The sequence below is a fragment of the Dermochelys coriacea genome, chromosome 1 (assembly GCF_009764565.3).
Source record: "Dermochelys coriacea isolate rDerCor1 chromosome 1, rDerCor1.pri.v4, whole genome shotgun sequence".
NCBI classification, from domain to species: domain Eukaryota; kingdom Metazoa; phylum Chordata; order Testudines; family Dermochelyidae; genus Dermochelys; species Dermochelys coriacea.
In genome coordinates, this window is record NC_050068.2 from 135,635,010 (window position 1) to 135,707,098 (window position 72,089).

Consider the following 72,089-nt stretch of genomic DNA (forward strand, 5'->3'; position numbering starts at 1 on the left):
TCTCCTGGTATCTTTTGGTTTGTCTCAGGTCCTGTATTTATCCTTTTTGCCCCATGTTTCTTTGAAGAAAAAAAGTCTGCAGCTCAGGATAAGTCTTGTTTGTTTTATTCTAGCTTTAAAGTATTGATTCAGTGTGTGACCTTAGGGTTTGTCTAAACTGGCAGAGTTACAGCGCTGCTCAGAGAGTGCAGAAGGGAAACCGCTGTTGTGTGTTCACACTGTCAGCTGCCTGCGCAATAACATGTTCACACTTGCGGCACTTGCAGCGGTATTCAGAGTGGTGCACTCTGGGCAGCTGTCCCACAAAGCAACTTGTCCTCTTCTGCCACTAAGAGTTGTGGGAAGGTGGAGGGATTGTGGGGCATCCTGGGTCCTATCCCAATGCCCATGATGCATTGCTTCGCATCCCAGCAGTCCCTGTGCTTCTGTTCACATTTGTCTCCATCTTTCAATGGGTTGTGTACTGCACACTCTGCTCTGCCTCTTCAGTCTTCAGGAATGGATCCCGCACTGTTGACCAATATGCTGCTTGCTCTCACTAACATATCATGAGTGGCAATCGAGTTATTCCTTAAACTAGAAAGGCAAGAGCAATTCAACATTGATCTCGCCATGCGTAGTAGCTACGACACGAGATTTCTTGTGGCATTCATGGAGGTGCTAACCACAGTGGAATGCCACTTTTGGGCTCAGGAAACAAGCACTGAGTGGTGGGATCACATTGTCAGGCACGTCTGAGATAATGAGTAGTGGTTGCAGAACTTTCAAATGAGGAAAGCCATTTGCATGAGATTGTGTGATGAATTTGCCCCAGCCCTGCAGCACAAGGACATGAGAATGAGAGGTGCCCTGTTGCTGGAGAAGCGCATGGCAATTGTACTATGGAAGCTGGCTACTCCAGACTGCTACCGATTGGTTGCTAACCAGTTCAGAGTGGGAAAGTTGACTGTTGGACTCATGTTGATGGAAGTGTGCAGGGCCATTAATCACATCCTGCTCCGAAAGAATGTGACTCTGGGCAACGTGCATGACATTGTAGATGGCTTTGTACAAATGGGCTTCCCTAACTGTGGAGGGGCGATAGATGGCACACATATTTCAGTTCTGGCACCAGACCACCTAGCTACTGAGTACATTAATTGGAAGGGGTATTTCTCAATGGTTTTCCAGACACTTGTGGATCACCGTGGGTGTTTCATGGACATTAACGCAGGCTGGCCCAGAAAGGTGCATGACACATGTATATTTCGGAACACTGGCCTGTTCAGGAAGCTGAAAACAGGGGCTTTCTTTCCAGACCAGAAGATCACCATAGGGAAAGTGAAATGCCCATTGTAATCCTGGGAGTCCCTGCCTACCCCTTAATGCCATGGCTTATGAAGCCATACACGGGACACCTTGACAGCAGCAAGGAGCAGTTCAACAACAGGCTGAGCAAGTGCAGAATGACTGTTGAGTGTGCTTTTGGCCGTTTAAAGGCCCGCTGGTGCTGCCTCTATGGGAAGCAGCACCTGGCCGATGACAATATTCCTATGCTTATAGCTGCGTGCTGTACGCTCCATAATATTTGTGAAGGGAAGGGTGAAATCTTCACTCAAGGCTGGACCACAGAGGCTCAGCACCTGGAGGCTGAGTTTGAACAGCCAGGGACCAGGGCTATTGAGGGGCGCAGAGAGGGGCCATAAGGATCATGGATGCCTTGAGGCTGCAATTTGAAGCTGAAAGCCACTCATATTTGTTGCTATGCTCGGAAATGCAGTGCTTGTAATGTTAGGAGTTGACTGTGATTGGTGAAGATGATGCACTATGAAGGTTTAAGAAAATTGCCAGTTGCTATGCAGGGCTCTGTTTGCTTTCAATGAATGGAATAAAGATTGGTTTCAAATCAAAACAATTCTTTTATTAAAAAAAAACAAATGGAGGAGAGAGACAAACAAAAAACCACATCAGCACTATGGGGGATGAGGAAAAGGAGGGTCCCAGGAAGATGTGGGGTCCTGGGACGGTTAAAGATTTGTGTATGTTCGGGTATCATATCCAACCTCCTCCTTTGGAGTATACCACAGCAGGTACTGTACTTCAGCAGGGTTAAACTGCAGAGGGACTGGTGTTGAGTGCAGTGGGTACTGGGAGTCTGCAGGGCTGGAATGTGACAGGGGAAGAGTGGAATGCAGCGGGTACAGACTGGAACCAGGATGTTGATAAGAGAGTGTTGGTGGTGTCTGGGGGCCGCATAGGAAAAGTTTTGCAACAGTGGCTGCATGGGGGATGGGCGCAGAGCTGCTCTGTTTGCAGTGCTAGTAGTGCCTGGAACGTGTCCGTCTGGTGCTCCATAATGTTTAAGAGCTGCTCCGTGGCTATGTTCTGGTGCACTGCATTCTCCTTTCGTTCCCTCTTCTCACTGTCCCATCACTCCTTCAATTTTTGTTTTTCGGCCGTGGAGTGCATCATAACATCATGCAGAAAGTCCTCTTTAGTTCTTCTTGACCACTTTCTAATTCTGCGCAGCCATTCATCCAGGAATAACAAAGAGGGAGGCTGGGCTCTCAAAGTCATATCTGTGAAGCCAAAATCCAACATTTTACAGAAGCAGTATTGTTTGCAACACACAGACCACTGATTCAGTGATTTAAAACACAGACACTATTGACATACCTGTCACTAACTGGCTCAAGCACAAATGAGCCACAAGACTTCCCAAAGGGTGAGTAACTGCAGAGGCGGGGGAAGCAGTATTCCAGGACTGTACTGTACACTGGGCACGTGGCTCTTGGGGAGAGCCAGCATGGTAGGGGGGGCCTTATAATCATTACTATCCCCACATTTTCCACAGGCTGTGTTCATTATGGAAGATATCTTGCTGCTGAAGGTGAGCAGGAAATCAAGGGAGGGTTTCTGCAAGACTGCAGTTTCTGCCCTGGCCCTTATGTGGCTCACCTGTGTGCAGCAATGGTCCCTACCCACTGTGACGGCAGAGTGGCACGGGAAAGTTATCCTTAATGGGGAAAGAAACAAAGCAGTTCTGCCATAGAACCTTGTGGCAGTGGATTGCTCAGTATCTCCACAAGAGTTTCCTGGAGATCTCTGAGGGAGATTCCTGTGAAGTGAGTGTTGCCTGATTTAGGATGTTAATAATAATATTTTGGATAATATGGTTTTAGGCTTGCCAATCTGTTTGATCAGAAGATAAAAGTTCTTGTCCCGAATCAGGCACCACAGAATTTACAAAGGACCCTTGGAGGTATGACAGGAAGCACACACTGAGACCGATATAGCCTTAAAGACTTTTATTAAGATAAATAAAGTAGTAATTAAATGGTAAAAAAATCAAAGTTACAATTATATTACTGCTATTCAAAAGATACATATGATATTATGGTATTATAGGCTACAAAGCTTTGGTTAATATACTCACATCCTTCCTTGATAACCTGGTGGTAAGAGACACAGGATCAGCTTCGCCTCTAGCGGTTCAGGTTCCTCAATTCTTGAGTGAGAGGTGCAGAGCTTAGAAGAAGCTAGTGCTAAGAACTATCAAAGCTAACTTAAAGTTTACTTAACTAACTGAAACTTAAAATTAAAACCTAATAAACAAAACTAAGAACAAAAGCTTAGGGAAACCAAGCTTAGCCTACTTCCCTTGGAACTTAGAAAGTTTGAGAAAAACGAGTACAGCCTACTAATAGTAGTAGTCATGGTAGATAATAGACCCTTCTAGCAAGGTGAGTCACCTCTTTTATAGGGCACAAGTGCCTGAAATCCTAACTCCTATGCCCAAACTTCATTCCTCACCCACAAAAATGTTAGGGTACACTTACTCCATAGGCTAGTATGCTTGTACATATTAATGACATATACATACATATTAATGACATTAGATCACACACACATATGTTATTTTTGTTCTTTGGTTCTTTCCTTGGGGTGTACCTGTTAAGTCTGTGGGTACAGACTTGAAAACCCCCATGCCATTCTTCCATTATCTATCTATCTAGGTGAAAGGTCTCAGACATACATGTGGGTATTGACTTGCTATCTGGGTATAAGGTCTCAGACATATGTAGGCCAACTTTCTTATGTGGGTGAAAGGTCCCAGACATAGATATGCTAACTTTGCCTTAGCTCAACATACAGGATATGGCATGTAGGTACTTTGCATTACAGCCGAACTTACTTTAATATAAATCTATAAACCTCCTACAATAAACCAAATACTTAAACTATAAGAAAATATATATATATGCAAGCAAGCAGGTTAATCCTATAGGCTATATGAGGGAGTCAGTCAACAACCTGTTCCGCCGCTCAGACTAGGCAGGTGATGGTACGTGCATCATACAGACACAAGTCTGCTTTCTGCAACCCTCCTGCCCACAACTCGCTTCAGTGATTCTCAAAATCAAAGCCACTTACCAGGGGCCTCCTCTCCTGTTTGCACTTCATCAAGCTCCGACGACAGCTGTGACTGGCTATCCTCCTCCGGGGTAGAGAAAAGCTCCTGGCTGCATGCATCTCTGACCTCCGAGTCGTCCTCTGCCTCTGATTCACTTCCCCCTCCACATCCTCATCCAAGATTTCCTCCTCCTGGTTCAGTCCTCTCTCAACTGGCACACAAGCCACCAAAGTATCCACAGTGGCCTTCACAGTGGAGGTGGGGTCGCCACCGAGTATCGTGTTCAGCTCTTTGTAGAACTGGCAGCTCGTGGGTGCAGCACTGGAGCAGCGGTTTGCCTCCCGTGCTTTGTGTAGGTGTTCCGCAGCTCCTTCGCTTTGACCCTGCACTGCAGTGTGTCCCAGTCATGGCCCCTTTCTGTCATGCATCATGAAATCTGTCTTTAAGTATCATAATTCCTATGGCTGGAGCACAGCTGGGACTAGACAGCCTCCTCTCCCCAAATGCTGATGAGGTCCAGCAGCTTGGCATTGCTCCAAGTGGGGAATAGCCTGGTGCGTGGAGCAGGCATGGCCACCTGGAAAGATGCGCTGAGATACCCTTACTTCTGTGCTGCTGGTGGTGGTGCTATCCTCAGAGCTGGGCGGCTGAAGAGTGGCAGCTGCTGGCCGGGAGCCCAGAGGTACCAGGGCTTCACAAATTAAGTTCTAGGGCACTGTGGTCAAGAGGCAAGGAGTGGGGCGGGCCTAGGGTGCAAGGCTGCAGAAGGGAGCTTGGGGAGATTGGTGGGTAACTCAGGGAAGCACTGGTGGCCAGGAGTGATGGATGGGGAGGCAGTGGGGGTCAGGGGCACCAAAATACAAGTTTGCCCAGGGTGCTATTTTCCTTAAGGCCAATCCTGATGAGAGCAACTCAGCTATGGTGTTTATGTTTAATTATTGTGAAATTAGATTGGTTTTAGTTTTGAATGTGAATTTCCCAAGTCTTCACAGGGGTGATCAACTGTGACTGAGACTCTAATTGAACAAGAATAAACAAACAAGTAAATAAATAAAAAATTTAAAACAAAGACATCTAGTAATTACAATTATTAAGTTTTAGCTCTGTAGCAGAAACAGGAAAGGTTGTTTATTTTTTGAGGAAGTGCTAATGAGGGGTAAAGGAGATACTGTATAATCAAGAATGAGTTTGCTGCTGAACTTATTAGCATGTATTTCAGGGAAATCCTGATACTTAAGTACCATACAGATTTAACAAGAGTAATTACAAATAAATGAATTCAGGTACAATACACAACAATAATAATTACAAGTTAAATGAGAATACATTTAGATCAGACACCAACCCCTAACAAACAGCTGTGTTCTTCCTCATTGAAAAACCAAACATTATTCATCCTTCGACTGGTCTTCAATACAAACTTTTGGACAAGACAAAAAGCAGAATATAGGCATGAGTATAGATCCTGTGACAATCACACTTGTTTTGTTCGGAGAAGGAATATCGGACCGGGAGGTGCAAATGGGAATCCTCTTCCAGTTAGGGTCCAGAAAACCTAAGTACAAACTAAGGCTCTATTCCTGAAGACACTTGCATGTATGTTTAACTTCAAGGATGAGTAGTCTCTTTAAGAAAAATTGAATTAATAAAGTTCAGCTTAAGGCACATGTGCAGCAAATTGCCAAATGGGTAATCAACTGAGACTCAGAAAGCAGATAAAACAGGTACCTTGGGAAGCTAGCTCTGGAAAGGGGGATTGAAAGCCAGACTTGGGTATTAAGCAGCTCACTAGAGGGAGAAAAAAGGTCTTTTCGTGACTCTTTTAGAACTCTTTTTGCCGGGTGTGAATGTGTGTATGATGGATTTTCTAATTATTTTCCAATCGGGGGGGAAGGATAAATATACTTCTGTTTTTTTCATCCTCTCTGATTTGGGGCATCCTTATTTTATAAGGCAACCCAGCCATGGCTAAAGCTGCCTTCAAATGAGAGCACTTGGCTAGTAAGGACTCAGCAAGAAAAGTGTTATTTGCTAGTATGTCTTTAAAGCAAAGAATCTCATTAAGCTAATGGGTAATTTGAACAGGGCTCTGTGACACCTGCTGTATACATACAGGTCAGTAATGAACAACAAGTGAGTAGATACTTGATATAATGAAAGGAAACAAAATACAAAGTAAATGAAGCATGAAGAGAATTCTTGGATCAGTTATATTTTCCAGATTTTACTCTTAAGCAGATAAAGTCATGACAGAGTAAATTGTCACTGTGTAGGAGGAAGAACACCCTAATCCCTCCACAACTTGTCTGAAAAGCAGCAGTAAGTAGCAGACTACCTCCAGGATATTAGAACTAGGTGTGGTCTAATTGTCTGTAATTAACCACTAATCCACTCAGAGGCTGCTGGGAGTGGGAGGAGTCTGGGTCTAGCACTCTAAAAACAAACTGTGTAAAATACTGGTAAAATATGGATGTGATCTGGCTGGGAGCAGAGGCTGAGTTATGTGGGGAGGGGGCTAGCTGAGCTGAGGTTTGAGTCAGGCTGAGTGCTGATATCTGGTTGAAGACAGTGAGGGTGGGCTGCAGGAGCAGGCTGAGTGGGTGCTGCACCTGGCACTTGTCCCTGGCTGAAATGAGGCTGAACACTGAAAGTGAGATGGAGGTGGGGAGGAAGAGAAAGTTGCTGTGGACCATGAAGAAGAAGAAAAAGAAGATGAGGAATGGTCTCAGATCAGGAAAAAGAAAACAAGACTAGCTAGATCAGGATTTAAAGAAGGAATATACAGAAATGAAAAACACCAACAGGATAAAAGTTAACATTTCATAATTGTCAGATCAGAGATAGAAGATGTGAAAATAGATGTTAACTCCATGAAAATGGAGAATGGATAAAGTGAAGTGTTGGTGACATACAAAGAGTTTTTAAAGAATGCAGAGTGGAGATCTGTTGGTAGTTTATACATCTAAGGAGCAAGCTGAAAAACTTCTTAAAACCATAACCTTAGGGAAAATGAAAGTTACTTGCCAACTGCCTAAAATCCTGCTAGAAGCAAGAGGGGTAATGTATGGAGCGCTGCTGGGACTGACTGACGATAATTTTAAAAAGAGAGTATAGGTGAAGAAAGTATTATTTGTTGAATGGCTCCTTAGTAAGAGAGGGAGAAAATTGGTGCTCTACAGCTATACACACGATACTTTAAAGGTGGGACACTTCCAGATAGGATCCAAATGGGGTATCAGTCTCTCTGGGTTAAACCATATATTCCTCCTCCCCGAGGAGTTGTTATAATTGTCAAAGCTTTGGACATGCAGCAGCCATTTGAAAGGGAACAATGAGGTGTAATAAATGTGGAGGAAATCACTCGTATGAGAATGGTGTAAAAGGAACAGAATCTAATTGCAGGGGAAAGTACAGTAAAGCATATAAAATATGTGCAGTAGCAGAATGAGCTAGAGGGGAAAAAATGATCATTCAAAAAGGATCATAGGTGGAGACTACCAAAAGGTGCCCACTGCAGAAAATAGAAAAAGAAAAATACCTGAGTAAAAGAAAAGATGTACAGGGGCAGCGGAACCCATCTCCGGTCAGGGAGAAGACTATGCGAAGAATAAATTTCTTGTAAGTAAAGAGATATTTATAGTATTCACTATAGAAGTAATTAACTGCACTTTGCAGATGCGGGGGGAACTGAAAGGATTAAAATGACAGCAAAAGCAGCAGAAAAATATCTAAAGATAGACAACCTCTTGATAGACCACATTCATGTGATTTTAAAGGAAGGCACTGATACTTCTTAAATCACATCGTCTTAGGTGGAATGTTCATAGTTTAATAACACCTGGATAGGCATTTAAGAAAGCTCATCTTTGAAATGGGAGAAAAGCTTGATGTAATATGTATGCAAGAAACTTGGCTAATAAGTGTAAAAAAAAAATCTATTGGGATATGATATATTTCAGAGGGATCAAGAGGCTACCGGAGAAGGAGGGTGTGACAGGATACCTGGGGTGCAATCTGGAAGTGGGATACTGCAGTGCCCCCTTAACTCTCCAGCATGGGCTCTCTTTCACAATGCTTTGCTAGTGAGAAGCAGCAAACCCCTCCTGGCACTGTTATCACTTAGTACAACAGCTTGTGGGGTCCCACACCCAGCTAGATTGCATGAATGCTCCCAGAGCCATTTGCAAAACACACAGAGAAAGGCATCAGCAAATCTCCCAAGTCCCCAGCCTTGCACCTCAGAATTTTACCCTCTTGCCCTGATCAGAATCTTGACCAGAGTAAGTTTATTGCCTAGTCCACCCCACCTCCATGCAGAGAGGAGACACACTAGCCCTTGTAACTTGAGTTGAGATTTCCCAAGCACTTCAACCAAAACACACTGTTTTAGGTAAAATGTAAGACAGATTTATTAACTACAGGGAAAAAAAGATTTAAGTGATTACAAGTAGTAGGCACAAAGGTCAGAGATAGTTACCATAGAAAATAAAAGGTAAGTGCGTAGTCTAAATCCTGAATCTTATTGGACTAGGCAGTATTTGGATCAAGCAGTTTTTCTCACCTCACCCCACGGGATGTTGCAGGTAGGTTACAGTTCTTAATTTACAGGCCTTTCCTTTAAGCCTGGGACCAGTCTCCTCAGTTCAAATCTTTGTCTTCCCAGTGTTCTTGTTGCTTTCAGCATAGGTAGGGGAGGAGAAGGCGCCCTCATGATGCCACTGTCCCTTATTTTATATTCTTAGTCCATGTTCCTGGAAAGAAATTAGCCCAGGCATATCTGGTGGGCTTTGCTGAGTCACAAAGTTGAGCTATCCCCATTGTCTGGTGCTTCTCTTACAGAATTGTAAATCCCTTGTTTACAGCTCCCCTGCTGATTAATGGTCCTTTAATGCTCGCCTGGGTGTGGATCACCTCCTTTATTGTCGCTGGTGAATTAGCAATGGATGGCTCCCACATTTGCAACCTATTTCAATAACAACCATACAGCAAAATCTCATAACTTCATACACACTAATGATATACATATTTTGAGAGAACAATGGGTTTCAGCAGAACATGACTTTTCATTTGATATCTTGCATGTCATGCTTTGTATGACCTATCATAATCAGATATGAATGATGAATATGAGGATTTTGCAGGGTGTTGTTCTGATGTACAGAGGGATTTATAAAACAGGGAATTATGTCAAAATGGATGTGCAAAAACTAAATTTTGAAAATAATGCTATTTAGATTCCCATGCAGAACAAAAACACATATACAGATTTATAATGTTTAAAATCCATGTCAAAATTAGTTATTTTAGCATTAGAAAAACTAGTTAATATTAAAACCCATTCAAAATTTGAGGAGACTTAAGTAGTCAAAATGAACTATGGGGAAGTAAGAAATTGTCGCAAATGCTAAATGCTTAGAACAATTTATTGATATGCATAACTCGGTACCATTGAAAATAGGAGCACCTACTAGATTTTATTCAATGGATGCATCTTTTTCTATTTTGGATTTGGAAATTGTAACAAATAATACAGATAATCAATGGAACTGGGAAATTCATCAAGAAGATGGAAAGGGAAGTGATCACTTCCCTATGGTTATTGAGTACCAAGACTAAGGAAATGTCAAAAACACAAAATTCCTAGCAGGAATTTTTGAAAAGCTGATTAGGGCTTTTTCAGAATGAAATGTGATGAATATTTATGTAGTAACTATACAAGTGACAACCTAGGAGAATTCTATGACAAAATAACAAAAATAATTATAGCAGCAGCTGATCTGGCCATCTACAAAACATCAAATTGCCCCCAATTTAGAAATCTGGTTCCCTGGTGGAATGAGGATTGCAAATTACCAATCAAGGAAAGAAAAAAGGCATACAAGCAAGCAAAACACATGATGAATAGTAGAGATTGAATAATTATAAAAGATGTAGGGCATGGCACAAAGTATTATGAAAAAGACCAAAAAAAAGAGAGTTGGAGAAATTTCTGTTGGAAATTGAACAAAGTTTCAAAGCTTTCAGAAATATATAAGCAAATTCAAATTCTAAATGAATTCTAAGTAAATGTATACCTTGTGTGATGGGCTGAGGCTGGAGGGAGTAAATTAGGCCAATTAACTGATTGGCTGTGCTGGAGGAAGGCCAAAGCATGCTAAGGCCTAATTAGCTGATGAAGCCCAGCTGGGGGAGGAGCTAGACTGGGTTTATAAAGCCAGGGAGCAGACAGCAGAAGGTGGCTGAGGGGAAGTAATGTGCAATCACTTTGTGGGAGAAGGGAGATATGTTGGGGATATAGAGAGTAGCCCCCAGTTACTTGTGAAGAGGTGGGAGTTTGAGCTGGTACAGCCAAGGAAAGGAGGAAACCTTAAGCTGTAGGAAGGAGTCTAGGGAAGGAAAAACAGGCTGAGGGAAAGCAGACCACAGTTGCATATGTAGGGTCCCTGAACTGGAACCTGGAGTAATGCGTGCCCAAGTTTTCCTTCTAGCCATTGGGGAAGTGGCAGTGCTGGAGAAGATTGCCTGGGAGTTTGTGTGTAAGGACTTTGGGTAACCCCCCAGAAGAGGAAACCATGTAGTGACCCAGTCAGAGGGCCAAGTCACAAAGAGGAGGAGGAGGCGGCTGCAGTTCTTGGCGTGAGAGAGGTTTCAGGGTGAGACAGGATGGGTGAAGACCCTGCCAGAGGAGGGTGCAATGCGTGGCCAGAGCTAATCACTGGGATGATTAGGGGGAGGCACTACCTGCAGTGAGTGGACCCTGTGTCACTGCTCTTATTGTATACTGTGAAGCTGAGATCTCTAATTTAGGAAAGGCAGACCTTTTAGCAAAATAATCCCAAAAGGTCACCAGTGATATGAATCAAAACAATGTTTTACAAGGAAAAAGGGTTCAAGGAAAACTGAACTATTAAATGGCTGGAGAGAATATTCTGAGGTATTAAACAAAAAATTTAGTGTGCAGGAGCTTATTGCAGGCATTAGAAAAAAGAAAAATACAGCTCTAGGTAAAGATAATATAAGTAATGAAATATTTAAACACTTGTCAGAAGGGAGTCTAAATATTTTGTTGTGGTTATATTATGATATATGGGGGGAAAGGACTTCAGCCAATAGAATGGAAAGAATCATTGGTGATGCCAATTGGGAAAACAGGCAAGGTGCATACAAAACCTGATACTAATAAGCCTATTGTTCTCACATCATGTGTGGGGAGAATCATGGGAAAAAATTATAAATGTAAGGCTAGTGGAAATCTTGAGGGGGGAAAAAATGATATAACTGAGATATGAAGTGGTCCCAGAAAAGGAAGATGCACAGTGGACCTTATAGTGAGACTTCATAATAAGTCTTTCTGAACATTGGAAAAGCATATGACATGATATGGAGGGAAGGCTTCCAATACAAACTAGCCAAAATTGAATAAAAGGGAGAATCTTTTGGTAGATAAGGGACTTTTTAAATGACAGAACTATACAAGTCAAATTAGGAACAGCTTTATTAAGGATGAGATACTTGGATTGATATCCTTCAGTTTGCCAATCACTGCCTTGCTTTTTGTATCAGGCAGGGCATCAACCTCCCCAAAATTTGGATAATAATCCACTGTAATCAAGTACTGCTTTTTCTTGAAGGTAAACAAGTTTGATCCCATCATTTCCCATGGTTGGGTAGACAGCAAATGCTGGTAATAGTCTTTGCTGGCGATTATGATGACCAGCCATCAAGGATCAGAATTGTGTTGGTTCTGGGTCAGTAAACTCACTCTCAAGCCACTCTAAGACAACTGTTAGTGCCCGGGTGTGAGGCATGTATTTGTTGCATCATATCCTTCTGTAATGAAATGGCAGCAACAGCTCTCTGTCCTCAAAATGATTCCATTCTATACACTCGGCTCATTTTTAACTTGCAAGTATGGTTCTGCTCCTATTGGTACTTGACATATGTCTTCTGGCCACCCTGTTAGTATCACTCTCTTCACTGCCTGTAGTTGCAAAAAGAAAAGGAGTACTTGTGGCACCTTAGAGACTAACAAATTTATTTGAGCATACGCTTTCGTGAGCGAAGTGAGCTGTGGCTCACGAAAGCTTATGCTCAAATAAATTTGTTAGTCTCTAAGGTGCCACAAGTACTCCTTTTCTTTTTGCGAATACAGACTAACACGGCTGCTACTCTGAAACCTGCCTGTAGTTGGATGTTCTTTTCTGTAGCCCCTTTGATTTCCACCAGCTCTGCTGGAGACCTGGGAGATTGAATCCATTAATATGCTGCACTGTGTGTTCTGATCACCCTTCCCCCAACTTGCTGTATTGGGTATATTTGCCCTGCTTGGAGTGTCAGCTAATACCAATAATCCTTCACAATATCTGATCTCCACATGGTAGTGCAGGAGGCTGACATCTCTTTCCACCATTAAGAAGGGGCTTTACCATGATTGTCTCTAGGGGATTCTACTCTGATTGCACTATTACTGTGTGCCCATAGGTGTACTGATGGAATCGCTCAACTACAGATACTTCAGCCAGAAGCTCTCTTTCTGTTTTGTCTGATAGGGTTCTGTTGGCAGGCTTCTCCTGCAGAAGAGCTGTATCCATTCCTTTCTCAGTTGCATCACTCTGGAGTGTTAGTGGCTCTCCTGACTGGTGGTACTTCAGGACAGGGATAACCATTATCTTTAATTCTAGCATATCAAATAGCTGCTGTTGGGGACCTGCCCAGTCCCACTCAACATCCTGCCTTGTGAGCTGATGCAGGAGTTCCTACTGCAGCCAGATGTGGACAGAATTTGGACAGAAAAGGTATTCTTATGAAACACTATATCCCTTTCACGTCCACTGGCATGTCTCTGACTGCCTTGATCTTGTTCAGGATCTGCTTTCAGTCCCTCTGCAGTGAGCAGATGTCTAGTGTATGTCAGCTTATAGTGTCTGAACCACACTTTTCTGGACTGAGTTTATAGTCTTATCTCTGGATCGCTGTAGAAAAGCTTATAGCTTTCTGTCATGCTCTTGTTCAGCTTCTGTATTATTTCTTCCTTCACCTACAATGAGGCTATCATTGCAATTATTTTCACCCCACCCAGTCCTTCCAGTGCTTGGGTGAGTCTTCTCTGGAACGCCTCCAGTCATGGAGTCATGCCCATTGGCTTCTGCAGACATCTGCATGTTGCAAAGGTTGTCCGCTTGCTGGATTCTCTAATCAGGCTTGTGTGCCAAAACCCATTCTTCACATCAATGACCATAAAGATTCTGGCTTTGGAGAGTTCTGGCAAGATGTATTCAATTGTGGGCAGTGCATAGTGGCATCATTTCAATGAGCACTTCAGTGGCTTTGGGGCTATTCAGATGTGTAATTTTTGCCTGATGGCTTCTGTACCACCCTCATGCTGCTTACCCAAGCTGAACTGGCCTCTACAGGTGCTATGATACTTGTAAATTGCAGACTTTCAAGCTTCTTCTGTACTGGATTACATTGTGCCACTTTAATTTTCCTTTGTGATTAAAAACACATGTTCCACTGTAGGGTCTACTTCCAGTCACAGCTTTCCTTTGAGGCACCTATCACATTTGAAAACATTCCCATACGCTTTTAAAATTGTCCCCATTGTCCATGGGACTCCCCCTTCTTGCTGCTTGGACTGCAGCTATAAAATTCTGATGCTGTACGGTGATCAGATCCATGGCTCATATGGCTGTATTCCCCAAGCAGGGTTTGTGATGCTAACCATCCACCACCAACAAACTTTAGTTGATTACCTTCTTTTTGGGGGGGGGGGTTAATTACTAAGAGGTCACATTTTCCTATGGGTGGCATTATGCTCTCAATGTACATTAGTTTGTGCCTGCTGCTAACACTGGGCATGTTCAAGTCCAATTCCCCTGGAAGAATTATATTGCAGGAGGCCCTGCTATCCAGCTGAAATCACACAGGCCATTTCCCTACTAAGGCTGATGCATGCACAAAGATTGGTATTCTCCCTTGTTGCTTTCCTGTTCCAACAGCCTGTACCCGATATCCTATGACTCAAGGAGAGAGTCATAATGTCACTGCCACTGTCTGTGCAATCTCCCTCTTATATAAGTCTGACTGAATCTTTTGGAGACCTTCCTCTGCTTTTACACACACTGCTCAAATGGAAAAGGAGTACCGGTGGCACCTGAGAGACTAACAAATTTATTAGAGCATAAGCTTTCGTGAGCTACAGCTCACTTCATCGGATGCATTTTACATTACTGCTCAAATGGTTCAACTTGCCACATTCCTTGCAATGCTGTCATAGTACAAGGCACTTCTTCTTTACCTGCTGTCTCCCACAGTAAATCCATCTAATTATGGATATGGGACCCTGGCCACCTGCTTGCTCTTGCTGTTGTCTCTCTGCATGTACTTCTGGGAGCGTTGTGCCTCCTCCAGACTTGCATCTTTCCTACTGAGGTTTCTGCTGTTTGCCCCATGTCTAAGTATCTGTCTAATGTGAGGTCACCTTGCCAGAGTAGGTGGTGATTCCAAGTGTCACAGAGTATTCTGTCCCAAATCACAGAGCCTGTCAAGTCCCCAAAACTGCATGTGGTGAGCTTTTGGTTTGGTCTCTAGTGTGTGTGGTGTGTTTTTTTTTTTTTAAAGTGGGGGGAGGAACCTTGTGCCATTCCAGTTTCATTCTGCTTTGGGGAGCAATAGGTTCCCAGGGCTGCTAGGACTGCTGAGAGGCATGGGGCAGTGGTGAGCTTCAGAGTGCTGCAGCCCTCTCAGCCTTTACTTTCCTCCTGTTGTCATTATCTGCCTCCTGCATGGCCATGGCTGTGTACAGCTTGAACTCCTTCCTCTGGGTCCATCGCTGGGCTGGGTTTGTGTCTGCAAACTCCAGGGGGCTTCACACCAAGTTCCCTGGCTCACACTGCCATCTGCTGCACTGCAGATAACTCACAGCTCAGATGCTGCCACCATGTTTGCGTTGCAAAGAGTGAAGCTGAAGGCAGGTCAAGTTGAACAAGTGGTACTTTATTGAACCCTGTGTTCTGCTCTGTCTGTATGAATTACTTCCAATTCCAGCTTAACTCTCGGGATTCCCTGTTTTCCTGGCATCCTGTCGATAAGAGTCCCTCCAGGGAACATGAGCCCTATGACTCAAGTTCCATGAATACGATGCTCCCCTATGCCTCACCCCTCTTCATGGCATTTCTTACTGGCTAGCCTAGGCAGCTCCCCATGCAACTTGCTGATTTCTGGGAATCCCTTTTTAAATCATTTATATTAGGTTTGTGAATTCCACTTGGTGGCAGGGTACTTAAAAGTTAGGTGCTACAAGGATGACTTGGGCTGAGTATTGCATTGTATCTTCCCTCCATATCCATGTTTATCAGCCATACCTTCTTGGACACTGATCTCACAGTTGCTAGAAGCTAAGCAAGATCACATTTGGTTAGTTCTCAGATTGAAGTAATGTTGGTGAATAAGCAGGTGGTACTGCTCCTTTGTAGTCAGTCTTCAGCTGGGACTAGAGGCACTGTACTGCTAAAGGTACCAGATTTTAGACATGACAGAACCAAGATCTTGATCACTTGTGGCAATTAAGGATCTGATCTTGCTCCAGTTGAAAACAATGGCAAAATTTCCATTGACTTCAGTGGGGCAGGATAAATCCTAAATTATGAGACACCCTTCCCCTATTCTAGTATGGATATTTGTTATAGTGTCCTACCCAAATTGTAATTAAATTCTTGCCTACCTTACCTCACTGGAATCAGAGGGAATTATGTTGGTATTCACATTCTGTCATTAACCAATAGATAGTGTTGGTTTACATGCCTAGACAGCTGCCACATTCCACCTGGGCGATATTTGCATTTCAGTGGCAAGTGAAATGTTTCCTATACATGTAAAGCTAGTGAAGGCATTTATGACCCCTTGGGTTGAAATGTACTACACAAATGTAAGTCTTTATTTGTTATTATGGATTTGTAGGCTGCACAGCTTTGAAAGGCACTTTAAGTCATAAACTTTGCAACTCATTTGCAATCTTTCCAAAAACTGGTGAATAACCTCCAGAAGTAACTCCTTCCCTAACTCTGACTTGTTTCAATTAGAGCAATATAAATTTGGAAATAAAGAACATAATATAGTGAGGGCTTTTCATAATTCAGCATGATATGTAATCTTTTGTATAGTGTTGTATATTTTGGGCTAAACTCTCTTCTAGTGTAAAAGGAATCTCCTCCATTGATTTCAGTAAAGATTTCCCCGTATATACCAGTCTAAAATTTTGCCAATATTCTTTCCTTGTGAAGCATGATACATGTGATGGCAATACAGATTCATACATTCTCTGAGCCTGTTTCCCTTGTTTAGGTCTCTGACTGCAAGGAGACTGAAACTGTCTAAAGAGATCATGCTGGAACTGGTAATAACTCAGTTTTGTTCTTGCTGCACCCAACACAATAGTTCCCCATTCAAAATCGGGGCGCTGGTGTAATTTAAGAACATAAATTTAAGAACTTATTTGAACCTAGAAATCCAGGTAGGGATGTCGTGAGAACAGGCTCCCATGAGACTTCTAGTACTTCCTAGTTTTAGCTGAGTCAAAAAGCCATAAGATTAGGCATTCTTGGAAACATATGAGAGCTTGGAGCACCAAGCTGAGCTCAATCTAATCAAATAACAGTTTGCTATAAGGGAACTGTAGCCTACAAAACTTGTACAAAAGACTGGTTTAAACACTTTGATCACACAATATCCTGGTGGTGTTTGGTTTCATAACTATTTATTTCAAGACCCCAGATTATATAGGATGCTTGCAAAGGACATTACTGAAATGCAGTTCAGAGGATAGCCAAATACTGCTCTAGGTACCTACTTTGCCACAGATCTGAATTTTACTCTTAACAGAGCACATGAGAAATGTTTAATCCTGAATAGGAGGGATTTTTCAGTGACAAATATCATGAGCATGGAATCAGCCAATCGCTTCAGGACCCTGTTATGCAAACTCCTGTTGAGTGGTAATTCTACAATTCATTCATTGAATAATTGTACCAGAATCAGAAGCTTAATATCTAAATATGTAATAATACTGAAAGCAAAGAACTTCCTTCATTTACCCATCTGGAAAAGTTAATATAACCGGTCTTTTCTTCAGGAAAAGAGGAGATGATATAATTGGATAGCTTAATCAATTTATCATATTGTAGACTTCCTTGAAGAGATCAATTAATAGAAATTGTCTGAAACATTCAAGGCTACCATTATGTGTGTGGTTCACATATACAGCTTAATATTGCCACTGAAACACATTATACTGTAGTATCCTTTTTTATGCTACTGTTTTTGACTTTGGAATTGGGCAAAAGCATGCTCCCCTGCCATATTGGAAACACCGAAGTGACAGCCTTGAGAAATATGTAAGGCTCCAGCAAATTAATCAATCAAAATTATACTCCTTTTAATATAACTTCCTCCATCTCTTTATTAGATGGGAATATATGGATTAGCATTTTATCAGTAGGTTCTTTGACTGGCCCTGAAATGTCAGTTCTTCATCTCCCCTTCCTGAAAAATGATATAAAGTCAGAATGTATGATATGTAAGGAAAGCAAATAAGCTGATGTATGACATACTGACTATTCTTAACTAATATAAAGAAAACATTAGGTGTATACATTTTAAATCCAAATACTGCCTACTTCAGCCATTTCCTGATAAGCATGTGACACTAATTAGTAAACGAAGCTCATGTGCAAATCTTGTGGCTCTATTCCCTGAGCTAGTCACATAATAAATACCAGTAGACTTTAGACCATTGATTCTTAGTTTGATATCTTGCATCAACATTGTATTGATTTGACTTGTGTACGTTATGCAGTGAAACTAATGAACAATCCTACTTTGAATGTATTTAAGCAGTACCAACCCTTTAGTGCATACTTAATAATACACAAAACAGCAAATAATTTAGCTACTGTAGGCAAAAGACTAGGGGCCTCATTAGGGTTGCCAGCCCTCCAGAATTGTTCTGGAGTCTCCAGGAATTAAAGATTAATCTTTAACTAAAGATTATGTCATGATGAAATCTCCAGGAATTCGTCCAACCTAAGTTGGAAACCCTAGGCCTCATCCCAAGCTCACTGAAGTTGACAGGAGTGAATGAAGTTGTCATTAATTTCAATGGGCTCTGGATCAGGCAATAGAGCTTAACATTTAAATTTGAAACTCTTATAAAGTTTGTCTTAATGACATCAGTTACCACATGTGACTATATTTACATATATTTTTTCCACAGCAAAAGTGTTCATACAAAATGAGATGCAGTTGCTGAAGCCACTTGCCACTATCCCATTCTCACAATGTGTGGAAACCCTTCATGGCGATCTCTCCCTTCAGGCCCTGGTAAGCAGTTCCCCTTTAATTACTGCAGCTGAGGACTTCCCCAGCATCAGGACTTCCCACAATCATCAGTTTAGCTAATCTTTGGATCCTTGTTCAAATGTGCTTCATACTGGGTAAGAAATGTGAAGCAGTTAAAAATGATGGTTCTTAATATCTCATCAATGTCCACAGTGCCTCTGCTTATATCTTGGCCCTTGCTTCTGTGGCTTACGCTCTACCAACTCTGGTTACTCCTGGAGCTGACTTCCTAGTTAAATCTTCATGTCTGCAGGGACCACTCCTTCTCTGTGTACAACATATTTGCATGATTTTCACAGCAAAGTCCACTTACGTTTACTTCTGCAAAACATTGTGCAAGCTTATGAAGCTGTATCAGTGTCATACTAATGAATGATTATACTGGTGTATCATGTGCAAGAAAATCATAATCACTTATTTCATTTTCAGCCATTCCTATTCTATTAAGCATTGCACCAGACTCTCAAGTGTTCCTATGATTAACATCTGCAAACTTCTGGGCCTTCTTAAAGCTCACTGTTAATCAAGAATGTAACCACAGTAACACTGGAAATGTTGTTAAACTCACTCTTTTCTACTAGACCATTTTGGGCAAAACCTAGCTATAGAGTGGGCACATTCACACTGTAATAAAGGTGTGACGCTTTCTGGCCCAATCACTTAATGTGGGCCAGGTTTATCAAAAATTAATACAGAAGTCTGTATTCAATTACTGCGGTGGCTGCTGTTATACTTCCTGTGGGCTTTATGCTTCCCTCCACGATTGCAGATGGAAGGGACCAATGCCCAACTGAACTCTGGTACAAAGCATGAAAAGAATGGAGCAGCTCTATAGTGTTTTCTCCCTTCACTTGATCCCTGTGAGAACTGCTGCTCCTCCCTGCTACCACAGGGCTAGTGTGATAAATGAAGTGGGGGAGGTAGTTCCGTTTGATGGACACCCAGCCAGCCAGTTAGCTGTAAAAATCCCTCTTGGTAGCTGTTCTCTGCTTGCTTTATCTGCAAAGGGTTAAAAGTCCCCCAAGTAAATAAAAGAAATGGGCACCTGATCAAAAGAGCCAATGGGAAGGTAGAACTTTTTAAAATTGGGAAAGAAACTTTCCCTTTGTCTGTTGTTCTCTCTGAGCTGCAGGGATGGAACAGCAATGCTGCAAGCAGATTTAAGCCAGGTATGATTGTAGATTATCAGTTCATACCTTGAATCTATTTATCTGAAGCCTCAGATATGTAAGTAAAATTAGGGAATGTCTAAAAAGACATGATTAGGTTTATTTCTGTTGTTTTTTTTAAGGCTTGTGGACTCCTCTGTGCTAACCCCAGATGCTTTTGTTTGTTTGTAACCTTTAAGCTAACTGCCAAGAAAGCTATTTTGGGTGCTTTAATTTTTGGAATTGCTCTTTTAAAATCTAGCAAAAGTCTAAGTTCCAGATGTATTTTCTTCCTTTTTGTTTTTAATAAAATTTACCTTTTTTAAGAACAGGATTGGATTTTTGGTGTCCTAAAAGGTTTGTGCATGTTTGATTAGCTGGTAGCAACAGCTAATTTCCTTTGTTTTCTTTCTCGGTTCTTCCCCGGGAGGGGGGTGAAAAGACTTGGATACCCCACAGGGAGGAATTCCCAAGTGCTCCTTCCTGGATCCAAGGGGGTTTTTGCATTTGGGTGGTGGCAGCGTTTACCAAGCCAAAGTCAGAGAGAAGCTGTAACCTTGGGTGTTTAATACAAGCCTGGAGTGGCAAGTATTAATTTTTAAAATCCTTGCAGGCCTCCACCTTCTGTACTCAAAGTGACAGAGTGGGGAGTCAGCATTGGTAAATCATACCTGGTTTAAAGCTGCTTGCAGCCCAGAGAGAGTTTCTTTCTCAGTTTTAAAAAGTTTTATCTTCCCATTGGCTCTTTTGGTCAGGTGCTCGCTTCCTTTTCTTTACCTGGGGGACTTTTAACCCTTTACAGGTAAAGGAAGCAGAGAACAGCTACCAAGAGGGATTTTACAGCTGGCTTTCTGGCTGGGTGTCCATCAAAGGGAGCTACCCCCCCACCCCCTTCATTTATCACAGCTGGGATGCTGAGATTAAGATGGTTTGTGGGAGGACATAAAGCAGGGCTGAAGGGATGACCACTTTCTGTGCCATCTGCCTTCAGACATGAGCTATGCAGGTAAAAGAGAATGCTGACTCTACTACATTTATTGTTGTGGGGAAGGCAGGGAGAAATGTGGAGGCATTGGAAATCCTGAAATCAAGGAATTTGCTCATTCATCTTGGGACATGCATAGGTGTGGAAGGCAAAGCTCTATCCCTTTCCTGGTCTGTCAAAATGCACTCTCCTAAAGGGATGGGACCATGGAAAATCAGCAAGTTGGTGGACTTCCTGGCTTTCATGTCAGTTTCTCCCATGAAGGCTACTATGTAGTCTGAGTTTAACCTGCTGGGAATTTGTGGTGGCTTACAGAATGGCTACACTGTAAGAGCTGAATCTGACACAGTGTGTGATGCCCCATTCACCACTGATAAGGACTGTGGAATTTTTGCTTTCAAAAATATTGGTATAGTTCTGCTGTGTGCATCCCAGTTCTAGCAAGGCAGATCACCACTTTTTGTTGGCTTTGCTGCAAGATTCACTTATGTATGCAAGTGGCTCTTACATAAACAAAGATGTTTAATTGCTTATGAGGCTATAGCCTTGAAAAATAAAACTGTCAGAGCCTATTACCTTAATAGGGCGGATTGGAAATCCTATGGTAATGAAGATGTCAGACTTACAGGAACTTGGGAACACCCATCACTTTGTTTTGGGAAGTTTCCAGCAAGAGGCATGTTTGAAAGCTTACAGAGCAGTGATCAGCTAAAAAGCCCCTTACAGGTTAGTATAGTCTCCATGTAGCTCCCTATAAAAAAACAAGTTGCTGTAAATGTATGGAAATTGCTAGTACTACAGGGAACTTCTCTTAGAATCAATTCAGCAGTGGACACAGGTTTGAATGTCTCTTGAGAGCAATCTAAAGGAAAATTGGTCACAAATATTATAGGTTTGTCTAAAGAAATAAATTTATGGAACAAAGGGATCTTCTTGTAGCATTCCCGAGTTCCCCCCACCTTTTAAAATTTGCTTTCCAACCATCCACAGCAAAAGAAACAACTAACACTTACACAGGATGCCAAGTAAAACACTGGGGCAAGGTCCTAACTGGAATAAATCACAAACTTCCATTGAAATCAATGAATCAAACACTTAGCTCACGTCTGTCAAACAGTGTTAGAAGTAATATATGTGCCACAGCCTAATTACAATGTTTAGTTGTGTAACACTACCTAAATCCCAAAATTTAAATACCCCCCCCAAAAAAAAACCCCCCACAAAACAAAACCACAACCCCGTGCCAGGAGTATTAATTGAATTTCCAGGGTTTTGTTGATTTGTGACTAACTTAATATTATATTTTATTCCTGTTTCTTCAAAAAAGAAAATAGGGAGGGGGGAAAACTTTCTAAAAGAAAACTGAGAAGCTCATTTAATATCTAAGATATTCAAATATCTCTATTCTTTCAGCCTTTTTTTTTTTTTACACAATGTAGTGACTCTGTATCTGTGTTCTTTCCTGAATAAGAAAGCATAACTGATTTCCCCCTCGGTGAGTGATGTCATGAGTGGGACACCAGGGCACAAATCTCCTCAGAGCACTGAGCCTGAGCAGAACTCGGTCTGCCCCCTCCCCATCTTCTGTAGAAGCAGATGTCAATCTACACACACACCACATTTCAGGACATGGTGCAGGAAGCCAATTAAGGGGAAATTTGAAGAACTGGGGTGGGGGGTTGCTTAGGGCATCTGGGTGGGTGTGATGCCCAATATTACTGAAAATCATATTTAAGGGTGCTAATAAATTGGGGTTAGGTTCCTGCAGCGAGTAGGTGCTTAGACCAGCGTAGGTCCTTCTGCCCCCTTTGTACCTCCCTTCTCTGATCCATGGTTGCTGTGTCCCAGCAGGGAGAATGAGAGGACAGGCAGAGAGGCCATCTGGTTGCTGCTTGGCAGAGATCATGTTGGCCCTCTGTGCATGGTGTGATGCCCATGGACTGTGTGGGAGAGCAACTGCAGGTGAATACTTGCTGCTGACCCACAGCCCATCTGGATCATGAGAATGCAGTGGGGATGTGCCCAGGAAATGATGGGGACTGCTGGTATCCAAGGCACACTGGTCAGGGATGCAGTCCCATGCTCTGGGTGTCCTTAAGCCTGTGACTGCCAGAAGCTGTGACTGGCCCCGATGGGATGAGTCACTCGATAATTGCCTATTCTGGCCCCACTCTGAAGCATCTAGCATTGGCCACGGTTGGAAGACAAGACACTGGAGAAGATAGACCATTAGTCTGACCTAGTATGGCCGTTCTTATGTGAGATATGTAACAGTGGACAAATCTGACTGACCTAATCCTCTCAAAGGGGATGCCACTCTTCCCCCTGGGAGGAGAGTAACCATAGGGTGACTACTCATCACAGCAGCCTAGAGCAAGGAGAACCAGACACACACATGTGGGAGCCCAGAGAGCAGGAAGGACAATTCCAATCCCTCTAATCTCACCACAGCTTCTGTATTTGAGAGTCTGAGTAGCCCCTGTGTAATGTCACTGGTTCAGGATCCTGTTTGAGTCTTCCAGCTCAGTGGAGCTGTTCACTGCTTGCCCACCCTGGCCTGCCCGGTGCCCTGGTGAGGGGTCAGGCCTCACACTTCCCCACCTTATCTTTCCAGCCATAGTCCCAAATGTGGCTGGGGAGAATTTAAGCTGAATAGGCCAAGAATTTTCAGGGCAGGGAGCCCTGCCCCTCACTTAACAACTGCAAGGGAGTGGGGCAGGAAAGGGAAGGACAAAGCCAGACCTAGGGCCAGTGGTGAGCTGTGGAGCCAGTTCTCACCGGTTTGCCCGAACTGGTTGTTAAATTTTGAACCAGTTTTAGAACCGGTTGTTAACCTGCTTCCCTGCAGAAGGTGCTGAGGCTTTGATGGGCTCTGGTGGGGAAGTGATGTAATTCCTCCTCCGGCCGCCAGGGGCGCTGCGCTATGGGACCCATGTGGGCTGCCGCCTGGCCCTGGGCACGAGCCCTGCTGCTGCTGCTCCCCTGGCCCTGGGGCTCCCGCTGCTGCCTGGTGGGACCCCGGCTGCTCTGCTGGGCCTGGGCTGCGTCCTGCTGCTCTCCCCGTGAGTACCCACCATCCTGCCAGCAGCCAGCCCCTGCCCTGCCTCCAGCCACCCCCGCACCGCCTGCCCTGCCCACAGCCAGCCCCTGCCACACCCCCTGCCCTGCCTCCAGCCACCCCGGCACCCCCTGCCTGCAGCCAGCCCCTGCCGCACCCCCGGCACCCACTGCTCGTGCCAGCCCCTGTCTCCAGCCACCCCTGCACCACGCACGCCCTGCCCTGCCCGCAGCCAGCCCATTTCCAGCCACCCCCTGCCCTGCCCGCAATCAGCCCCAGTCTCCAGCCACCCTCGCACCCCCTGCTTGCAGCCAGCCCATCTCCAGCCACCCTCGCACCCTCTGCCTGCGGCCAGCCCCTGCCACATGCACCCCTTGCCCTGTCCGCAGCCACCCCCGAACTCCCTGCCCTGCCACAGCCAACCCCTGCCGCCTGCACCCCCTGCCCTGTCTCCAGCCAGCCCTGAACCCCCTGTATCCAGCCAACCCCTGCCGCACGCACCCCCTGCCCTGCCTGCAGCCAATCCCACACCCTCCTGTCTCCAGCCAGCTCCGCACCCCCTGCCCTGCCCGCAGCCAGCCCTGCACCCCCTACCTCCAGCTAGCCCTGCCCCACGCCCCTGTCTGCAGCTGGCCCCAAGTCCACTGGTGCCCTGCAGTTGCCAGGGCAGTAACCCTGCACACCTGCTTCAATGAGAGGGGGCAGGGAGCAGCTGGGACCTACACATGTGAACACCCTACGGTGACCAAGACAGCAAGTGTGAAAAATCAGGATGAGGTTGGGAGGTAATAAGAGCCTAAATAAGAAAAAGACCCCAAAATCAGGACTGTCCCTATAAAATCGGGACATCTGGTCACGCTAGCATACCCCCAAGAAGTGGTGGGGACCCACACATGTGAAATGGAGCTCATCTCTAGTTCAGGCCCATCTTTTTTAAAAAAAAACTTTAGGCAGGGTTAACATACATTCGTATTTTCCCAGACAGGTTAGGCTTTTTGGTTCTTAAATCGCCGAAATTCCTCCTGGGAAAATACGAACATATAGTAACCTTGTTGGTACAAAAAATACATACTAGGGCACATCCCTTCAATCAGAACTTTTTATAGGGAACCGGTTGTTAAAATTTTGGCAGCTCATCACTGCCTAGGGCTCCTCACTTTCTGACTAGTTGGGGATCTTTGTCACGCACTCCTATAACAGCTCAGTGTGTTGCAGACGCAGAGAAATTAAAGTTACCAAGGAGGGCCAGAGAAACATCTTTCCTGTCTAATTCACATAAAATGGTCCTGAGTGATCTACCTTATGGAGGTGCAAGAGAACCTCCTCGTTATAGACATGAAATTGGGGGTAGGGGTTTTGCAGGCGGGCAGGCTGTCTTATGCAGTGGTATCATGAGTGAACGCCGTATCACTAAGTGGATGGCATGCTTGTTCTGGTGATTTCATAACAGGAACTCCTTCTGGCCCCTTTTCCATTTTCAAAAGAACAAATACTGGAGAATTTCTTCCCAGCTGCCATGTCAGTCCCTGTCTTCCCCCCTGCCAGCTCCTCATCTCATTACACTGATGCTCCCCCTGTAGATAGCACTAATGGAGCTGAACTTGTGGTGAAAACAGATGGAAATTTGGAGGTGAAAAAGCCTAGAGTTGACACCCCTAATCAGCTGATTCTGCAAACCTTTACTAACAACATTGACTCTCAAGTATTTTTGTTTTTTACCATAGAACTACTCATGTGAACAAGTCTTGGCAGGATCAGCCCTTAGCATTTACATTATAGCACCTTATAATGACCAAATATGACTTTGTCACTTTCTGCTTAAGTGTCTTTTGAAGTTTGGGAGGTGGGGAGACTGACAGATTAATAACACTGGACACTGAAGACCATACTTCATCTAGGAGCATATTTTCTTACCTAGATACAGATGTACGTCAGGCAACATTGATGGGAGTTAAACTCCTAATTATAGTCTTATACATTGTGTGGCCTAATAATTTCTTCTGCCAACATCCTCTAACTGTTCAGCAATTTTCTGCAACTTTTTGCTTTTTTATTGTTCCTTAAATGTTTCCTCTGTTATTTATTAATAACTTTCACAATCACCTTCTTTCTTTGTAGTTTTTTAAATGCTCTGTTTTCCCTGCATCCCCAGATTTTAAAAAAATTATATGGCTCTTAACCTCTATCTACACTGATTTTTGTTGTTGCTGCTGCTCTTTGGCCATACTCTTGATTTTACTGCAATGAATTTTGATTGCAGCCTCTTCATCTCTGTCTTAAATACAGACCCCTCATGCATCACAGAATTCCTTCCCATTTGCTTTTGCTCCTTTTGCATGACTTCAGAGTCTGTTTTCTGAAGTCTAATATTGTTTGTTACTGTTAAATCTTATGGTAATATAATCACTAGCTCTGAGGTGCTCCAGTTTCAACCTTCTTACGTAGCTTGGTTTCAATTAAGCTGCATTCAACAGCCAGCATTCCCAGTTCCAGCACTCCCATGAGCATGGGGTACAATCATAGCCTTCTCAGTTTTGGGATGTGAGGCAAGGGAAGGCAACATCAAGAGATGCAAGATGAAGGTAATAGAGTTGGGCAAACTACTTTCAGCAAACAATCTGACAAAGCTGGCTTTTTCTGTTCCAGAATGATCTGGCAACAGAATTTTACAGTGTTTTTTCAGTCTCTGGATTGCTTGTGAATTGATCACCATGACTATCACTTCTAGTACTTGCTATTCATGCTCTGTGATTGATCACTTAAGTCACATGTATTGTTTCTGCTCCCTGATTCAGTGACTCTCCAAACCCATGCAGAGCTTTCACAATGGACACAAACATTTCCTATATGAATAAGTATTTGCATGAGCATTCATATCCCAATATGCATTTGCAAGAGTCTGTGTAACACACTTCCTCACAAACATTCTTGCTAACAATTTTTCTTACATGTTTGCAAAAGCGTATAAAAAGGAAGTGAATAACACTGAAGAAAATTCAGTTTTTATTTGAAAGAATGTTTGCACTAGTTTGTTTGTTGTTGTTGTTGGGGGTTTTTTTTTTTTTGGCTGCACTATTTCTTCGTATCCAGAAGGGAACAGGGAAGCACAGTAGAGTGAGGGATGAAACAGAGGCACTTGAAATAAATGTGAGTTTCTATGCAATAATGCAAAGATTGTCCTGTGAAGGCACCAAACCAACAATCATATTAAGTTTGTACTTGCCTCAGTTAAGTCATGATTAATGGTGGGTTTAGGTGCTTTAGTCCCAGTTTTGGCTCCACTGTGATCCACAAAACTCTCGCCAAACCCTTTAGGTACCTCAACGTCCAGACTAAAGATTCCCTAGGGGTCTAGGTTTCTGCCTTTGCGCATGTGCACTGATGCCTCCTTCTAGGTGTCTAGCTGGCATTCTCCCACCGAATCCCCAGCGTGGTTCATGAACCATGGTAAAACAGGCATTTGGCCACCTAAGTTACATATGGAGTTCAATCTGGTGCATGTCTTTAGAGGCCGCTTACCAGAGCGAGTCCCATTCAAAGCTGGGTGAAGGAGGAGCTATGGGAGCTTTTGAGGTGTATAAAGTGGGGATTGCTGGTGGAATAACCTCCCCCTTTCATTATTTCTAACAATGGATAGCATGTGTGGAGATAGGCAGGTGTTAAAGAAAAAGTGAAATAATTCAAAATGGTCTGTGACTCTTTTGGGAATTAATCTGAGGAATCCAGCAGCTTCTAGAAGTCCACTGAGGCTACAAATCAATTGGGAAGCAAATTCTAGAAGAGGAGGAAAGAATCTTGGCCCTGAGAAATTTGCTTACACACATGAAAATCCTACCTGATGCAGAAACAAGTTCTGCTGCAAAGAAGAAAAGAGGCAATCGAGGTTCCTGTAATTCCCATCTCCCTGCCTCTCTCTGAACCTATATTGACTGAAGTCTTTTGCTGGCAGGTATACAAATTGCCTCATTAGTTCTTCTGAGTCTACATTTTTCACAGTATGAACATAGAACAAATAATCAAAGCCAAAATCACAGCAGGCTCGAATTCCCAAACTAAATACTTGTCAGGAGACATAATAACATTGTGTGAGAAACTCTCACAACAGAAAAATTAGTCTCTCTCTTTGGTCAAAAAGAATCAAAATCTTCCTTATGCCAGTCTGTTTTTAACTACTGGTTTGTACAGTTTACCCAAATAAGTATCGGGCCTGTAGCTGTGAACATACCAACCAACTTTATTGCCAGTTTAGTTTTTGATCATGAACATTCACTACCTATGGGTTCTATATGTATGTTTTTGTATCTAGTTGTAATTTAAATATTTTTCTACTCTTGATTTCTTTTATCTATCTCCACTCTGATAATTATATAAATTACAGCTAGTTGATATATGTATAATTATTGCTCTATTTATTTAAATATATACCTGCATTTTGAATGATAAAAATAGACCTATTTCATATGTAAAAATACTTTCAATGTTAAATATTTTTGTATTATTTTTGTATATATATTCTGTTTGGGGAAAACACACAGTCTGTCATTCATGGTGTTTTCTTTGGCTTTATTAAAGGTTAGTGATCCACCCGCAACGGGCACTCCAAGCATTACAGTCATGGAGGCGGGGAACCCAGCACATCAGAGCTTTGCCTGGGACGGAGTCCGACGGAGGGGCAGACAGTCAGCGTTAATAAGCATTACACAAAAACAGCTCATGAATATAAAGTTAGGTGCTCCTTAAAGGGGGAATTTCTACTACCTGGCAAAGGGTCATGCAAAGCAGCTGTGTCCTTCAAGAACTATCTCCTACAATAACAAATCAGCTGTGTCCTTCAAAAACTATCCCTATCCCATAGTAACGAAGCAGCTATCTATGTCCCACAGTAACCTCTCGGCTCGAGAAAGCAGAAGTTCCCTGGCGAGGCCGTAACAGTCTTCCGCAGTCCCTTACAATACCTACTCTGCAGCTTACATTGAACCTCACCATTCAGAGCAGTGTAACTTGACTTGCCACCGGGTTTAGACAAGTGGCAAATCAGCTCCCTAGCGTACGGTGTGGATGATAGCATTTTTACAATTGCTTTGTACTAATTTTGCATGGGTGTGATAGACTGCTCAGGACACAAGAATCAAGTCTCTTTGTTTTCTGTATTCTGCACTTACATTTCTCAAGAGTCTGCTGCCTGTGGAAGACACCTGCCATTTTGTGAGACAAAGCTGACGTAGCCTCTTACAAGGAAGCTGCATTGTGCTCTGTAGAACATCTATATTTGTTCTTTCTTATCTAGTTTGTTTCATTAGGCCAAGACTTTTAAGAGGAGGGGGCCTAAAATAAGTTGCCTGACTTTAGAAAAGTACATTCAGCTGCCTCTATTGACTTCAGTAGTTTGCTCAGCACTTCCAAAATAAGTGACTTAAGATGGATTTAAAAGCCTAACTTTTCACACGAGTTTGAAATTCTTGGCCTTAATCTAAAATTAAAAACAACTGAGCCTGAAAATACATGAAGGCTCTTTGTGCATGAAAGAATCTGGCAGTGGCCTCTCCTATGTTCTCAGTTAAGCACACTAGCTAGCCATATCTGTATCCCATAAGCACTCTCGCCCAGTGGAACAGCATACAATCCAGCCATGAAAAAGCCATTTCCTTGCTCTCTGACCCAGGCAAAGAAGGCTACAGTGCCAACAACTGGCACAGAAAACCTTCAGGGTGATTTTGGCTGACTGACAAACAAAAGTTCAGTGTCAGTGTTGTAACTGTAACTAGAAAAACCAAACAATTCTTACTCCCCCTCAGTTAACTGACAAGGTAACTGAGGAAGAGGAGGAGAGCTTTTTGCTGACTTTCTTGGGGTTGAGGAAGCATTTTGCAATGCACACTGTGTTTACCTTTGCCTAAAGCAGGAGGATTGCCTCTACCCTTTGTGGACAGAGAAAGCTCATTGTAAGGATATGTTCTTCCAAGTCTTATTGCATTGTTTTTTTTTAGGGATAGCAATCAAGCATACACTCAAAAAGTCATGGAAAAAGGGTTTCAAATGCTAAAGGCATCTGCACATTCAGAGCCACAAATGACACAAGGAATTAGAACAGTCAGTCAGAATAATTTATAATGAACATTTATATATAGTCTTCAATCAAAAAATATCTTCACTTAAAGTGCTGCTCAGAGATGAGACAATGACCAAAGCCTTAATTCTGCATTGGGTTCTTGCTCTCTGGGCTGATGTAAGAGTGTGTCCAAATTTCCTTTGCAATTCTGTTTCCTGGAAGTAGATCTTTGCAGGATTCTCACCTCTGGGCCCTAGCTTCTTAGAACAAGACTGGCAGAATACATCTAGCACTGAAAATTTTGTTTTTTTTTAAACTCTTGAGAGCAGTGATAGTAGGCTAGAGCATGAGCCACTGTACACCCCATTTGGCCATTGCACCCTAGATGATAAATGCTGCCCTCCAAAGATCCTGGCAGTACCTTTAACTAAGCAGCTGGCAGAGAAAAGTCTTTTGTTTTTATAGTAAGCCTCTTAACCTCACGTTAGTCAACTATGACATCAGTGTTTGCAGGTCCACTGATTTCAGCAAGTGAGAGGGGAAACCTACTGGAAAACTTAGAATTGTTTCTCATGGATGATTTTATATGTAACTATCACACATACTATGAATGCTCTTGTCACTGGCAGCAGCAAATATGGCTAAATTAACCTACATCCATCAATGGGTTCAATGGGAGTTACATATGGTGTAAGTCGGGATAGAATTTATATATTGTATATTAGTAAAATCCCACTCCAAAAGAAAATGGAATTAATGGTCACCAGATTTTTAACACGAGTTTTCATCTTTGGGCAATAAAATGATCAAATATTCTTAGGATGTGTTCCTTTTGTTTCCACTCTGCTTAGGTATCTGAGGATTCTGTTTGAGGGTAGGTGACAACGTCTGGTGTACGTTGTGACACCCCCTTGACTGACAATATATTTGGCAAAGGAAGGGAGACCTAGATGTGGCGGTCTGTACAAACCCTGCACCAGCCAAGAAGGGGTTAAAGAGCAGCGTTGGGATCAGCTAGCTTTGCCCTGCTGCACCAGCAAGGCATACCAGTCTTTAAGGAGGATCCTTTAAAAAGGGAGAAGCCTATAGGTGAAGGCCCTGGCTAGGGTGTGGTTGAGCTACAGTTTGGGGGAGATGGAAGAGCAATGGAAAACAGTGAAACGCAGAATCTAGAAAATGATGGAGACAACTGAGGGGGAGACTGTTCATAGGTTAGAAAAAAGAGAAGTATGGATATGCCAGAGATAGAAGAAGAAACAGCAGGCAGAAAGACAGGAAAAAAACAAAGAGAAAATTCAAATGTGGGTAATAAATCACTAGTCAAGGATGTGAAGATCATAAATGTAAACCCACTGAAAATGGCAGAGTGGATTTTAAAAAAGATGTAGCACTAGAAAGCTACAAGGAGGAGATCTATTAATTGAATGTAAAATCATGGAACAAGTGGGGAAAATATTAAAGATTAAACTGAAAGGAAAACTGAAAGGAAGCTGCTAACTGGCTACGTATCTCACAGAGATGAGGAGCTGTGGGAATGCTGATTGGAATGAAGATGAAGTAAAGCAAGGCATAGGGGATAAGGTAGTATATGCTAAGCATCTAATTAGCAAGAGAGGAGGGGATAGAAAGCCATCAACACCTGTGCTAGTTACATTTAAAGGAGAAACCCTTCTAGATGAAGTAACAATAAGATACCAGATTTTTTTTATACAAAACCATATATCACATCCCCAGAGAGGTGCTACGGATGCCGGAGGATTGGATATATAGCAAATATATGTAAAGGGAAAATTGGATGTAGTAAATGTGGAGGGGAATACTTCTATGACAATTTTGTGGAAGAAATGGCATAAAAGTGTAGCAACTACAGTGGAAAGCAAAATATAGCGTAGAGAAGTCATATAGTTGTAAAGCAAGCAAGAGAGCTAAAAACAAGAAAACACGTTACAAATAGCATATTGTGTGTAGAAGCTGTTAGGAGGTATTTAAGACCGGAAGGGGAAAGGAAACTCTGGAGAAAGAGAAACACACAACAGAATAAATCAAAGAATATAATGAGTGATACAGGGGAAATAGAAGACAAGTATATAGACAAAGAGGCTAATAGCTTTTGTGATAGAAGTAATAAATTGCACATTACAGGGGTAAAAACAGAGAAAATGAAAACTATAGTTAAAGCAGCAAAAGAGTACCTACGTGTTAGCAACGCATCCTTAGAATGACTCCATGCTTTAAGCAAAGAAATAATGAAGGATAAATAGAAAGTCACTAACTATTTACAGATGGAATACATGTGTCCATGTGCTATCAGCCTAGGAACTAAAGAAAATTCTCTTTGATAAGGCAACTAAACCTGAAGATAAGAATGGCCTGACCCAGCATGACCAATGGTCCATCTAGCTCAGTATCCTGTCCTCTGACAGTGGTCAGTGTCAGATGCTTCAGAGGGAATAAATAGAACAAGGCAATTATTGAGTGATCCATCCCATGTCATTCAGTCACAGTATCTGCCAGCCAGAGGCTAAGAGACACCCAGAGCATGAGTTTGCATTCCTGATCATCTTGGCTAATAGCTATTGATGGACCTATCCTCCATGAATTTATCTAGTTCTTTTTTGAACCCAGTTATACTTTTGTATACTTTAGACTTCACAATGTGCTCTGGCAATGAATTTCACAGGTTGACTGTATATTGTGTGAAGAAGTACCTCCTTATGTTTGTTTTAAACCTGCTGCCTTTTCATTTCATTGGGTGACCTGTGGTTCTTGTCTTATGTTAATGGGTAAATAATACTTTTGCTTTCTCCACAGCAGTCATGATTTTATAGACCTCTGCCATTTCCCCTTTAATCATCTCTCTTCCAAGCTGAAAAGTCACAGTCTTTCTAATCTGTCCTCATACAGAAGCTGTCCACACCCCTAAACATTTTATTTATCCTCTCTGTACCTTTTCCAATTCTGATATACCTTTGAGATGGGGCAACTAGAATTGGACACAGTATTCATGGCAAACCATGGATTTATATATTGGTATTATGATATTTTCTGTCTTATCTATCCCTTTCCTAATGGTTCCTAACATTGGTAGCTTTTTATCTGTCACTTCAAATTGAACAGATGTTTTTAGAGAACTATCCACAATGACTCCCAAGATCTCGTTCTTGAGTGGTAACTGCTAATTTAGACCTCATCATTTTGTATGTATAGTTGGGATTATGTTTTCCAATGTGCATTACTTTGCATTTATCAACATTGAATTTCATCTGCCATTTTGTTGCCCAGGCATCTATTTTGTGAGATCCCTTTGTAACCCTTCACAGTCAGCTTTGGGCTTAACTATCTTTAGTAATTTTGTATCATCTGGAAACTTTGCCACCCAACTGTTAACCACTTTTCCCAGATCATTTGTGAATATATTGAACAGCACTGGTACCACTACAGATCCTTGGGGAACCTTAATGCTTACCTCTCCCCCTTCTGAAAACTGACCATTTATTCCTTCCTTTATTTCCTGTCTTTTAACCAGTTACTAATCCATGAGAGGATCTTCCCTCTTATCCCATGATTGCTTACTTTCCTTAAGAGCCCTTGGTGAGAGAACTTGTCAAAGGCTTTCTGAAAGTCCGAGTATACTGGATCGACCTTGTCCACTTTTGTTGACTCCCTCAAAGAATTTTAATAGACTGGCAAGGCATGATTTTCCTTTACAAAAACCATGTTGATTCTTCCCCAACAAATTGTGTTCATCTATGTATCTGATAATTCTGTTCCTTATTATCGTTTTAACCAATTTGCTTGGTACTGAGTCATTTGCATACTGATATCATTTACATGCAAGAAACATGGTTAACAGGAAAACTAGATTTCAGAATCCTGGGATATGGCATCTAAAGGAAAGACAGAGAAGTAGGAAGCGGAGTGAGAGTTTGCACATTTATTAAGAAAAACTTAAATTATCTTGTCATGGAGGTGAAGAAATTAAATATAGAGTATAATGTTATTGAGATTCCAGAGCAAAACCAATCTGCATCTTTGTGAATATATAATATATACAACTACTGTGGAAAACTGCAGATTAAGAATTTGACAGAGATAACTGAAGATGCAACAAGTCCATATATTATATGTGGAGACCTAAACAGCCATAATAGATCGTCGGGGAGTGGAAAAAACAAGAACAATAAATGTCTAGAAGAATTTATTGATGAAAATAATTCAGAAATATTGAATGATGGTATACCCAGTAGGTGCAATGCAGCCAACAAAAGTCTCTGTTGTCTAGATCTGGGAATTGTGTCAAGCAATATTGCAAACAAATGCAGTTGGAAACTCGATAAAGAGGATGTAATGGGAAGTGATCACTTTCCTGTACTTATAGTTTATCAAGGTAAAGGCAATGTTGAGGATGGAGAAAGGCAGAATATAAAATGTGACCTATTTAGAAAAAATGTAGTAAAAACATTAATGAACAAGGTATAAGTGATGACATTGAGTACTTTAGTAGCAATATAACTATCATGATGGCAGCAAAGTTAGGTATACCTAAGATATCAAGTCACCCTAAACATTGAAACCACATAGTACTGTGGAATGAGGAGTGTAAAAAAGCAATTATGGAAAGAAACAAGGCATATAAGAAAGAAAAAAACATACAATGAATAGGGATGACTTAATGAAACATAAAATGAATAAGGCAATTGCACGAAGGACTATTAAAAAGGCAGTGGGGTAAATGCTGTGGGAAAATAAAGATACTAAAACATCAGAAGTATATAGCAGATTAGGACAATAAATGGAATATGGAATAAGAGCAGTTCTATATGAGGTCTCATTGTAGAAGGTCTAGGGATAAAACACTTGAATGGAGAAAAAGCGGAAGCCCTAGCAGAAACATACAACGACATTAGTAATAGTGAAAATCGGAGTATAGAAATGTGCGTGGGAAAAAAAAATTAAAGAGTTATGAGAACTAGGGGAGATGAGAGGAAGATGAAGATACAATATGAAATTAAAACTTCTGTATGAGGGAACTTCGAAAAGCTATTTTTCTCCATTCAAGTGTTTTATCCCTAGACCTTCTACAATGAGACCTCATATACACAAACAAGGAAACATTCCTGCACTCACCCTCTGTGGGAGATCATTTATCATTACATTGAATAAGGTGGCGCTGACGACACTACTCTGTGTCATGATTGTATATATAGAACAGGCATTCCCTACTCTGGCTTGCATAGTTCTTTCATATACATTTAACACCATTATAAATGCTGGAGGCAAAGCGGGATTTGGGATGGAGGCTGACAGCTCATGACCCCCCATGTAATAACCTCGCAACCCCCTGAGAGGTCCTGACCCCCAGTTTGAGAACCCCTGCTATAGCTGAAAGTAAAAACTCTGCACCAGACAAGGACTGAAATGCTAATACACTTGGATGAAGAGAGTCTGAAAATGCTGCTAAAACTGTACAACAGTATATGGGGAAAAGGCAGGCTACTAATGGAATGAAAACATGCAGTTGTCATCCCAGTGTGGAAACCAGGTAACAAGACCTGCAAACAAGACCTGATGCATACAGGCCAATTGCCCAAGCCATGGAAAGAATGATGATTGAAAGATTAACAACATATCTAGAGAAAAGTGGACTTATAGATAATGTGCAAAGTGGGTTCAGGAGGAGGAGGAGTGCAGAGGATCATATTATAAGATGGGAAACGGAAGCACACAAAAAATACGAGAAATAAAGAATATATGATAGTACCTTTCCTAATTATTGAGAAAGCATATGATATGTTATGGAAAAAGGGTTTACTGCATAAAATAACATCCATGGGCATGTTAAAATAACATCCATAAAAGAAAGACTATTTAGGTGGATAAATTATTCCTTAAGTAAAAGAACTATGCAAGCCAGAGTAGGGAATGCCTGTTCTATATATACAATCATGACACAGAGTAGTGTCGTCAGCGCCACCTTATTCAATGTAATGATAAATGATCTCCCACAGAGGATGAGTGCAGGAATGTTTCCTTGTTTGTGGATGATTGTGATATATGGGCTAAAAGAAGAAACCAGGAAATAGTTAAGAAAGGAATTCATGAAGCACTTAAGAAAAGGGTGCAATGGCGATATGTGTATCTTTAAATCTTCAATTCTCAAAACTAAAGGAATATGATATTCACTAAAAGGAAAATTTTAAAAGATTGTAAACTGTCTTTATACGGATAGCTAATAAGTAGAATTAAAAGCTACAACTTCCTGCATGAGACAGTCGATAGCAAGCTAACATGGAATGCTCGTATTGAAAATATTGTAAATAAATGTAAAGGTAAAATCAATCTACTTACAAGCATTTCTGGAACCATCTGGGGTGTGAATAAAAAAGCAATGGTAATGCTTTATAGAGAATTAATAAGATCAGTCATTGAATAGGGATGCCAAGTGTTTACTTCAGCATATAAAATGAACCTAAGGAAGCTAGACTCAATCCAAGCCCAGGTATTATGCATTGCGGTTGGTACCTTCAATACGACTCCTTTGTGTGTAATGCTGATAGCTGCTGGTGAGATGCCTGTAGCATTATAAATAAAATGATTGGACTTTTGGGCAAAAGTCACAGGAAACAGGGAAGATGGAAACACTAAACAAATACATAAAAGATGCTGGGAATTCAGTAGAGAACATGGGGGGAACGGGACCAAAATGCCTCATGTTAATAGGATTAAAAGATGCACAAAGGAACTAAGAGAAAAGAAAGACCTAGAATAGATTAGCATATATAGCCTGTGAAAAAGCACTATAGGTGGAAAATTACCCTCCCCCAATATGAATGTGGAACTATATAATGAAAGTAAGAGGGGAAGAGGAGAACTAATTGTATTAAATATAGCAAATTGATATATATGTGACAAATGGGGCAAATATTACCAAATATTTATGGATGAGTCTAAAGATGAGAAAACTGGGAGAGTAGGTACAGCACTCTGCATTCCGCCACTTATAATAAAGAAATCCATTCGACTACCAAATTTTGTAACAGTTACGATAGCTGAAATAGCAGGTGTTATATAGGATACTGGATGTGCGATCTACCTCCATTGTTATCTTGTCAGATTTGCTTTCAGGACTACTGGCAATCAAAAATGGGAATTCAGATAGCAGAAATGATATAATTAATGAAATATTGTTACTAACAACAGAATTAGCACAGATGGGAGCAAATATTGAAACAGCATAGATCCTGGTGCATCTTGGGATAGCCGAAAATGAGGTGGTAGACAAAGTAGCAACAAATGCTATAACAATAAAATTGTCATGGAGATCCCTGAAAGTAAACAGACCTTTACAAACCTATTTAAAAATGAACTAAGAGAGGAGTGGTAGGAAGTATGGACAAAAGAAACAAGGGGGAAAAGATTTCATGAAAAATGCCCTATAATCAAAAATACTGACCTACTGCAAGCACCTGAGAGAAAGAGTGATGCAGTTCTTCTTTGAATATTTACCGGACACTGTGGCTTTAACAGTAATTTAGCCTTAAATAATAAACACAAAGATGAGTCCAGTGGCACCTTAAAGACTAACAGATTTATTTGGGCATAAGCTTTCGTGGGTAAAAAACTCGCTTCTTCAGGTGCATGGAGTGAAACTTACAGATGCAGGCATAAATATACTGTATATTTATTTATTTATTTTTATTTATTTATACAGTATATTTATGCCTGCATCTGTAAGTTTCACACCATGTACCTGAAGAAGTGGGTTTTTTACCCCCGAAAGCTTATGCCCAAATAAATCTTAGTCTTTAAGGTGCCACCGGACTCTTCGTTGTTTTTGTGGTTACAGACTAACACGGCTACCCCTCGGATACTAAACACAAAGATGGACTGTGTGAGACATGCAAAGTCCAAGAAACAGTTAATCTCATTTTTTGAGACTGAAGAGTGTAACATTGATAGGGGGTTTTTGTATGACAAACTCAGGCATCTCAAAATAACCAAGCTTATGCTAAAATACCTCGTAGGACCATCAGGAAAATGGGGCACAACTAAGAAAGCAATATTACAATTTTTTTAAACATACTGGGAAAAGAGAGAGACTGTAAGTACATATCCATGAAATCCAGCACCTGGCAGTTATAGACTGAGAATGTGAATCTGCTACACCACAACATACAACCACAAGAGAAGGACCCAGCTTAGGGAGATGGACAGACCTCTTATCCTCAACTCCCAGGGAGGAGCTTTGCAGAGATCCTAGCTGCTTTAGGTTGCCTATGAGAACAGAGCAGTAGGACACATGGTTGGAGGATCCTCGTAGGACAGAGAAGCTGGTGCTGCTCTTATTTCTGTTCATTTAGTTTCCTTTCCTTTCGTAGTTTGAGAACCAGGACTTGGGCTTGACCCTGGGGCAGACTGTTGCTGAGAATAGGAGCCTCCTTAGGAGGAAGTGGGACAATACAGGAAGTAGCCCAGGAAAGAAGCAAAAGGTCTGACAAGACAGACAGTAACCACTTGCTACAGGTCTCTGGGCTGGAACCCGAGGCGGGGGGAGAGACTGGGTCCCCCTACAGCCTCATTGGGGAGATTAGTGGGAAGACCACAGACATATGAGGCTGGAAGGACTATTGGGTCTGGGCTGTTGACCTGGTGTGAGGCCCTGCGACTATTGGGTGAGAAACCCTGGTTTGCCCCAAAAGGGATGAGAGCAAAAATGTGACTAGCTGGAGAGCCAAGACACATGGCAAAGGGACCACCAGTAAACCTGGGTGGTCAGTTGGCAAGGCTACAGAGGAATTAACCCTGTATCCTAGCCATGAGGTGGCATGCTGGCTGGAGAATCACTTTACCACACTAGGGTATAACACCCTTTGATATGAGTCTGAATCTAAGCTACAGGGTTGGAGCGAGCACTGGAGAACGTTACACAACTGCAATTTGGCAAAACTCAAAATATTTGCCTTTTCAGTTTTGCAGAAGCAATGAAAATGTGTTTATTTCAGGAAATCCTCTGCACCAGCTCTTAAGTTCTCTACCCTAGTTGCTTGTGGAGCTGAAAAATCAGTTATCAGTTCATTATGCTATTTTGTCTCCAACTGAATGTTACTTATCTGTGTAATCCCCAGAGCTGTGCTGAGTGTCACAGCCAGGGCCATCTCATGAAGCATAGTAAGCAATCAGTGAGGCAGTTTTGCTATGTTTTAGTTTCCCAGATGAACCAAATTATGCCCATTTTCTTCCTGCCAGTGAAGTGTAGCTGACTAGAACTTCAAAGTATGTCAGTGATAAGCTTGCTAACTCTGGATCATAGTCTTTTTTCAGTTACACTTGTGTAAATCCCTGGGTAACACCATTTGTGCCAATTAATGTACCTATCATAGAGAATCATAGAATCATAGAATATCAGGAGATCATACTTGATCCTGAGCAGAATCTGGCCTCCTCCCTCAAACAAAGCACCTTACCATGCCTCAAGTAGAGCTCTCACACATTTGGCACAGACTGAGCAATGAACTTGGATTTTTCATTTGATCTGAGGAAAAAGTGCATTAGAATTATGGGATTTTTCTTCATACCCTAATGCCTGGTGTACATCAAGAGTAGGGAAATCAAACCAAGCAAAAAGTCTTCATTTGCTTGTGAGAACTGAATCTTGAATCTGCAGGATTTGTGGCCTATGAAAATTCTGTAGGTCAGCTTATTACACGTCAGGCATTAAAATTTCTCTTTCTAAAATGAGAGTATTTAAGAAATATTGTATAGGGGGGCATAATTCCTATATGTCCCCAGCCCAAATACTCTCCAACTATTCATATCTGAAGTACACCTTTTCTATCCAAAGGGAAACTGGGCTAGTGGGAAGTTGCTCTTGCCGTTCCCATTAAAATTGTCTTCCAAAGAGTTTCTGCCTTGCTGCTCTAGTTCTCCTCAGTCTGGATGAGGAAGCTAAAGACTAAAATGATAGGCACCTTTTCTGAATTTCATAATCGGGAAGTAAGGGCTGTTTTATTTGGTATTATTTCAATTATCTTCAGTATAAAAATGACTTTAAATATCTGTCCAGCTCTCTCTGCCCGTAGGGAAAGTCCTGTAGAAAACAACAACCACTTTTTCAACCAGCCCACAGAAATTTATCAGCTATAGAATTTTAAGATTTTTTTAAAAAAATCATTAGAGATCCTTCTGTGCTAAATTATATACATTTTTTAGAATAATGTTTATGGAACACTGTTGAATGTTCATAGAACCCTATTATTTTTACCCTTACTAAATTGTATAGGGCCCTTTTATAAGGATATGAACAACATGGTAGTGCCTAACTTATAGTTTGCTTCTTCCCTTCCCCCTCTCTGTATGTGTGGTTAGTGTCTACTGCCTCAGTGTGCAATATGGTTATGTGCATTTAGGCCCTGCAGGGCTTCCTGCCCATAGCACACTGTCATGGTTCTGTCTGACACAAAGGTAGCAATCTTTTAATTTTTCTTTGGAATGAATGACATTTGTTCACAAAACCAACCAGCTAAAATGACACTTCCCAATTCATTCCCTAATACTAATTGATTATTGTTTTGTTTGGATGACTTTGGGCAGCTTTCCAGGTTTGCCAATGCCACGAGTTCAAAAGTCACGAGTCAGGCCAAAAAAGATGGACTTAAAAAGGAGACTTTTTTTTTTTTTGGCACCAACACCCTTGCACTACTTTTTTGGTCTGTCTTTTGCTTTTGAAATCCTGGTGGGTAGGCCTCTTTTTGTGTATGCATTTTTGTGGAACTCTAACTCAAATGCACTAACGTCCTCCCCCACAAACACACTACCTCCCTTTTACCTCTGATTGATGGGGAGAACGCTTCCTTGGGCACTGACCTCAGTTTTGTTCTCTGTTCTCTGTCTTCCTACTTCCCTGACTTTTGGGACTGCCCAGCCCTCAGCTACCCTCTTTGCTCAGTGCTCACCGCTCAGTTCCTCTTCAGAAGACACTGCCTCTTCTTCCTGCCCAGTCTCCTCTGTATAGGGGCTCACCAACAGTCGGGTGGGAGGGAATAGTGCAGCAAGCCTGGGGCTGCCTCCCTGCAGGATCATGCTCCTAAGATCCTTTTTCTCCTTCCCACTGCTCCCCATGCCTTCTCTCCCTGTATCCAGTACAGCACTGTGTGAGGGTGAGAAGTTGTCTCCCCATTCGATGAACCACCACTCCCACGCTCTGTACAAGAGGTGCATACGGGACAGCTGAGATGCCACAGGGGAGGCAGCAAGCTGAGCCTTTGCTGTTGGCACCCAGTGCAACTGCTACAGCTCAGCCCCACAAAGGCAGCCTCTGGTGGCTGCAGCACAATTTACAGCTCAGGCAGAAGTCCCCTTGCGAGAAGGCAAAAGAGAGTAAAATTGAGCGATTTGCAAAAATGTCATGTGGTCAACACTGGGTTCCATTCCAACCATTATAATGACATGTGTCTTCAGTTCTGTACCTCCGTAATCCCAGTAGTTCCAAAAGCAACACAAATAAGCCAGTAGAGGGTATGGTAATAGCCATTTGTGTAGGACTCAGATTTCAGCAGGAGTTTCAGGTGTATGAGGAATGCAGGGTCTAGCCCTGGGTGTGTGTCCATTTGAAAGTAGTGTGTGAGAGGGGGAGACTGAAGGGATGTAGAAACTGGTGGTATAGTGCCAAAGTATAATCAATAGCCTAGTAAATAATTTACATATCCTTGTCTTTGATTCACAGAAGCACCTCCCACTGGTGCTTCCATGGTAGTGCCACACAGGCTCCCTCAGCAACCCTTGACATGAGCCCTGCTGCTGCTGTCAGGGAGCCTTTACTCCAGTGCCCCTGCATATGTGAAACTCTCTTAGGGGAACATGGTCTTAAGCCACAGGAAAGGATAATATATACACACCCCAGTTGCCAGATAGCAGTAGCAGGTCTCATCTCAGAGATGGCTCCCATAGGGGCAAGTGCATTAGTACCATGGAAACACTGATAACAGTTACTCCCACAATACTATCATGTCCTGTCAAGATACACTCAAAAAGAATGTACATTTTCATAGTATTGATACAGAGCTTTGAGGAACTCTGCTTGGTTGTCACCAGCTAATCTGATCAACAGTGAATGATGCTGCTTGAAGATAATTATTGATGAGTTTGAAAATAACCCGTGACAAGAGACCACGGTGACTACTAATTTATGTAAATGCACTTGTTTCTATTCTTATCCTAGAGTGTGAGCTCTCTGAGACAGGGACTGTTTGTTATTTGTACCGCATGTGGTTTACAGTATTGCTTGTAAACCTACCCCATGAGTGAATGCCCCAAATGGCACTGCAGCCATGGGGTGTGTGTGCGTGCAATTTTCAACTCCTGATCATGTGAATGTGTGTGTGTGTGTGTGTGTGTTGGGGGTTAATGTGGCTCTACAGGCATGAATAGACAAACCATAACATCCACAGTCTTGGATTAAAAAATTACAATTGACACCTGGTTTGCTCAGGTGGCCCTTTTGGCTGTGCCTGCTCTGGCAAAAGGCTCCCCCCCTCCCCGCCGCCTTTTGTCCTGTTCTTGTTTTGGCTTCCCTTTGAAGTCCTGGTGTATTTTCATGTCTTTTAGATACATTGGCTGGTGGAGTTTTCTTGAGTGCTGGACTTATTTGCCTAGAATTTTGTCCTCATTTAAACAAGCTCCCTTCTGAGCAGACTGATTAGGATTTCTCCCTGCAGAATGGTACCTCCTGCTCTTTCCTCTCACTCTTTTTGCCTCAGACTCTCTTATGTTTCTGAGTGGAGGTAGTAGGACGCACATAGCTAGGATACTAAGGTTCTCCACTTTCATTCAGGCCACTACAGTGTGACATCTGGTTACCAGGAGAGCTTCTGAAATATGCCCCAAAGGACAGTAAAGAGAAAGAAACAATTTGAATTTTTTCATCCAGAACCAAAACAGAAGGAGAGGAGATCCCCAGAATTATTTCATGATCTCTTTCAGGATCATATATTTAAATAATCCTCCATATATTTAAATAATCCTTGAATGGACAAATGACAAAGTTTGGCCAGCCACATTAAAAAGAAGGATTTTATGAGATTTAAAATCTGGCTAACTTGCTCTACTACAGTTTAGAGAAAAGAGTGGGAATGAGACCTAAAAATTGACATCTTGAGGAAAATTGTGCAATGTTTTCGAGACATTGGTAAAAACCAAACCAAACCCATACCATTTCAGAAGCTCTTGTGAAGGAAATTACTTCCCTCAATAGGCAACTGGAAAATGTAGAAAGTTATTAAAAATATAAACATCCAAATATAGTGGATGGGATTACTGCAGGAGAAGACCTTGAAAAATTGTTGCCTAGGAGATTTGGAGCGGCTTGCAGATTAAAAAAGTACGTGACATTCCTAACAACTAAGGCTACTACCTTCATTACTCAGTGAGGAAAAGTTACCCCACCCCTCACTTTGCAATGCTAAGAAAATAGGTTTCATATTGAAGGTTAATTCCAGCAGCACATTCATTATTCTTTCCAACTGCTGAATAGGATTGGATTATGGAAATGACCAGGAGGGAGAAACAAATTTAGTTTCAGGGTAAACAGATTATTTTCTCCAGACTTAGTAGAACTACTCAGAACAAAAGCAAAAGATTTGTTTCTCTTAGGGAGAACTTTAAAAATACTGGGGCAGAGGTGGGTGTTTTTACCTGCAAATTCAAGGATGTTATGTAAAGGAGACAACATCTTTCTAGAGGTTGATTCTGAATAGTATCTTACAATGTAAGTAGTCTTACTAAAGCCCCAGTAGCTTGTCTGGAATGTCAAATACTATTTCAGTTGACTTGACTAAACTACTTGTGGAACAAGGTATTCCTCTTCAAAAGTAAGGTGTTTGAGGATGTTTTGCCCTTTTTTTTTGAAAGCGCACATAAAATAACCAAGGAAATTGAGTCTGATAATCATCAGCCTAGTGATTTTGAGGCATCAGTTGACTAATTAGAACTCTTTGTGTTTTGTGCTTGTGTATACTTTCAGTCTGTCTCTCATATACACAGTAGGGTACTAAAGATGAAATGGTGCATAGCATTATGATTATATTTGCAGGTAATTAAGTAACACTTTGAGATGTGTAGTGGTACAGTAATTAGCTCTTCAAGGTCCTTTTCCTGCTATTAAGGACCCCGTCATAAGCCCACTGAAGTCAAATCAATGGGAGTTTTAACATTCAGTGGGAACAAGCCCATAGTTCTTATTTACATATCACAGTGTTTGATTTTTCACTGTGCCTAGGGTCGTGAAGCTGTGGGGAGAGCAGGAAGCTGGTTGTGGGATCTTAGTTCCCAAGCTCAGGCATAAATTAGAAGTATGATCTAACCTGTAGAGGATTAAGTGTAGCTCTACTTTGCCTCACTCCTCCTCATCTCAACCTCAGAACACCCTCCTCCTTTCCCTTATGGCGGGTGGGAGGGGAAGAGAGGGAGAGAGAGAGAGAGAGAGAAGAGGGATGTGGCTGACAAGGAGGCCTTGGAGATTTCTGCCAGCAGAGTTTCTTTGCACAGGGACAATTCTCTGCTTGCCATATCAGTCTGAAGACAATGTGTCAGGTACTGGGGATCTGCTGGGGATGACTGAAAAGCAGACCAAACTGCCAGCTGAAAGGGTAACTTAAAACTTCAGAAAAAACATAAAAGTTTGGTATGCTTGTCTGAAATGAGTTTCAGAGTAGCAGCCGTGTAGTCTGTATTCGCAAAAAGAAAAGGAGTACTTGTGGCACCTTAGAGACTAACAAATTTATTAGAGCATAAGCTTTCGTGAGCTACAGCTCACTTCATCGGATGCATTATCCGATGAAGTGAGCTGTAGCTCACGAAAGCTTATGCTCTAATAAATTTGTTAGTCTCTAAGGTGCCACAAGTATTCCTTTTCTTTTTGAAATGAGTTTGAATACCAAACTTTGAAGTTCCCCAATCCTTAGAATTAATATGAAATTGAGTAGAATTGGGTGAAATTTCAAGAAAAATGTTCTAATCGTGACATTTATTACACCACAAGATGGCCTTCCAAGGGATGCAGTAGGATCCTATTTCTTGAATAATTTAAAATTAGACTACCATGCAAAAAAAAAAAGGTGCATTGATCACTATCCAGTAGCTTCTGACCCTCCTCTGCTCTAGCTTATTCCATTAAGGTATTCCATGTAGGACACTCTCATTTTGGCATGGACATGGCAATAACCCTTGAGAAGTAGATAAACAAAAGCTAAAATACTTCTGCAGTGAGGCAGTAGTAGCAGAGAGCCTTTTTGTTCCAGTCAGGATTGTTTTGCATATTTTAATTAGATTTTTTTTAAAATGTAAGAAAAAAAGCTGAGCTTTGACCAAAGCTGCCAGCCAGTTGCTCAGTGAGTCTTTCCTCATACTCTCTAGTGCATAGAGGGTTGGTAGTGAAGGCTATTTGCGCATATACCGAGGTGAAAGTAAGCCGGTATGCCCCGGTATGGTGTACCGGTAAGAGCCAGTGCACTGTACTGGGGCAGCTTGGCTTCCCCAGGGAGCAATTTAAAGGGCGTGGGGCTCCCAGCAGTGGCTGGAGCCCCAGACCCTTTAAATTGCCTCCAGAGCCCCGCTGCTGGAGCCCTGGGGTAGCGGCTGCAGGGCTCCGGCAGCTATTTAAAGGGCCTGGGGCTCCCCTGCTTCTACCTCCCGGGCCCTTTAAATAGCCGCTGGAGCCCCGCTGCTTCCCCAGGGATCCAGAGGCTATTTAAAGGGCCAGGTCGGTACAAGAGGGGAGCCCCGGAGTATTCTCCCCACTGTATTTTCCACTGAATGCATCTGATGAAGTGAGCTGTAGCTCACAAAAGCTTATGCTCAAATAAATTTATTAGTCTCTAAGATGTCACAAGTACTCCTTTTCTTTTTGCAAATACAGACTAACACGGCTGCTACTCTGAAACCTGTCGTTATGCAAGGCACTGAATTTAGCCGTATGGAGTGGAAATCTATCAACTTCATGAAAAAACTCGTACAAATACAGACAGACATCATCTTCCTTTCCAAATGCAAACAGATGGACATCATACCAAAAGGACTGAAGGTAAAAAATCCATTACAATCTACATACCACACAGACTATGCTGACAGCTTGTGCCACACGCTCTCAAAGAAACTGCGGAACCACCTGATCAACATCCTCTACAGCAAACAGGGAAAGATTAAGAATGAGCTTTCAAAACTGGATACTCTCATAAAAAAACCAACCTTCCACACAAACTTCCTCATGGCTGGACTTTACAAAAATTAGACAAACCATTTACAACACACACTTTGCTTCTCTACAAAAGAAAAAGGACACTAAACTATCTAAACTATTACATGCCACAAGGGGCCAGAACAGTGGTTCCCTTAACCCACCCATCAATATTGTTAATCTATCCAATTATACTCTTAGCCCAGCAGAAGAATCTGTCCTATCTCGGGGCCTCTCCTTTTGCCCCTCCACCCCCAAGAACATGATACAGTTCTGTGGTGACCTAGAATCCTATTTTCGACGTCTCCGACACAAGGAATATTTCCAACACACCTCTGAATAACATACTAACCCACGGAGACCTTCCTACCAACACTACAAAAAGAAGGATTCTGGGTGGACTCCTCCTGAAGGTCGAAACAACTGACTGGACTTCTACATAGAGTGTTTCCGCCGACAGGCACGGGCTGAAATAGTGGAAAAGCAGCATCATTTGACCATAACCTCAGCCATGCAGAACACAATGCCATCCACAGCCTCAGAAACAACTCTGACATCATAATCAAAAAGGCTGACAAAGGAGGTGCTGTCGTCATCATGAATAGGTCAGAATATGAACAAGAGGCTGCTAGGCAGCTCTCCAACACCACTTTCTACAAGCCATTACCCTCTGATCCCACTGAGGGTTACCAAAAGAAACTACAGCATTTGCTCAAGAAACTCCCTGAAAAAGCACAAGAACAAATCTGCAGAGACACAGCCCTGGAACCCCGACCTGGGGTATTCTATCTGCTACCCAAGATCCATAAACCTGGAAATCCTGGACGCCCCATCATCTCAGGCATTGGCACCCTGGCAGCAGGATTGTCTGGCTATGTAGACTCCCTCTTCAGGCCCTATGCTAGCAGCACCCCCAGCTATCTTCGACACCACTGAGTTCCTGAGGAAACTACAATCCATCGGTGATCTTCCTAAAATCACCATCCCGGCCATTATGGATGTAGAAGCCCTCTACACCAACATTCCACACAAAGATGGACTACAAGCCATCAGGAACAGTATCCCCAATAATGTTGCGGCTAACCTGGTGGCTGAACTTTGTGACTTTGTCCTCACCCATAACTATATCACATTGGGGACAATGTATACCTTCAAATCAGCGGCACTGCGATGGGTACCCGCATGGCCCCACAGTATGCCAACATTTTTATGGCTGACTTAGAACAGCGCTTCCTCAGCTCTCATCCCTTAATGCCCCTACTCTACTTGCGCTACATTGATGACATCTTCATCATCTGGACCCATGGAAAAGAAGCCCTTGAGGAATTCGACCATGATTTCAACAATTTCCATCCCATCATCAACCTCAACCTGGACCAGTCCACACAAAAGATCCACTTCCTGGACACTACGGTGCGAATAAGCGATGGTCACATAAACACCACCCTATACTGGAAACCTACTGACCGCTATTCCTACTTACATGCCTCCAACTTTCACCCAGATCACACCACATGATCCATTGTCTACAGCCAAGCTCTACGATACAACTGCATTTGCTCCAACCCCTCAGACAGAGACAAACACCTACAAGATCTCTATCAAGCGTTCTTACAACTACAATACCCACCTGCTGAAGTGAAGAAACAGATTGACAGAGCCAGAAGAGTACCCAGAAGTCACCTACTACAGGACAGGCCCAACAAAGAAAATAACAGAACGCCACTAGCCATCACCTTCCGCCCCCAACTAAAACCTCTCCAACGCATCATCAAGGATCTACAAACTATCCTGAAGGATGACCCATCACTCTCACAGATCTTGGGAGACAGGCCAGTCCTTGCTTACAGACAGCCCCCCAATCTGAAGCAAATACTCACCAGCAACCACACACCACACAACAGAACCACTAACCCAGGAACCTATCCTTGCAACAAAGCCCGTTGCCAACTCTGTCCACATATCTATTCAGGGGACACCATCATAGGGCCTAATCACATCAGCCACACTATCAGAGGCTCATTCACCTGCACATCTACCAATGTGATTATGCCATCATGTGCCAGCAATGCCCCTCTGCCATGTACATTGGTCAAACTGGACAGTCTCTACATAAAAGAATAAATGGACACAAATCAGACGTCAAGAATTATAACATTAAAAAGCCAGTCGGAGAACACTTCAGTCTCTCTGGTCACTCGATTACAGACCTGAGAGTGGCTATTCTTCAACAAAAAAACTGCAAAAACAGACTCCAACGAGAGACTGCTGAATTGGAATTAATTTGCAAACTGGATACAATTAACTTAGGCTTGAATAGAGACTGGGAGTGGATGGGTCATTACACAAAGTAAAACTATTTCCCCATGTTATTCCCCACCCCCCACTGTTCCTCATACATTCTTGTCAACTGCTAGAAACGGCCCACCTTGATTATCACCACAAAAAGTTTTCTTCCTTCCCCCCACCCTCCCTACCTGCTGGTAATAGCTCATCTTAAGTGATCACTCTCCTTACAGTATGTATGGTAATACCCATTGTTTCATGTTCTCTGTGTGTGAATATAAATCTCCCCACTGTATTTTCCACTGAATGCATCTGATGAAGTGAGCTGTAGCTCATGAAAGCTTATGCTCAAATAAATTTGTTAGTCTGTACGGTGCCACAAGTACTCCTTTTCTTTTTGCGAATACAGACTAACACGGCTGCTGCTCTGAAACATATAATTTAGTTATTTCTATTAGGGATTTTTAAATCGGTAGAAATAAGAATTTAAATATTTTACTCACACCACATAAGCCTAATGCACGGTGGTTAAATTATACTTCATTGCCACATGGCTAAATCCATCCCTTGTGTAACTGTTGAGTTCAATATTATACTAAAGATGAAGTTGCACACAGCAGGTAACAAAGACTTAGAAAAGCTAGTGACTGTACCCTCCTTAAAAACAAACAGCAGGAATACTGTAGAACCTTTAAAAGCACAAAAAGCTAATTGGGGTAAAAAGTTATTTCACAAAGAGCAGGAAGAAGCTTACAGGTACTTCAGCCAGCCACGTTCAAGCATAAATTATACCACGCCATTAAATACAACATGCTACATTAAAATAACTTCAAGGTTGAATCACAAACCCATAAGGCCATTAAGCTATATTGAATGGAAACTATGAGGCTATTAAAGGAGTAGAGCACCAAAAAGGCCCAGGTTTTTGTCCTGCTTTCCTTATGCAGCATTTTTTCTTTTTTGGTTTAGTGTTCTATTTAAAGGTTAGCATGCTTTTACCAGTGCTATTGAATTTTTCACACTGCCATATCTCTGTTCTGGAGGTCATCAGACTATACCCATCAGGGCAGCTATGCAGCTATAAAACTAATCTTAGAAGGCAAGTTGCTAATTGTAATTGTCCCCCATCCCTTCCAGAGATAGCAGGGCCTATCCCTTTCTTGTCATGTAGACTCAGGGGAGGAAGAAGCTCCTAGTGGGGGAGGCAGCTAGAAACTAGTCCCAGCAGAAGCCGGCAGCAACATATTACCTCATTTGTGGAAGGGTGGAGACTAAGTTCAACCAAGGCAACCTTCTGTCCCTGCGCCCCCCTCCTGCATTTGGAACCACTAGATACTGGTGATGTCAGACTTCTGATTCTGTTTTTTGTATTCATATTATTTACCCTCTGCTGATTGGCTCTTGGCGCCAACCTATACGTTTCAGTTTACATCAAACTATGAAGACTATTCTGTCTCCCAAACTGCACTTCCACCTTCTGAGGGGGCGTCCTGCATTGGTGTTGCTCTGGGCAACAGTGTCTGCCAGCGAGGAATGTGGAAGAGGAATGTCCCTGCCTGTGCTTGATGACTAAGGATACAGTTCTGTCACAGAGGTCATGGATTCCATGACTTTCCAGGACCTCCATGACTTCTTCTGGGGTAGGGCTGGAGCAGCTGTCAGCCTCAGAACAGCTGACTGGTGGCCATCCCCAGACCTGCTGGAACAGTGGCTGGGATTGGGTCAACTTCCCTAGGGCTGGAGCAGCAGCAGTCAGCCCCTGCTGCAGGAGCAGTGGTGGGGTTGGAGCAACTGCAAGCCCCAGTAGCACTCTGTTTGTCTCCCCACACCCCATACAGGATATTTTAATAAAAGTCAGGGACAGGTCACGGGCTTCTGTGAATTTTTGTTTATTGCTCACAACCTGTCCCTGATTTTTATTAAAAAATACCCGTGGCAGAATCTTAATTTAATTGATGACACCCCCACACAAGTCAGAACCCCACTGATGCTGGCAGGCACAAGGTGGAGCTGGGAGCTCTGGGTCACCCCCATCTTCATCCCTGTGAAGTCCAGAGCTGTTCCTGTCGCTACCACTGCCACATTCCAAAGGCACTGAGAGGTCTGCAGGTGAATGTGAGGAGGGATACAAGGGAGAAGCAAGTGGTAACAGAAGGGAAACCAACAAAGGAGCAAGCAGCAGGGGTGAGGTGGCAAGCCTTTTATGATGGAGCAGGCTCCCTTGGAGAGGGTCACGGAGAAAGATCTGCAGGGAGCAGATAAGGGAGCAGGAACTGTCCACCTCAGCCAAAGGTCCTTGCCGGAGCTACCGTCAGTGAGGGGAAGGAGCAGAAGCCATAAAAGGAACAGGCTTGAGGAAACAGCAGACAGTAGAATTTGGTTTTTGGAAAGAACTGTAGGGCCCAGCCACGGGATGGGATGTAGAATAAGGGAAAAGCTTGTTTTGATTTAAATTGACATTAAATTGATGTTATTTTAATAAACTAGGCCCCAAGGAAGGGTGTTTGTTGAACTCATAAATGACTGGTGCAGCCTGAAAAGCCCAATAAGAGGAAACTGGGGCAACAGCAGGTTGCAATACTGGATCAGATAAGAACTTGTTATATCCCCATTTGAAATCACAGATTTAACCACTGTAACATGAATTACTCTTCTTCTGAGCATTTCATTTAAAAAAATGCACACGTTTTCCAGATGTTTACACTTATGCTGTAGCTCTTCACACAAACAAGGCACAAATTGCCAATCTTAATATTAGGTTTTAGAGTAGCAGCCGTGTTAGTCTGTATTCGCAAAAAGAAAAGGAGTACTTGTGGCACCTTAGAGACTAACAAATTTATTTGACAGGTTTCAGAGTAGCAGCCGTGTTAGTCTGTATTCGCAAAAGAAAAGGAGTACTTGTGGCACCTTAGAGACTAACAAATTTATTAGAGCATAAGCTTTCGTGAGCTACAGCTCACTTCATCGGATGCATTTCGATGAAGTGAGCTGTAGCTCACGAAAGCTTATGCTCTAATAAATTTATTTGAGCATACCAAAAGACAGAGTTCAGCATATGAAATATCCCTGCAGCAATAGACAAAGAGAAAGAACACTCACTGAAATGTCCACCTATTAGAGTCTGTGTGTGTGTGTGTGTCTGTATTCTCTAGTCCACTAAGTCTACTGGAGTCTGCTACCCATTCCAGTTTTGGGGCCTCCTACTCAAACAACATTAAGTAACAATCCAGTTTCAATTTCTTTTTGGAGCTGGCTGGATGTCTCCATCACAACTCACCATCTCCTTTGTGGTGGGTACCATTTTTTTTTCCATTTTGAAGCAATGGGACTTGGTAACTTTCTGCTCTGGTTATTTCAAATTTAAAAAGTAAAAGTACGCTCGCAAAACAGAGCAGTCAGCTACCAAAATGGAGAATTGTTGCCTAATTACATTGAAAAGAGAGTCCTCCAATGTCATTAAATGGAAACCCTAGACTTAGGAAGATGTATCAGGTAGCTGGGTCTCTCCTCCAAGAGACCTGATATTGTAGATACGACATAGGAAGAAGTGTGTGGGATAGGGAAAGATGGTGGATTGGAGTAGGGATGTACCTCATCTCAGTTTAAGAGGCGGGAGATGGACAGAGAAAGGGAGTATTTTCCTTACCTAAACTGTCCAAAATCTTAGAACAGTTTCAGTTCAGGGCCTGGATAAAAATTTGGAATTGGCAAAGGCCTGAGGAGAAGAGAAGGGTCCTTAATTTAAGTACCCCTGACTTGATTGCCCTATCATAGTTGTATGCTAGATTTTTCTGGTATGTGTTTGTATCTTTCAGATGCTAATTTGTAGAAGGTTAATATGTCCCTTGCTAAGTGGTGGTCAACAATTTCATTCTTTTCTCATAAATCAAACCCTCCGATCTTTCAATTATTTTTCGTCCTCTGAGTTTCTTCAAGTGTACTGCCATCTTTCTGATCCAGAGTGTGCAGAACTGTATGAAGTATAGTAGGTGAGGTTTGCCCCATGCTAAATAAAGAGGGACTATTACAGCCTTGCTATATGATCTGAGGCGTCTGCTGCCCAAAATTACATTAGCATTTTTTGTTGCAATATCACACTGTAAGCACCTATCCACCTTGCCCTTCAGTCATGGATTGATCTTTTTTTTTAACATTACCAATTTGCAAGCATCCCTCTTCCATTGAATGTCTGTACTTCAAATTATTTTCTTCAAATATGTTACCTTTCATGTTTCTTATTTATCTCACTTTCCCATTTATAATCTCTTTAGATTCTTCTTTTTTTCCACTTCACTAGTATTTGGAACACTTTCCAATTTAATACAATCATTTGAGAGTGCTATTTACTGACTTTTCCAGATCATTAATGATAGTTGTTAAATAACATACAAGTCCCTGTGGCCCCCCACTGGAAATCTGTCACCTAATCTGATACATTGCCATTTATCATTACTCTTTGTTAAGGTCCTTCAGCTAGCTTATTTTTGCTCAAGACTGCTATCCCCTGTAAAACAAACTAACATAAATTTCCCTCTTTAAGCTAATTACTGCCCTGTATCCTTAGCAGGAAAACATATTGAATCGTTTCACTACAGGAACCAATGCAGTTTAAGAATTAAATATGGGTGTAGCATAAGGAACTCATAAAAGCATAAGGAACCATTAGCTGTTAATTAGGAATTAATGCTAAAGTGCTAAATAGCTTTTTCAGATTGATGTAACTATATCACACTTGAATTGCGAATACATCGATTAGGTGGAGGATGGGGTAGAGATTAAAGATAATCTATGCATGGCCCAACACGTAAATAAATACTTTGCCTCAGATTTTAATAAGGCTAATGAAGAGTTTGGGGGTAGTGGCAGGGTGGCTAATGGCAATGAGGATATGGAAGTAGAAATTACCAAATCCAAGGTAGAAGTCAAAGTCAAACAGCTTAATGGGACTAAATTGAGGGGAGGGGGCATAGTCTCCATCCAAGAATATTAAAGAAACTGGCACATGAAATTGCAAACTCAATAGAACGGATTTTTAATGAATCTATAAACTCGGGGGTCCTATGACTGGTCCTATGACTTGCTAATATACTTCCCTACTTTTAATGAAGTGTGTGTGGGGGGGGGAAGTGATCCGGGAAACTACAGTCCTATTAGTTTGATCTTAATTGTATAGAAGGTCTTGGAACAAATTTTGAAAGAGAAAGTACTTAAGGACATAGAGGTAAACAGTAATTGGGATAAAATACAGTGTGGCAGTCGTTCCCAGACTTGTTCCACTGCTTGTGCAGGGAAAGACCCTGGTGGGCCGGGCTGGTTTGTTTACCTACCGTGTCCACAGGTTCGGCCGATCGCAGCTCCCAGTTTCCGTGGTTCGCTGCTCCCGGCCAATGGGAGCTGCTGGAAGCGGCGCGGGCCAAGGGACGTACTGGCCGCCACTTCCCGCAGCCCCCATTAGCCTGGAGCAGCGAACCATGGCCACTGGGAGCCGTGATTGGCCGAACCTGCGGATGCAGCAGGTAAACAAACCGGCCTGGCCCGCCAGGGGCTTTCCCTGAACAAGCAGCAGAACAAATCTGGGAACCACTGCAGTGTGGTTTTACAAAAGGTAGATCATGCCAGACCAACCTGATCTCCTTTGAGAAGATAACTGATTTTTTTTTTAGACAAAGGAAATGCAGTAGATCTAATCTACCTGGATTTCAGTAAGGCATTTGATACAGTTCCACATGGGAAATTAGTTAAATTGGAGGAGATGGGGATTAATATGAGGATGGAAGAAGGTGGATAAGGAACTAATTAAAGGACAGACTACAGCGCATCATACAGAAAGGTGAACTGTCAGGCTGGATGGAAGTTACTAGTGGAGTTCCTTGGGAACTGATCTTGAGACCAATTGTATTTAACATTTTTATTAATGACCTGGGCACAAAAAGTGGGAGTGTGCTAATAAAATTTGCGGATGACACAAAATTGGGAGGTATTGCCAATATGGAAGAGGACCACAATATCATGCAACAAGCTCTGGCCGACTTTGAAAACTGAAGTAATAGAAATGGGATGAAATTAGTAGTGCAAAGTGCAAGGTCATGCACCTAGGGACTAAAACAAGATTTTTTGCTATAAACTAGAAGGGACAGAGGAGGAGAAAGACCTGGGTGATTGGTTGATCACAGGATGACTATGAGCTGCCAATGTGATGCAACCATGAAAAGAGCTAATGCAGTCCTAGGATGCATGAGGCAAGCTATATTCACTAGAGATAGAGAAGTATTACCATTATACAAGACACTGGTGAGATCTCAGCTGGAATACTGTGTGCACTTCTGGTCTCCCATGTTTAAGAAAGATGAATTCAGACCGGAACAGGTGCAGAGAAGGGCTAGTAGGATGATCCGAGGAATGGAAACCTACCTCATGAGAGGAGATTAAAAGAGCTTGGCTTGTTTATCCTAACCAAACAAAGGCTGAGGGGAGATATGATTACTCTCTGTAAATACATCAGAGGGATAAACACGAGAGAGAAGTTGTTCAAGTTAAGTGCCAATGTGAACACAAGAACAAATGGATATAAACTGACCATCAGCAAGTTTAGGCTTGAAATTAGACAAAGGTTTCTAACCATCAGAGGAGTAGAAGGCTGTTCCAGAAGTTCGAGGGAAGTTGTGGGAGGTAAAAAACCTAACTTGTTTCAAGACTGAGTTTGATAAGTCTATGAAGGGGATGGTATGACGACACCGCTTCCAGTGGCATGTGGCCCATTTGTGACTGCTAGCAGCAAATATCTCCAACAGCTGGTGATGAGACACTAGGTGGGAAGGGTTCTGAGTTACTACAGTGAATTCTTTCACAGATACCTGGCTGGTGGTTCTTGCCCAAATGCTCAGAGTCTAACTGATCGCCATACTTCGGGTTTGGAAAGAATTTTCCCCTGGGTCAGATTGGCAGAGACCCTGGGTTTTTTTTTTTTTTTGCCTTCCTCTGCAGCATGGGGCACAGGTCACTTTCAAGTTTAACTTGTGTAAATGGTGGGTTCTCTGTAACTTGAAGTCTTTAAATTGTGATTTGAGGAAGTCAGTAGCTCAGCCAGAGGTTAGGGGTCTATTACAGGAGTGGGTGGGTGAGCTTCTGAGGCCTGCAATATGCAAGAGCTCAGACTAGATGACCATAATGATTTCTTCTGGCCTTAAAGTCTATGAATCACACAATATATACTTCATAAAAGTTATGTTAATAAGTTCAATAATTTTGTGCCCCCCCCGCTTTTTTGTAAGCTGTCTGTGGTTTTCAAAATCGTGCCTAATACAGCTTCCAAAAGTAATAGCAGCAGCTTGTCCAAAGAAATGGAGTGTTGCATGTGTAGGAAAAATTAGTCATGTGATGTCTGTTCTATGTAGGTTCTTACATTGTGCTCATCACTGTGGTATCTGAGTGCTTTCCAGCTGTGAGTGTCCAGTGATAGGAGTTGCATGCTACAGGGGAATACTTCAAGAGGGCTCAGGGATGGGGTGAACCTACTGTTAACCTGCAAAGCAAAGTAAGGGCTGGCAGAGTCCTGAGGAGATTGTTTGGGTAGCTAAGAGATTGATGGTGTTAATGACCTGACCCTCCATTAAGCACAAGCAAATCTTCCTCTTGCTGGAGGCAGGAGTGTAACAACATGACTCTCAGCCCTGGGAACCCTGAGGAAGCATCACAGAATGATCAACATGGTTTCAAGAAGGTTTAATAATAGTGATTTGTTTTCCTCTGGAAATTGCTGAAATCTGAGTTCCTATTACCACAGTGTCAATACCTTACAATTTCACCCCCAATAGTTATGGGCATAGTTATGAGTCACAGGAAGTTTGCCTACCCCTAAACAAAACATTAAGCAGGAAGCAAGGAAAAAAGCAATTTGGTAAGCAGCAAAGTACTAGAATTTAATGAAGCAAAATGGGTACCCTTCAAAAACTGGAAATCTAGCCCAATGGAAGTCAATGGAAAGGAAATAAACCGTGAAATACACAGTATATGCAAGACAGAAATTAGAAGGTCTAAGAAGAAAACTGATGTGTAATTAGCCAAAGAAATAAACGGTTTCTTAAAGTATTTCAGAAGCAGGAAGTTTGTGAGAGAATCAGGTCCCAGGAGTAGACCACTAGGGAATAAAAGGAGCTATTAAGATGTAGAAGGACACTGAAAAGAAGCTACATGGCTTCTTTGCATCAGTCCTCACTACTTCACCACAAAGAGGCTGTCCTTAAAATAAGTAACAGATTAGGGGATTGGGTGGGTCCTTAATGTTTCAGTGTTACAAAGTGTTACAAGAGGTGGGTAGGTCTTGAAAAAAAACAAAAAATGTGTTATGGCTATAAGCAGAGTCTTAATGAGCTCTTCTCTGACATCTAGTGACGAATTGTGGAAGAGACTTCAGGAGCAGACCATATTTGCATAGACACACCTACTCCGCCTCGATGCTCAGCAGATGGAGCTGCTTTGCCAAAGTGATCAATTCTGGCTGGTGTTGGTTTACAAATCATGTCTTTTTTGCTTCCTCCAGTGAAGGATGAAAAGTTGTGCTTTTCTCTCCCTTTTTATCCCCAGAGTTTATTTGTACCTCAGAGTCAGTACAACCCCCTGTGGTTCAGTCTCTGGTGTTTTGCCTTTCTGACTTCATGTTGACTTCACATTCTTTTGTATGAAAATGGCACTTCCATTGTGTTGGCTTACAATGCTTAATCTACATGGCTGTCAGAGAGAGGGGTGAATTAACGTCCTTTGTCTAATCCAAACCCTGTTTGGCAGCTCTGGCTTGGACACAGATTTCAGTATGTATACGCATCTACTTCAATATCATCTGTACATACTTTTCATAACAATTATTAGAATCATCTGACATAAGCTTTTATCAGATGTATCATTTTACTCTTGTAGGATAAATATTATGAAAGCAATGTGTTGGGTGTCATGAATTTGTCAGGCCTGTCAGGAGTTACTGTTATAGAGCAGTGATCTCTTTGCCAGTTGGTATTGAGAAGTTCAAAGAGTCACACAGTCTAATGAAAGAACGCTTGTTAATTAAAGGAACAATATGTGCTTTCTCAAAGGAAATTAGAACTAAATACCAAGAGCTGAAGAAACAAGATTTTCTAGCATAGAGGGCTCGAATTGGTAACCTGAAGTCAATTTTAACAAATTCCAAAAGACTGCAAATAATTCAAAGCCCTTGAAAATGACTTTTAAGGTGAAAGATGAAAACAGACACAAAAGAAGCAATCTTTGAATGTGTGGATTGCTAAAGGGTACTGAAGGTGGTGACCCTATTCAATTTCTAGAAATTCTCTCTAAAGATTCAGACACAGAGGTTTTGGAATAGATACCCTGTAATATACAGCATCATCATCAGGCAACCTTTCTAAAGGTAACTGCTGGCCTTTTGTTATAAGTACTCAGTACCCACGTTCCTGTCTTCTTCATGGGCAGGAAAATTCCTGTCTCCTTTACAACTAGAAGGCAACAACAAATTCTCATTCACAGACCTGCCTAGACAGTGAGTTTGTAAAATAGATATGATTCCTGGCAATGAGAAAAATTCACAAGGACTTGTTTGCAATCAACAAGATTCTCTACCCTGCAGCAATTATAATTAAGGCTACTGTTATATCATGGAGGTCATGGAAGTCACGGAATCCATGACTTCCATTGACCTCCGTGACATTTTCTTCCCCGGGGCTGGAGTTCCCAGCCAGCCCCGCTCCCGCAGCCCCCAGCCCCTGCCCTGGCAGATGGACCCTGCAGCTGCCTAGCCGTGATGGGCAGTGTGGGGATCCCCGCAGCTGCCCAGCCCCGACCAGTGGCTGGGGGACCCTGCGGCTCCCAGCTGCCCCGGGGCAAGGGGACCCCGTAGCAGCCCAGCCCCACAGGCAGGGGGACCCCGGAGCTCCCACACACCGCAGTGGTGGGAGACCGAGGAGCCTATATTAGTATTGATGGCACCTGACGTGAACATGGTGGCCAGGGATCTCCTGTGCCTATTGGTGACAGACTCAGCACCAATGCAGGATGAGGTTTGGGCACTGACTATTCCTATCATTCAAACCTTGGTACCAAGATCTTCCTCTGCATCACACATTTGATATCTTCTGGGACTGAACCTTTGTTGGCACCATCAGGGACTGAAAGCTCTATTGTGTGGCAGAGCATACATATGGTATCTTCAGCAGGAAAGCTTTCGATGCTGCCTCTGGTACCATCCACCTCACGCACCTCCAGGGCCAGGTCCTGGTTACTCTACCTAGTACTGTACTGCATTGGCATTTGAATGCTGGCTCTTTGTTTGTCTTAGCGATTGGCTGAATAAGAAGTAGGACTGGGTGGACTTGTAGGCTCTAAAGTTTACATTGTATTGTTTTTGAGTGCAGTTATATAACAAGAAAACCTTACATTTGTAAGTTGAACTTTCACGATAAAGAGATTGCATTACGGTACTTGAATAAGGTGAATTAAAAATACAATTCTTTTGATTATCATTTTTACAGTGCAAATATTTGTAATAAAATAATAATATAAATTTAACACTGTACACTTTGTATTTGGTGTTGTAATTTAAATCAATATATTTGGAATTGTAGAAAAAACATCCAAAAATATTTAATACAATACCAATTGAAATGTAACAGTGCAATTCAAATTGTGATTAATCGCATTAATTGTTTTAATCGTGATTAATTTTTTTGAGTTAATCATGTGAGTTAACTGCAATTAATCGACAGCCCTACTAAAAATTAGTGCAAACATACTGTAGTCCTATTTATCTTGTTGGGGCCAAATTCCGCTTTGAACATCCCTTATAACCCCACTAGAATCAATGCCCCTCTGTATCTTATCCTTTTTCTGCTAACCATGATAAATCGACATGAAAAACGGACAATTTTGCTAAATTGAGCTTTCCTTTTGAAAAGGAACTGATTAGTTTTAAATTGAAACTTCAATATTTCACAGTGTGAAAGGCCTATTTTCCATCCCCCTCTTCACAGTATGCCCGTTCCCCTGACTTGACCTCAGACTGACCAAGATTAACAGTATTTCATGCTACCCATCCATCATTCAAACGGCTATGGTCAGGCCTCCCCAAGAAACAAGTATCCATTCTCAGAGGGCACTGTCTGTCAGTAGGAATTTACCAGATTAGCTTATTCTCCTTGTAAATTGATTCTGTTATTGATTCATTCTTCCCTGAATGTAAAGTATTTCCTGACAAGGGAAAGTGGCACTGCATAATAAATGGCTCTTGGAAGCTACTGAGTATTTCACAGCATAAAACCCCTTTATTCCACCAGCTTCAAAATTCTTAAACCTAATTTTTAAAATGGCCAAGAAATTGGGGATTTAATATTCTCTCTGATTACGTTAAGTGTCAGAAGGCAATGCACTGGCTAGGGACCACACTGTGTATAAATTTGTTAGTCTCTAAGGTGCCACAAGTATTCATTTTCTTTTTATTGTGTATAATGTGTACCACTGCCTTCCTTTAACTGGGGAAAATATCAATCCTGCTCATACATTTTTGAAGGTTGGCCTGAAAAAGGGCTACAAATCTAAATAATAAGGTGGTTTTGAAGCCAAACTGCAATTAATTCTTGTTTCCTGGGTATGCCAGTTCTGTATGTGTAGTAAAGCTGGTGATCATGATATCAGCATATGCAGATGCAAGTTTGTGGCAAGCATGTATCAGAGTGTTAATTTTCCTTGCTCGCATTGCACAGTCTTGATTGCCTTCCACAGCAAGCTAAGAGATGTAAATTTATGCGCTGTACTAACTGATTGTGTGATATCTGAGCTCAATCCTCTTAAACGGCATTAAGGAATGGGAGATCTTTCCCTACACTTTTGCTGAATAGCTCTGTTTAACAAATGAACAATCATTTGTTAGATCCTGACTGGCTGCTAATAGAATGAGACAAATCCTTTCAAATACCAACAAGAACTATTTTAGTTTTTGTTGTTAAAGCTATACATTCTTTCTTTCCCTTCAGTGTTTTGGATTTAAAAATAAAAATCATTGGCACTGGTAAAAGGGTTTACAGTGAGGAAAATATTCTGATCTCACAATGCAATTTATGGATAACTTGAAGTCAAATGGCCTGCCACTGCATTGCCTTGCATGTTGTGTAGTCCTTTTTACCAGTGAAAAGTGGTGGTGAAATGCTACCCAACAGAATGGCTCAACCAAATTACATTATTATAAGAGCACTGTGAGAGGAAAATCAGGTCCCGAGTTTCATGCTTTGGAAGAGTCTTTAGCATTTTTGCTGCTTTCCAGGGTCTTGATTATGACCTTACTTAGAAATAAGGGGCTAGCTTCACAAAGAAACTTAAGTGTGGTGATGCAGAGTGTTGCCACACCTATCTTGAAATGCTACGGCGCTTCAGTGGAGACTCTACCTATGCTGACGAGAAGCATTCTCCTGTTGGCAAAGGTCATGCGCCTCCCCCAGAGGCAGTAGGTAGAGTGATGGAAGAATTTTTCCATTGAGCTAGTGCTGTCTGCTCCAGGGGTTAGGTTGCTGAACTGTTACTCAGGGGTGTGGATTTTTCACACCCCTGAGTGATATAGTGGGTCGACCTAACTTTTTAATGTACAGCATGCCTAACTTAGGTGCTTAGGCTCCCTATACAGTGAATGGGGAGAGATAGGAGCCTCAAAATGAGATTCACAAAAGCCAGTATGTTAGGCAGCTTCCTGCCTAAACTAGCCAATGGGAGAAGATGAGATGAGGACTGTATGCTAAACTCTGCCCCATCTTGGAGATAGATGCCTAAGTCTGGATTAGAGAGAGGTGCCTCCCTCTGCTTGAGATTCTCAACTGCAAACTCTCTCTTGGCATTATCTGGCTATGCCCTTTTTGCAAGAGGTGGGTAGGAGGGAGGGCCACCTCCCTCATAACTTTTAGCCCAATGGAGAGAGCGCTCACCTAAGAGTTGGGACACCAAGGATCAGATCCACTTGTGCCAGTGACTTTTTAAAATTGGTTGTTCATAGTGGAACAATTGTGAGAGTCCCCACACATCAGAATATCCCATAATTCAGTGATTAGGGCACTCTCCTGAGAAGTAGCAGATCCCTGTTCAAATCCCTTCAGTTGCAGAAGGGAATAGAATTGGGAATCTCCTACATCCCATGTGAGTACCCTAACCACTGGGCTAAGAGTTATGAGGGAGATCATTTTGTGTAAGCTTGCCTACAGGGCCCAATCCAGTAGGTGAGCTCTGAGCACACTTAGCAGATTGGGCAGACAGGTTAGGCAGAAACGCGCCTGTCTTCCCCTGGCTTGTGCATCGCTCTGGGGCTTAGGCATCCGAAAGCCTGGCATTGTGCTCATGCACACAGGCAGAAACATGGGAATCTAGGGATTTTTTTACTGTAAAATGTAGCTACTGTAAAAAGTTTGGCGACAGCTGAGCAAGAGTTTTGTGAATCCCAGTGAGGCCTAATTCTAGGATTTAGGGGTCTAAAGTGTGAGCTAGGTGCCTCTGTCCTTCAGTGAATCTAGCCCAAGATCACTTAAATAAAAAGAAGAACTCCGTACCCATGCATTTGAGCTGGACACCTAGAACCTGAGTCTGATCTTACCCAATCTCTTTGCATTGATCTGCTGAAGTCAAGAAGTTTGTTATTACATCCATGTAAAACCAAAGTGAAGTCAGAGTCAAGCGTTCATCTCGATTCATGTTGAGTTCTTCAGGCAAATACAAGTCTGACTGAGTATGCTTCAAAAAAAAAAGCTAGTCCTTAACAAAACCATAAGGAATAAGGGCTGGTAGTATCTCCTGGAACTCTTCACGCCATTTCACACAAGAAAATTGGTGCTAGCTAAGGGATGCTGAAACGATTTTATGGGTGTTTAGTTTTTTTCAACAAAATGGATCATCTCGAGCGTCTAGAAATGAAGCGTGAAACACTGATAAAAGCATACTGCGCCAACTGCACCCTCTACTTTTGCGTGCCTTCCTTTGTAGCAGAAATAATCACACAGAACATGCTATTAAAAATAATCAAATGAGAATTAATGCTGATAAATATGTGATCAGAAAAAAGACAGAGTCCCTAGATAAATAATTCATAATGGATGAGTGATCTTAACGTATTTCCTTTGATGCATGGGAGCATGGTTTTAGCAAGGGGAAATGCCATCACCTTCACATTAAACAGAACAGCCCTGTATAAAGTACTAAAGCAGCAGATGTTCTGCAAACCAGTACTTCCACAAAGGGACAGTTCTTTGAGGTATATTTGGTAAACAGCCTGGCTTAAAAGGTAACATATGCACTTTGAGGATGGCTGTGTGGCAGGTCTCAGAAGCTAGTACAGGCAGACCTCAGAAGCAGTGCCCTGGAGAGGGTGCGCTGAATTTGGGAAAGGTCAGGCAGCCTATTTTCTTCTTTAAAAAGCCCCAGGTCCTTGTATTGAAATACTTTTTCTTAAGTATTTGAAAACACTCACTATGTATAGGTAGACTGCAAACATTTTAGATGTGAAGTTTTGCACCCTTTAACAGCCTTGCAATGCAATAGTTTTCTTTTTCCTAGTGAACTTAGGAAGGAATAGTCAATATAGTTGGGAAGCTAACGCAGACTGACTGGAAAACTGGGGCCGTATTGTAAATGTTTGACTACATTATCCGCATCTGTAGTTCAGACCTCTTTCCCAGGCTGGGCAATCTCTTGAAGGGTCCCTTATCTTTACCAGTTTTTGAGCATTTGGGAGTATATCCTTTTTTCCTGATTGTAGTAAAAGTGGAACTGAAGAAAGAGGGTCAAGGTGGGATATCAGGAGCTCAGAAATTCAAGCTCAGGCAAGGCTACTGCCAAACAAATACAGGCCTTTCAATTATGTAGCACTGGCATCTATGCATGCTCAATACGGGTTTCTTTCCGACAACTCTGCCTGCTTGCTGCATTGCTTATTGCTAATGAAACACTGATTGCTGTAGGAATGATGTGGTATCCTCAATTAACATGAGATAACAATGAACACATTTCTAATATCCTCTCTCCGCATCTACTTAATTTTTAACTGGGAAGTGAGCAGAACAGAACTCTCTGAGCAGGTTTCAAGGGGCAGTTTTTCCTCCCCCTTGAAGAACGGGCTAACTCTCCTTCAGAGAAGGAGGTATTGTACCTTCTGCACTCTGCGTTTCCTCTTGGTCTGTCATTTGCAAGAGAGAGCTGGGGGGAACTGTACCTTTTAAGAAGCTCCGGCAAGAGCCAGTTGGATCAGTTAGAATGCAGACACTGAATGAAGCAGACCTCGGTCAGTCTGCTTGGCTTTGAGTGATCCCTGAACACCACATGGTGTAAGGGGTAAAATATTTTTCTCTTTGATGGCAACTCATGACCCTCTCTGCCCTGTCAAAGATAACAGCAGCAGAACATTGGCCCTTCACCGGTGTTTATCAGCCTTCTGTAGCAAGGAGTTTGGCTCCAGAAAACAATCTTTTTCACCAGGGGAAATCAGATTTCTCAAAGCAATGTCCCACTCAGAATGTGCAAATCTACAGCCCAAAGGCCATGATTTCTCAGAGTACTTAGGCATGTGGAAAGTGTCTTTAAAATGGGATTACACTCAGCATGTGCATAAGTCTGGCTGAGATTCAGGACTACACTTCAGCATGTTCTTAAACACTTTCCTTAACTGGGATGGACGTAAGCATCAGTGGGGTTAATCCCATTGAAATCAATGAGACTTCAGCACATGCTGATCTGAATAGGGATGCTTTCCTGAACTGGGGCCATTAAGAATAAGTACCTTTGCTGAACTGGGTCCAAAGGGAATAGGGCTTAGTCTTTTAAGGCTTCTGAGGTATATGACATACGTATTTTGGCAATTTTTGAGAGGTACGTTGGATTTTGAATTCCAGTCATAGCCCTATCAAGTTGGGTGGATATTTTTTCTCAAGTAATGGCTAATATCTGATGTGTCACAGGAAGGGAGGAAAAGCTGGGGGGATTCCCAATATACCCCATTAATTGCACAACATTGTACTCAAAGGAAACTTTTTTCCTGACTTTTTTGTCCTGAAACACCTGTTTTCTCCCACTTAGGTCCTGGAGAAACATATTACAGAAAACAGATAGAAAGACACACAGGACTTGTATGATTATACTACTAGTAGGTCAAATTCAAATAAAAACCATTAGTAAATGTGAAATCTTGCTTAGGAAAATACATCACAAAAATGAAAATTACTATGTCATTCCCCTGACTTAAAAAAGAAATGGTGAATCTGGCTGAGACATTCATATAATATTAATTAAATGCTAGAGATGTAATGTTCAGGCAAACAAGTTAGACACAAATCACATTTTGTCATAAAAATGTACATTTCCTTCTGCCAGAGAAATTTAGTTTGAGATGCATTTGTGTAAATCAAGAAGGATATTACTAAGACTCTTTAGGTAAAGCATGCAGTAGTGGCATACTACCCCAAGGGATATCTTTAACAATCACAATGCTAGAGCCTCTTTCCAGTTCAAAGATAGCAATTTGAATTGGATTCAGCTAAGGTTGCATCTTGAATGCAAATATGAACGTAATTAATACAAGAAAGGGAGAGAAAAAGTAGTGCCCTATGATGATTATGCAGTAAAAGCCATTAAGTTTAGAGGAAGCTCTTGACTGGAATGGCTTGTCTTCCTTAACCAGCGCTAATGAAAAAAGGAGGACAAAAAAGTCATTGATAAAATGTCACCACCTAAATGTCCTTGAAATACATTAACTATAAATAGTACATTGACAGTGTATAAATCTATGGAATTGTAATGGAAAAGCATGAAAGGTACAAATGCATGCATTTCCAAGGGCATTTCCATTATGCGACCTACTACTGTGAGTCAATAGACATCATACATTATGTCACCATCTGATAATTAAAGGAGGAGGGTTACGAAGGATTTTTGACATGCATTTATCAAGAAATCAATGAAAGAATTAGCGTATTAAGAGTGCTAAAACCCTGGAGATACCTCTCTTGCTACGTTTTAGAGTATTACTTTCTTCATAACTAAGATCAAGTTTCATTTTTATTTTGCAGACATCATGGGGCTGTTCTAGCTACCACTGGAGCTAATGGCAAAACTTCCATGGCCATCAATGGTGCAGGAGCAAGCTTTCCTCAGAGGAAGAAGGACTGCGGCATAAACTGATATAGATATGACTGAGGTGATTATCAGTATCTCTTCTCCCTCAAAGGACAGCTTATGTCAGGTCCTCAGCACACTCAGTTCCCATTGACTTTGTTGGTGCTCCAGGGCTCTCACTAGCTCCCAGTAGGTGCTTAGCACCTCTCAGGACAGCATCAGGTTCAGTATTAACTTCAGACAGGGCCCATTGTGATATAATTGAAATCAGTGGGAGTCTCTGAGTTCAACAGGCTCTGGACATCAGTACAAGTACAAATCTGAGTGGGTAGGACACTGCTATCAGCAGAGCTAAGTAAGATGGCATGGCTGATATAGCAACATATGCACTTTGTGGGCTCTTTGGAATCTTGGGGTTCATATTGAGGTAGTGGTCTCAACGAATTCCTGTCTTCTAGATACTTAGTGTAGCCCAAGCAGATTGTGGAGGCGATGGTGTCAAGCCAATGACAGGAATTATTAATGTTCAGGAGCATGCCTTGGTGACAGACTGTGATGGGCAACAGGCAGGAGAAATAGGGGAGAAATTCATTACCGGCAGCCGTAGGTGCCAATATATTTTAGCAGATGTTCAGCAAAACAGTGTCATTATTTTTTCATAAAAATAAGGGTTCAATTACGCAACATTGGCAAGCGCTTACTCATGTGAGTAGTCTCTCTGATTTCAGTGAGACAAAACAGGTGAGTAAGCGCTCATCAGTGTGAGTAGGGATTGCACTACTGGGCGTCAAAGGGACATACGGAGATGGGAGTTAGTACTCTTGTAAATACTACTTTATTTAATTCTGAGCAAAAGCGGCAGTGTGCATGTCTCCAGAACTTGCACTGTTTTTAATGTTTTTTTTTTTACCATGACATAAGTTTACAACATGTACTTAAGCACATATTGTATAGAATTACCCTGCACTGGTTGGAGGATGGATGAAATGACCTAAACAGCCATTTTCCTGTTTTCTGCAATTAACGGCCAATCCTTGCACCCCTTGATTATACTAGTGGTTTCATGAAGGAATTTAACTGGACTACCTGCATAAATAAGGTGACTGGGATTTGGTCCAATCTGCAGAACAGCATGACACTTTGCCAGAAGAAGAGAGATTATCTATGGGTTTTTTTCCCTAGGTGGTGCCTTCAGTCTTGTTTGGGCCTGAGGCTGCAATGACACAACACCTTTCTTCTGCTGCAGAACCTGTTTCCTGAACAACTCTAGCTAATGTCCATTTTAAACAGAAGCATTCCTTTTAATCATAAATCCATTTGTCTCCTAGAAGCCCTTTGGCCACCTTTATGTTGCATAGTGCTTTACTCTGTGAGCAGGGACTACAGTGGCAGAATCTGCTTGGCCTCGGTCTTTTGCGTTGTGTAGGCTTAAAGAGCCAGATCGAAAATACATTGTCCCTTGAAAGATGAAGCAGTGAAAAGAGACAGCCACCCATATCATCCCCCATAGGTTATATAACACATTACTCTAATAACACTTTAGACTCTGGTCATTTGTTAACTTTTTAAAATGATTCACAATCAAATAAGCCATGCTTAATTCACTCTTGACACTAGCCTAAGAAGTGATTTAGGGTCTAAATTCTGACCTTAGGGAGATCTGCAGATGGCTTTCTAGATTGTCAGCATATATCTGTATATCTGAGAGGCAGGGCAGCAGAAAATCAATCTGAGCCTTTTTGCAACTGGAATGTGTTGGTTTTTTTTCTGTGGAGATTTGGGTTTGGAGGAGGTTTAAAGATCCACACTGCTCAAACAATTAAAGTTAGATTTATACATGCAGTTAGATTTATACATCTATTTTTGCTTCAAAGTATCCTTTTGAAACCCAGATAAAACAACTGAAAGGGAAAAACTTGGTATAGCTTCAGTGGAACTACCCTGGTGTAAAAATCAGTGTAACAGAGTGGAGAAAATCAGGTCCAAAGTGCCTTGTTCCAGTTGTCAGCTATTGAATGGACTCCTTAGAGAGGTGTGAAATACATGAATTGACATGGTAAAGTACTGGGGACCAGCCTTTTCTGTGTCTTAGCTTCTTCTTGGTATCTGCAGTATTTCGATTTTTTCCCCTGTGAAACTATTGCTCAAGTGGCATGCCAAGTTTTGTTTTGTTTTTGAACTAGCTGGATGTCAGCAAAATGTGGGGAAGATTTTTTTTTTCACTTCCAGTTTCAGTGTGAGTTGGTCACTTGGTAGAAGGCAGCTGGTATTGTACTTAGTTCCCGGATAGGCCAAGCCTTGCCTGTGAACTCAGGGAAGCATTTCCACTCAGTTTTTCTGTGGGAGAAGCTGCATGGAGAGCCACAAATTAAATGAACCACAATCATTACAACCCATGCAAAGGATGGGGGCAGATGGGGTTGAAGTTTACAACAATTAAACTTTTTGATTCACGTTATGCTGTGTATGAAGCTTATTAGTGCTTTTAAGGATAAGGTCTGACAGGAACAGTGGCGCTGCTGAGGAGGCCGAAGAGTGGAAAGTGAACACTGAGAAGTGAGTTTTGAGGAAGGATTTGAAGGCAATTTAGGACACAGAGGTATAATCCTGTACCACTGAAATCAACGAGTGTTTTACTACTAACTTCCTTGGGTTTAGGATTGAACCTTAGGAGAAAGGGAGAAGTACAGTGAGGAAGATGAATATAGAGTCATAGAAATGTAGGAGTGGAAGGGACTTTGAGAGGTCATCTATTCCCGTCCCCTGCGCTCAGGCAGGACTGAGAATTATCTAGACCAGTGGTTCTCAAAGCCAGTCTGCTGCTTGTTCGGGAAAAGCCCCTGGCAGGCCGGGCTGGTTTGTTTACCTGCTGCGTTCGCAGGTTCGGCCGATCGCGGCTCCCACTGGCTGCGGTTCGCTGCTCCAGGCCAATGGGGGCTGTGGGAAGTGGCACGGACTGAGGAATGTGCTGGCTGCTCTTCTCGCAGCCCCCATTGGCCTGGAGCGGCGAACCGCAGCCAGTGGGAGCCGCGATCGGCTGAACCTGCGGATGCGACAGGTAAACAAACTGGCTGGGCCCACCAGGGGCTTTCCCTGAACAAGTGGTGGACCGGCTTTGAGAACCGCTGATCTAGACCATCCCTGACTGGTGTTTGTCTAACCTGTTTTTAAAAACCTCCTGTGATGGAGATTCCACAACCTGCCAAGGTAAATTGTTCCAGAGCTTAACTATCCTTACAGTCAGGAAGTTTTCCCTTTGTTTTTTGTCCTGTCCTCAGTAAATAAAAAGAACAATTTATCACCCTCCTCTTTATAACAACCTTTTATGTACTTGAAGACTGCTATCATGTCCCCCCTTTCCCGCCAGTCTTCTCTTCTTCAGACTAACCAAACCAAATTTCTTCAATCTAATATTCCTTTTTTTTTTTAGCAACAGTATTACATTGGTGACTCATTTAGTTTGTGATCAAGTCTAACCCCCAGATCCTTTTCTACTGTGCTCCTTTCTAGGCAGTCATTTCCCATTTTATATTTGTGCGATTGATTATTCCTTCCTAAGTGTAGCACTTTGCATTTATCCCTACAGAATTTCATCCTATTTATTTCAGACCATTTTGACAAGATCATTTGGAATTCTAATCCTTTCCTCCAAAGCACTTGCTATTGTCCACAAACATTATAAGTGTACTCTCTATGCCATTGTCCAAATCATTCATGAAGATATTAAATAGAGCTGAACCCATGATAGATCCCTGTGGAACCACACTAGATATGCTCTTCCAGCTTGACTGTGAACCATTGATAACTACTCTGAATAGGGTTTTCCAACCAGCTGTGCACCCAACATATAGCAGGCTTGTCTAAGCTATATTTCTCTACTTTGCTTATGAGAAGATCCTGTGAAACAGTATCAAAAGCCTTACTAAAGTCAACATGTAACCTTGCAAGAGCTGGGGTGGGGAGGGAGTGATCTATCCACCTGCTAAACTTTATGTACTGATATCTCTGTGGAAATAAGGGGTTGTGGAAATAAGGCTTTCAGCACATTTGGTTATATTCAGAGGAGGTGGCCACCAGGGAAGCTGGAGTTGAGGATGAATAGGTTCTGCTCGAAGTGCTGCAGCTTGAGAGGGGCTGCTGCGGGTCTCATTAAAGGCAAAATTCAGGAGCTCAGCAGGACTAAGAATCTCTTCATGCAGGGTTCCATGGATCATGGAAGCCCTCCCCTTCACTTTAAGCCTTGGGGAAGCTGGCCAGCAGTCTTTGTATATGTAGTGAAGTCTGTACCCTGACCATCAAAATATCTTGGATGTTCCTAGAGACATTTGGGTCCTCAAGGTTGCATACCTGTCCTGAGCTAGAACTAAAGTCCTTTTGTGGAGGTCCCAAGTGTTAGTGCAGGCTTATGTTTGGTATTGGGACTCTCGGCATATAGTGTATAAATGCATATATCCACTCAGTAGCCTAATGACACTGCAATGGCAGAAGTTGCCCTACATCAGTTTGTCTGCTTGCTGACCTTCACTTAAAGCCAATGTGAAGATACAGATTAATGTTTTGTTGTGCAAAAAATATCTTGCCTTTTGACCAAACCACTCTTTTTGTGGGGAAGAAGCATTGCAATTCAGCATAAAATACTGCTTGGAGTTTGGAAGAATAATATCAGAACAGCCATACCATGGAAGATCAATGGTCCATCTAGCCCAGAATCTTGTTTTCCAATAGTTACCAGGGCCAGATTCACTTGAATCCTAAAGATCCCAGTTATGTGCCTCAGTCTTCAAAATGTTATACACTTAAACCACTCATTTGGGATGTGTTTGATTAGAGCTGGTGACAGAATTTGGCCTGTAGTTTGTCAGTTGCAATCTGGCAAGTTTCCAGCACAATAACTATATCCCAAAGTTGATATTCTACAAATTAATGCAAGAAGCTCTGAAATGGTTGAAAATTGTCACACGCAAACATTTTAATTAAAAAAAACCTTTATAAGAAGCACACCGGGTTCTGCACAATCAAACACTGCAGGCTTGTTACATCCTTTCTGCTGTACCTCAAACATATTTAATTTTCTATATGTCATTATGTGTGGCACAGCATTGACAAGTGGGCAGATTGTGCTTTTATTTTGTAAAACTGAATTCTATTCATCTCAGTTGGGATTAAAATTTCAAAACAAAACAGAACACAGGGTCTTATCACATTTTACAAAAGTACTGCTGGAAGGAAAGCTGTATAGCTAGGCAAGAGAAGGCATTCTGTCTCCACTACAAAAACCTATATGATTTTCGATCAACTGGCTGAAACACAATTTCTACAATATGTGCATGGACAGAAAAAAAAAATCTTAAGCATGTTTAAGAGCCATGATTTAGCCTATGCACAATGACTTACTCCCGTGGCTATAACATAGGGATTTAGATTCAAACTGCCAAGAAAAAAAATTGCTTCGGCCCACAACTATATTGCACAACTGTAGTTATTTTGGTGGCTTTGACGCTCATGTTTTTGGGATGCCAAGTGACAAAGCAATATTGCTATAGTGTATCCTTGCTGCCAGTCATGAACGGTGGCATAATGCAAGACAAAACAAGCATTACAATTGTCATTCTACAGACTTGAGGAAGTGAATGAAGCACAAGAAAGCTGAGACTTGCTCAAGGTCACCTAGCAAGTCAATGGCACAATCAGGGATAGGATCAACTAAAGAGATTCTGGGAAATTGGAAGTAACATACTCTTTATTACAGACCCTATTCAGTATGCGATAATGCTGCATGATCTACACTGTGGAAGCTGCACCTGGATATATTTTCCACTGAATCAGCCCTTAAGATGATGATAAAAAGTATTGTTGCATGGTATAAGTGTAAGACCTCGCTAACTATCAAAGCAACACTAAAATGGTGCAGGTTTTTCTATAGAACGTTTTCAGTCTTTCACTTGAGGTAGTGCAGTCCAGAATAAGGGCCTCATCCTGCAACACTTACTCAGCTGGATTTTTATTATGCAAGTAGCTCCCTTGGTCTCTCAGTTTGGCTATTTTTTCAGTGAGGAGAGATACTCATATGAATAAGAGTTGGGAGGTCAGCCCCTAATTCTATAAATCCTCACTTTTTACAGGATAAATCAGTATAACCCATTACAACTGATTCTTGTCATCGTTTTTTTGAGATATAACTAAAAACTATGTGTTTGTTCATATGTGTGAGACAGAAACAAATCAGAATCTGTTAGCGAAGCCTCAACATTTTACGAACATTTACATTTATGTAAATCCGTGTCCTATTGTTGTTGGCAATAATTAACACAATATTATGCCAAACATAGAGTAGAAATCTGATACAAAAGATGTGGCAGCCTCAGACTCAATAATTCACAGCTGTATGCTGAATCCTAAAACCTAATCCTTCTGTGGTGCAGTAGTGCAA

General features: G+C 42.1%; 1 long non-coding RNA gene across 1 annotated transcript; it reads left to right on the forward strand.

The window, feature by feature from the left end:
- The first annotated feature begins 9,009 nt into the window (after positions 1–9,009).
- LOC122457695 lies at positions 9,010–38,290 on the forward strand. The gene is made up of 3 exons (XR_006277369.1): positions 9,010–9,134; positions 27,705–27,716; positions 38,279–38,290. It is a non-coding gene; the product is annotated as an uncharacterized LOC122457695 (long non-coding RNA).
- The last annotated feature ends 33,799 nt before the right edge of the window (positions 38,291–72,089 follow it).